Source organism: Ptychodera flava, chromosome 3 (genome assembly GCF_041260155.1).
Source record: "Ptychodera flava strain L36383 chromosome 3, AS_Pfla_20210202, whole genome shotgun sequence".
Lineage (NCBI taxonomy): Eukaryota > Metazoa > Hemichordata > Enteropneusta > Ptychoderidae > Ptychodera > Ptychodera flava.
Genome location: NC_091930.1, coordinates 48,027,818 through 48,083,004, shown reverse-complemented (window position 1 = coordinate 48,083,004; position 55,187 = coordinate 48,027,818). Strand labels below are relative to the sequence as shown.

The window sequence follows — 55,187 nt, the reverse complement described above, 5'->3', positions numbered from 1 at the left end:
ATGTGGACAAAATCATTGTGTCGACTTATGTGACTTTATTGTCTTAGCAGTCCGCCCCCTACTGACAGGTGTTCGGACTCTAAACCTTCACATACCGAATTCAGTCTGTAACTTATGGGGACCATTTTGAAGCTTATGAAATAAAAGCTTTCATTGGCTTATTTTTCTGAAATTCGAAAATGTGATTTTTAATAGAGTTACCACAAGGATAGCAGCTATTTTTCCCCTTTTAAGTCTGGGTAGATGGGTAATTCGTTTCTGTAGTAACCAACTTTTGTACGGTGATCCTGATTTTCAGTCTTTACTTCAAAATCGAATGGTTTAAAGTTGCCTTACGGAAATCTTTAAGAAGAGTTTAGGTGTTTTAATTCCAAGGTGCCTGCTACTTTAACTGTAAGATATCAAATTAAAAACCAAAGCGGTGAATGTGCCATCGATGATTGATTATTTCAAGGGATTTTTATCAATAATACAAATAAAAGGTAAACAAATGTAAAAATACCGCATGCATAGGGAAATATTTCTTTCGATAGCATCTTTTTTAACAAACCATGATATTAACTCAATGGGTCAGTAGCAGTATCTTTTGATGATTTTTGTTTCACTATTTTTGCTCTGTATGGCAATTATAACCTCAAGTATGCCACAACCCAAAGGATGTTGAACACCCACTATTCAGCTTGTCAACACATCGTCTGCATTGCCGTTGCTTACTTTTGAATTCTAGTCCGGACCAGAATTCATTTGTTAGCAACAACAATGCAGTCTGTACATGTACAGGTTGAGTTGACAAGCTGAATGCTGAGTACATCAACATGGTTTGGGGAGTAGAAGAAGATAATATAGTTGACATTTAAGAAAACGATGGTAAAATAACAGACGTGAGCTAAAAAGTAATCGAAACCTACAGATGACCCTTTCATATTCATGTGAAAGAACTGTTCTGTTCGCTGTGTTCTTCTGTTCTGTTATAAATTAAAGGAAAACAAATACAACAAATCGCACTTTCAATAATTTATATTAGGTTAGAATGACTTTGCCAAGGGGTCGTCAGAGGTACGCATGAAGAAGTGTAAAAGCTAGGAGAATTGCTTTACATTACCAATCTCGCAACTGAAAATGTTCACACTGATAAAGAAGATAATTCAATGATTTGCAGGAGCAAAATAGTATCTGCCTCTGTAGAAACATTCTGTCATGATTTTGAAAAATCAAACTGAAGTTTTGTTATTCCAAAAGCAACTATCTTTGCAGACCGTTCACAGCCTATTGTCTTCAATCCGTGTACTTCATTTCACCGTCAGTGGCTGAACATACATTGTCAACGTCTGTGAAAAAGAAAACAAGATAAGGATTGCAAGTCATATGTTCAGCTCTCACACAATGTTGATAGAAGTGTAGCAGTGAAATTATACTCATTACGGAAGGACAAGTCACGCATTCTGCCAATTCAATTGTCACGTATGAATTAACAATTATTGCTCAGCAATGACTTTAAAATCGTTTCCGACTCTGATTTTTAATGTTGAAAAAATTAACACAATGTGTCTTCGCTTACCACGATACACTAATCGTGAAAAGGTAAAAACTAATCTATGAATCGCAAAGTGAGACTACCTGGGATTTTTTTTATCACGCGGTTCCACTGACCTGTCAGTTTTATTAGTTTAGGGACGAAATCATTCCAAAAAGCACACTCATCGGCTTTCAGTGCTCGTTTGTTTTCCATCTCCAGTGATAATTCTTTGTACTCTAATCCGGGTACTTTAAACAACGGCCAGGTCTTCAGCGATGAATCTTCACCGGTGCCAGACAGGTTTGGATCGCTAAAAATGTTAGAATATATGATATAAGTGATTAATATACATAAAAATCTTACAAAAATCGCAAGAACGTAATCTTGAGGTATAAGCTTAATGTGCCCGGGGGACAGATATTCGGACTCTCTTGGCTAACTTTTACAAATCGTTTCTGATCTATCACTTGTGGAAGATTATTTTGCAGCTCTTGGAATGAGAAACATTTCTACTCTTAGTTTTCCAAAACTCAAATATTTTACATATGTTTGTAATGCTGTAATGGAGATACTATTTGTTAGGCAGGGTGTGTACGCATAAGCATAGTGTTGTAAATTATTTAGTGGTTAAAATTTCCTTCAAGACCTAGAAAAATCATTAAAGATGCTAAAATGATGTAACATTGAAATTTTTTTACTGGAACGGCAGGCAAAACTAAATTTTGTCCTTATACTTTTCCTTCTGTATCATTCCGTTGTTAACCTTCTGCGGCCCCTGCTCAATATAATAGAATAGTCCACAGTGACCGCCATATTGCTTTGCTGCATGCTGCAAGCTGATCCACGATGTATGTGTTACCATTTCATGCACGGGTTTACTGTTTGTAGCTAATAGTTTTTCACCTTGGATCATGAATTGTTACCGTTAACAACCATGAATTTCAGTGCCATATCATTATTTTACTCGACACAGACCTTAGATTGAAAGAAAGGTTGGTTATTTTTACGTGCAGCAAATGCATGTATTGTATATGCCATGAGTTAACTGCATGATGCCAATCCGGTGAATATATGATCGACTTTCTGTTTTGAATTGTCTACGTCTTTCAAGAATTGTTTCAAAGTTTTATTTCACCTCACAAACCATTTGATCAGACAGGGATTGTTTGAGCAGTTGAAATTTTAACAGCGATCAAAAAACAACTCGTCAGTTAGGTTGGGAAGTGATCGCCCACAGTGTTTTATCTTTGAAAATGAAGGAACAGTTGCCATTTACATGTATTTTCGACTTTGTGTATTCTCGAAGATAATTTGTCAGAAGTTGCTAATAAGTAAGCTTTGGTACGTTCTGCCAAAAAATGTGTGAGTCTCGAGTAATGCTGAATTGACGTGAATAAATTAGCATAAATTAGCAGTGTTAGTTCAAAACGTGGAATGGCTCGATTATATTCATGTTGCTGACCCCGGGTCTTAGAATCGGAGGAATACGGTAGCTTTATAAGCTCCTGTTGTATATCTGTGTAGTACATTCACACACATCCATCCATCCATCCATCTATCCACCCATCCATCCGTCCGTCCATATCTTTATCTATCTATCTATCTATCTATCTATCTATCTATCTATCTATCTATCTATCTATCTATCTATCTATCTATCTATCTATCTATCTATCTATCTATCTATCTATCTATCTATCTATCTATCTATCTATCTATCTATCTACCTACCTATCTATCTATCTATCTATCTATCTATCTATCTATCTATCTATCTATCTATCTATCTATCTATCTATCTATCTATCTATTTATCTATCTATTTATCTATCTATCTATCTATCTATCTATCTATCTATCTATCTATCTATCTATCTATCTATCTATCTATCTATCTATCTATCTCTCTATCTATCTATCTATCTATTTATCTATCTATCTATCTATCTATCTATCTATCTATCTATCTATATATATATATATATATATATATATATATATATATATATATATATATATTATATTATATACACAATGAAAAACCGATGAGATATTTTCTTTCTTTTATGCTCGTTCCCGTATGGTGACTCGTTTTGAAGGTCATGAAATAAACGCTTCCATCGTCTTATTATTCTGACAATCGAAATACATTTTTCCTTACATAGTTAACGAAAGGATAGCAGCCATTTTGAATTGTAAGTGTTGATGTATTTGGCAAATTGCTTCTCCAGTACCAAGCATTAGTACCAAATTTTGCACGGTGATTCCTTTATTGGAGAGGGATTTGGTTTAAAAATTGCCTGTATTTCAGTGTGGTAAACGGTGCGCCAATTCAATAATTCCTCTGAGAATACATATTTGGCAAAGATCAGACATAGGACCCCAAAAGATAGTTTACTTTGATGTATTTTCCATGGCTATTGTTTCAGTTAGTCAAAACCTATTCTCCACCAACACGGCCTCTCTATGTGTATTGTCTTATGTTATCGTTGATAGCGGACTTTGATTTTGTTGTAGAGTTCGTTTGTAAATGACAACATTGCGTCCCGTAAACAATGCACTGTGTTTGGAAGACCGACATAGTGACTATACATTGAAACATATTTCAGATGGAAAAAATAAGGAAAATGATGTCAATTTCACAAGAAGTTACAGTTTCAGTCCCTTTCGTAACTGTATCTTTGCCTTCGCATCTTACCCAGTCTTAGCAAAATTGGTCCAATATTTCATCGTCTGCAGGGACATGGTCACCTCCTCCTCGGGCATCGACCAGTCTTTCGAACCGAACACCCATCCGAATACAAACTGCAGGTCTTCGCCATGGGCAGCCTTCATCCACTTGATCCGCCATATTGACTTTGCTGGTACATGGGTCATGTGATAGACGTACACGTTGTTGCCAGCGTTTGAATAAGCACGTGCAGAAAAAATGGATGGGCAGACGAAAATGCGGTCTCCCAGCATTTGATTCAGAGCCTCGATGTAATCGGCGTCATCTGAATCGGCGTCCTCCCAGTTGACGTACATTAATTTCACGGCATCGAGAACGGCTTGGTTTTTCTTGAGAGGTGCCGACAGAAACGCGGCGTATGTCTGCTCGTAAGTGGCCTTATCCATGGAGATTTCCGTGTCGTTGACCGAGTTTGGGAAAAGCATCGGGAGAAACATGGTGCCCTCGTCAGCGTTTGTTCCGATAATGAGATCTACGTCTGTTTTATTGATGGCTCCCCGAGCTAGCTGGTCCCTGGGTACTTCGGACCGGAAGTGGCCGTCGATGACAGGCGAGAACGGTATTGTGGTCAAATCACTGCCAAGTCCGGTGACATTTGCAAGAACACCCTTCGGAATAGATTGAAATTATTAAAGATCACAATCCAATAAGTTACTGAGCAAGTTCCATCACAGGTGACATTTGTGTTTCTTTGCAACATATCATTCTCGCGAGCCAGAGCAATAATTTCCGCTCCGCTGACCTACGCAAAAATCAAGCTCTGGCAGATTACGCCGGGAAACTTTGGAAGTATGTATAGGGGTTAATTAATTATTCATGAGAACATATCATCAGAATTAGCCAATCACGAATCCGTTTTACAAAGTCACGTCGGGTCGATCGTAAGCTCCGCTGGTCCTCGTGCAAAGAAACCCATCTTTTCCTTGTAGAATAATTACCAATGGCGTCTTTTTGGTGTGAATAGAGCGGTTGAGTCCAAAAACATTAAACATTTATACATTATTCATTCTTGATAAGTGTGATAGTCTACTGTACACAAGTGATCATCCATTTGGTTTTAAAGAAAGTCACTCAACTGATATGTGTGTATTTTTAGTAAAAAGAATAATTGATTTTTATAAGCGTCATAATACCCCTGTTTTCCTTTGTTTTCTTGATGCGACAAAAGCCTTCGATAAAGTGAACCATTGGACATTATTTCGCAAATTGATTGATAGAGGTATTCCGAATTTTATAGTTCGTATGTTTGTTTATTGGTATAGGCATCAAGAATTTGCTGTAAGATGGGGTTATGTGTTATCTAAACATTTTAAAACATGTAATGGTGTGAGACAAGGAGGTATACTTTCTCCACGTCTTTTTTCAGTTTATGTTGATAAACTTAGTCAATTTCTTGTAAAGAAAAATATCGGCTGCTTCCTTGGTGGAAAGTGCATGAATCACCTGTTATATGCTGATGACATAGTACTGATTTGTCCTAGTGTAAAGGGTATCAACAACCTCTTGAATATTTGTACTCAATATGCTAATGACCATGATATTGTCTTTAATGCTTTGAAATCTAAGTGTCTTGCCATTTTGCCTAATATGCTTAATATTTGTAAGATTCCGCATGTGTACTTGTATGACAAAGAGCTTTCTTTTGTAGATAAGCATTCTTATCTTGGTGTCATTTTCAACAGCAATGGCGATGATAATGATGATATTAAGCGTCAAATGAGGTTGTTTTATGCCAGAGCTAACATGTTAATCCGTGAGTTTTGGAACTGTTCGTACTCTGTCAAAACGAGACTTTTTATAACATATTGTACTCCTATGTACTGCTCACATCTTTGGAGTAAGTTCACAAATCAGTGTATCAATAATGTTCGCGTTGCTTATAACAACGGTTTTAGAATCTTTTTTGGTATTGACAGAAGATTAAGTATCTCGAACACTTTTGTTCAGAGCAACATTTTGACTTTCGAAAGTAAACAGCGCACTTTACGCTCGAAATTTTATATGAGGCTGATGAATAGTGAAAATTCTCTTATAGTGCTGCTATCAATACATATATTATGTGTGGTAGCCTGTTCTGGAAAAGACTGTTTTCCGACTGCTGTTAAAGTTTTCTCTGTCTGTCAGTTTTAATTTCCTTCATGATTTAGTGTTTTTATAGTTTTTTTATGGTTTATCAGTCCCCCTTTTTTTCTGTATGTTTTTTGGTGTATGAGCTGGTTCTCGAAATAAATAAATAAATAAAAAATAAATTGCGCGCTCTTCGTCGACAGTGAACGCTGTGTCGTGCTGAGCACCAAGATCAGCCCAAGTCGTTGTGTATTGCTCATTACAATAATTTATGCGCGTTTATGAGACCTACTTTCTGATTGGCTCCGTTCAGCCAGCGCTGGAAACCAGCGATAGATCCGCGAATCTCTGCGTAATCAACCACGGTCTATTGACGGGTAGCGCTGAGCTATTGCCGTAAAGAGGCGCGTGGTTTACGACGATGCAACATATAGAAATTTTGTCAACATTTACGGCACAAAGTCGGTAAGATTGCCTTGCACCTTTAAGGTTTATTTTTTATTCTGTGGTCAGAATTTGAAGGTCTGTGTGCCGAACAAAGACTGTCTTGTGTAATTTGGATACACCTCAAATAAATATTATCAACTTCCGACGTCGATCTTGTTTTGCCGGAAAAGACATCAATTACAATTTAAGAACGTAAAAAACATTGCTCTCCAAATCATAAGTGACTTTCATGAAACAACACAAAACATTGAGAATGAAAATGTTACAAAAACGATGCATTATAATTATATTTCAATCTATTTATCTATACGAATATATACACACAAACAAACAAACAAACAAACAGAAATTCATCTTGTCATAATGTTGTACGAAAGTTTTGTCCACTCCAAAAGATTACAACACTTACAGTTGATACATCATTTGGTTCCCTGAAGTCGTCAGCTGGAACCTCACGTAAACATTGGACCAGCTCCTCAGTGGTGTCTTTCTCACACCCGAGCAGTTTGCCAAGACCTTGGGATATCTTGTATTGCAAGGGAGCATTAGCACTAGTGCCTAATTGGTAGGTAGCTGAACCACTCTGTTAACAACAACAACAACAACAACAACAACAACAACAACAACAACAACAACACAATAAATTCGAAATAGTTCTGCAATAGCTGATGTTTCTCTCTCACTGAATGACTTGCTAGGCGAATAGATACCGTAGGTTGTGAGTTTGAAGTAGATTCAGGAGCTTCAGTTTTCCGCCCTGGTTACAATAGTTCTGCTTGTATCAAGAAATGACCACGGTTATCTGAAGCCACAGCATAGCAATGTGTCCATTGCTTTGATTGGGTTTGTCACGTGTTTTACGCTGGCGTGTGTTTATTGTAGACGTCATTGAACTCCAGCTATGTTGAGGGGTCGCGGTGTAGAGATGTGCCCGAGCAGTTTCGATCGCTGACTACTTCGCTATGTGATTAGGTAACGTCGGTTGTGAGTTCCGGTGGGCTAGAGAATTTGTGGATTTTAAAAGGAATACAGCCATGCTTATGATGTTTCCCAACGATTATTAGATTGTGAGTTCCGTCAAATATAAATTGAAACTCTTTGCAAAATTAGAGGGTCGTTAGTTTTGAGCTGACCAAAGTGCGTTTGGAATAATTACATAATAGAAAGCACAAGAAATAAGTACGCAAATGATTGTGACATCTCCCAAAGAAGGGACTGGATCGGATCCAATTTGCATACCTGCATAATTACTCGATGGAATAGTCCATTCGTCAACGGGGACAGTAAAAGATATTCCACACTCATTGACCCGGCACTTTCACCAAATATGGTAACTTTGCTGGCGTCTCCTCCGAAAGCTGTGGACGAATGGTCAAAGAGCAGACTGGTTCATCATTGAAACGTGGAAAAATCTAATATCTATGTATTCGTTCTGGAGTTCAAACCTTTCATTTGCTTTTATTCTGAATGGAAAATTTCTCTTACCTGCTATGTTTTGTTGTACCCACTCCAGGGCAGCGACCTGATCCAGCAATCCATAGTTGCCAGGCGCATGCTCGTCACCTGCAGGATACGGTCACCCGTGAAAAAATAATTGAAATGAGTGCGAATCGCAGTGGCAAGTTTTACATTGACATTCTCACGAATCAAATAGAAACAGCATAATGTATTTGTGTGCTTCTACCTTCAATCTGAGAAAGGGATCACTTACGATTTTCGATTAAGTTAGAATCTGTAAAATGTGACATAGGTTACAGAGATTTGGACTCTAGAGCTTCAACAATGCATTTTGGCCCATATTTTTGGTATACTCATTTTGAAGCTCAGGAAGTAAAAGTTTTCGCCGGCAAATTGTTGTGAAAATCGAAAACGTATTTTCCCCATATAGTTAACACAGGAATGTTGGACATTTTGAACGTCAACGCGCCAAGACGTACGTGTATTTCCAAACGCGTCAGTACACACGTTGCACGTTGGCTCGTCATCACGTGATCTCTTGGGCGTACTGAGTCTGCAGAACGCATCGCGTCCTTTATATTCCGGAGTAGGACCATTTGCTGTCTAGTGCCAAATTTTGCACCGTGACTTCCATTATTTTTCCTTTTTTTCCCAAAGGCAGTAGTTTAAAGTTTCCTCGAAGTCTGTTTGAGTCTTTCAATTTCGAGGCACTACCTGAATCACTTTATGTGGTAGTTTCAGTTTACACATCCAACTTAAAGGTATACTGTCACCTGTAATCTAAATATGCCCATATATGGTCAAAAGGGCGTTCCTTGGTATTCAAAATGCCTGTGTGAGGGCGCTGTTTTTAAAAAGCGAACACCCGCGTAAAATCTGTGATTGGTTAGATTTAGGAACAGGTGACAATATACCTTTAAAGGTATATTGTCACCTGTTCCAATTTTGCCACAGTTATCATGGAAAGAGAAAATCTAACCAATCACAGATTTTAAGCGGGTGGTCGCTTTTCAAAAACAGCGCCTCGACATGGGCTTTTTAAATACCAAGGAACGCCCCTTTAACCATATATGGGCATATTTAGATTGCAGGTAACTGTATATAAATACCTCCGATTATACTTTCTAGCGACGATCAGCTTGAACGCATACTTAAAACTTGATGTATTATTCGAAAGAGAAATTAATCAATCAGTTGATCAAATTATGTTTTAGAAAGAAAGAAAGGACCTATGATGGGAGACATTCATATCATGACATTGAACAAAATATTGTTGGTGATATTGCTTGAGAGATTTCGATTCATGCAATGAGATACGAAGGGGACACATCTAAGGATCTTGTATACATTACGTCAATCTCGTCAAATGAAGGAAATGTTGTGAATTTACCCTATAAAATTACCTGTGACGAAGAAGCCGAAAACCCCAAGTCGGTAGTTGAATGACACCACAACAACGTCACCAATCACCGCCAAAGCTGTGGCGTCGTACGCACCGTCATGAGTACCAGACCCCGTGGCAAATCCACCACCATGAATCCACACCATTACAGGTAATAGACCCGACTTTTAAAAAAAATGAACAGTGCATTAATAACATTTTTATTTCCAGACGAATGCACATCAGCCACAAGGGTGTCTCAAGCATCCCTATCTCTCTTGCTTTGTTCGACGTACGTTCAGTATAAACTGACAGCTGGTAAATATTTCTTTATTCAAGATTTACGGGACGGGATTCAAGGGTGTGCCCTTTTGGTCTCCTGCGTGATGACTAATACCTGCCACTGACCATTATCTGACGTACTTGAACCGATGCATCAGTATAAGCTGAGTATTAAATACTAGTACCATATCTACGCTGTCTGGGCGTAGCTTTAAATTTACAACATTGACACCGTGGCGGATAACGATAACCCCTTGCAGGCAGAGGCAGTGCCTATGTTTTAGCTGGTGATAGATGAAGTAATGATAGACAATATACATGCATGAATGAATGCATGCAAGGAGTATATTTAACTCGGAGCGTCCAATGAGGGTTGATGAGTTTAGGGATACTACGCAAAACACATTTTACATATTAGCTAGCGCTTACAAACACCTATAAAGGAGCTGAGCAAATCTGAAAAATACTCTTTTTTTTCAGAGCAACCATGCATAATCCGTTAAAGTTCTTGTTTCTATGTTTTCGTACTGTGTGCCCTAAATAATCGCGAATATTCATTGAAACACTTGAATTGGTAGTCTTTGAACCGTGGATTAATGCTTTTAAAAATTATGAACTATAACTGAACTATAATTGCAGCGACACAATGGACGGCCCCTCCTAAAATAACTTACACACCACGGTAACATACGCTTTGTATTTGTAATCAACGAAATATCGCAGATGTACCAGTAGATCCAGAGTAGCGGATTCACTGTCGGAGGAGGGTAAATTCGAGACTCTAGCCCGGTGTTGTGCCCTTGAGCAAGGCACTTTACTCATCAGTACTCCATTGGGGTAGTGGTGTTATGGGTACCTCATCCTGTAAATGGGCTAGCGCCTAGCGTCCGTTGGATGATGGAAAAAAGAAGAAGAAAAAAAAGCTTCCCAGCATATCTAGCTAGGGTCAAATTTTAATTTGTGTGCACTGTCTAAATACTATAACTCAGCTCGACCTATTTCCTGCCATTGGGCCTACTGATACGCACTCTTCATAACCTTCACACAGTGGGGAAGGGTCACGGTCAGAAAATTGGAACAAATTAACTCGATTACTGACCCACATTTTGGAGGTGTAGGGATTTCGCCAAGCGGTTTTCATTGTCTATACCTTCACTAGGAGAATAGATACAGTAGGGTGCGGGTTCGAATCTGACAAAAGTATTTGCTGAGTCTTCCAGCATCACGGTTTTGTTATTTTTGTGAATCAATTGAAGAGGCCATGAACAGGTTTTTGCATGTGAGTGCGCAGCATGTACATGACTTTGGATGCATTCAGATTATTACAAATCTCTGATGCCTACATCGATTACGTTAAATCGTTATTTCTGAGGGCTATGTTTTACTCACATCAGTCTGCGGTGAATATACATTCAAATACAGACAATCTTCACTTTGCGGTTCTTCAAGGGGAAGAAGGGGATTTTGATATTGGATACAGGCGTACCCAACCTTCGTTGCATCGTGCACTCCGTCCCAGGGACCTTTAGGTCTAGGTGCTCTAAATCTGAGGTTACCGACCGGCGCTTCAGCGTAGGGTATTCCTTTGTAGACGTGCACTGTGCGTTCTACATCGACGTCCTTGTGTGTGAACTGTACCGACTTGCCAACAATTTTTCCCGTCTTGACTTCAACGACAGGGTCATCGGCGATGATGTGGCCGAACAAGGCTAAAAGGATAGCACATCTTACAATCATGATCGTTTTTTTTTTCTAGTTCCAAAGACCGATCTTCCTTCCACCGCCTGAACAACCGTGATGGTAGCAGTAGACACTAAGGGAGCGTTCAGTTATTAAGGCCGGGGTGGCCCGGCTAAATCCGGGGGGGGGTCACCTTAAATTTGGAAAATGCAAAGGGGGTCATGTATTTTTCAAAAATGCATAGGTTGGTCACTTGATTTTCAAAAGTACCCATCCCGACCACTGTAATCTCAATAAAAGTATATGTATTATCTGTCACATGAACATCATGTTGTTTTTGTGACTCTGTACAGAGTAGTCTTCTTGTAAATTGAGCTCGTCGATGGCAATGAGCTATTCCTATCAGACCAATACTCACTCAAGCAATTATGGAGGGGGTGTCATGAAATTTTTGTCACCTTAAAAGGGGGTTATCAATTTAGGAGGGCAATGAGTACGGGATTCCCTTATTTAGACTGATGCACGGGAATTTGCCGGCCCGCCCTGGCTATTAAATAGCCGAACGCTCCCTGATATGAAAGCAGGCGCTTGGGGGCGCTAACTACCGCGTCAGCCTAATCCGGATTCAAAAACTCTGTTCTTGGCCGCGGATCTCATCTGTACAATAATTGCACTAGTGCTGTTCAATATCCAGATATTGCATCAGCAGAGTGCACACTCTAGTGTATTTACATCCTTTCGAGTATATGTCGACGAATGTGTCCTTGTACTGTCTTGTATTACGGTAGTATGCGCCTCGAAAGTGACAGACTTAAACTTTTAAAATTTCCTCAAGGAATCGTTTCAAAATGAAGATAAAAAATCGGCGACCGCCGTTCAAATTCTGGTTCTAGAGAAACAAATTACCCAAAATTTATCGATCCGTGTGTTAACCCAATGCAGAAAAAATAAAATTTTCGAAAATCGCTTACAGTAAATTTTGTATTCATCAATCTATGACGTAGACATTCCGTCGACATTCGTAACTCTGCTGTACTCTTCATATCGAACACATTTCTGCATTGATATTCCTTTAACAAACTTGCTGCAGTTACTGCAATTTATTATATCGCGAAATTCCAGCAGGTGAACGCTTTTCTCTAAAACCAAAGCTTCACATACATACGGGGAACAGAATATCAACAATGCATAGGACGAGACATTGCTACAGACAATGATGACGTCGGTGGGCAACGAAGCATCGAACAGCAAAAGCCTCGACCTCGATTTGGTTACTACTTTTCAAATCTGAACGTGAATCTAAAGAAGAAAAGAACTGGCATAAAATATTTGTGAATTCCCGGACCGTTACCTGTTGCCCCTATATAGCAGAGCTCCTCGCCTGGCAAATACCGCCACTCTGTCACAGTGCATCCTTACCAAAACAGGATTGTAAAAATTGATATTCTTGAAGTCCGGGATGTCATTGTTGAGCAGCCATCAGATGGAATATTGTAATATTGTCAATTTGACCTCCATTGCTATCACTGTGGACATCTTTGTACGGTGGGAGTTAGCGACGACTTTGCGAATAACAGTTACTTGGATATTACTGCCATGGAGAAGAGCTTGCAAAATAAAATTGTTGAATGACAAAAATGTTGTGATTTTAGGGACAATTTCCATATCTCTTTGTTGTCGTAATTTTTTCACATTTGGTCCAGATCATCTCCTCAGCATTTACCATGACCTCGTTTCCGGATAAAATGGGGATCCCAGGAGGAAAAGGCCCCCCTTCGAAGAGAGAAAGGGCGTAACGGTGGTCGAAAACCTGGTTAGGGATCCGGTATAGATGAGACTTTGATCAATGGTGATCGGTAGTGTAATTTAATTTCTTAAGCATAATATGAGATGCTGAGGCAAACATTTCTGACTTGTCACGTTGCAATGAAGTCTATCACAATAAGAACAGCTGTGATCCCGGACAGCCTCTATTCTTTGTATTCAATTTTGCTACCTCCTTGTTTTAGCCATGTTCATTATCTCTTGTTTTCTGCTCATAAAAGACATCATAGTCGTCCACTGGTGAAACGCCGGTGACCAAATAACTGTAAATATTGAAACGACTCTTATCTTTATGCGGTCGTTAAAGCAAATAAAGGTTGTATCACTGTTCTTGACAATCCAGTTCTGTATCGGTGCACGGGATTTCCTCACCTCTAACTAAGCACTCTCTCTCTCTCTCTCTCTCTCTCTCTCTCTCTCTCTCTCTCTCTCTCTCTCTCTCTCTCTCTCTCTCTCTCTCTCTCTCTCTCTCTCTCTCTCTCTCTCTGTATCTCTCTCTGTGTGTATATATATATATATATATATATATATATATATATATATATATATATGTGTGTACATATATATGTGTGTGTGTGTGTGTGTGTGTGTGTGTGTGTGTACATACATATAATATATTATTAGTCTTCTTGTTTGTGCACCTGCTCTGTGGAATTCACTGCCGCCTGTGATTCGCAATGCCAGATCTTTTAAAAACTCATCTTTTTAATCAGTGCTATTTGTGATTGAGTTTTTCGGATCATCTTCTGTATGGTTTTTAACTGGGACTTTTTAATTTATTCTGCTGCTTTCTGCCTTTTTTATCACCGTCTTTTGTTTTATTTTATCACTTCAAGTCATGTACGAGAATGGTACAGGTGTTGACAGATTTTGACATTGTTTGTTTTCATTTTCTTTTATCGCTGTTGCAGGTTTTTAGTGTTTGTTTGTTTCTGTTTTGAATGTGTAAATCGCACTGAGACGTATGTGTAGTGCGCGTCAGAAATAAATATTATTTATTATTATTATTATTATTATTAAGCACTTTTAATCTTACTCGACTAGTATTCTACATACAGAAAAGGAGATAGACTTCAAATATATTATCAGGTATATATATATATATATATATATATATATATATATATATATATATATATATATATATATATATATATATACCATTTACTGGCATATTACAAAGAGAAAAAGTAAGAGATGAACTTCGAAAGTATAAAAGTACAACAAGGTAAACCAAGCATTGATGTTCTTGAAATGAAAGGAAGGCGAAATAAAAAAGTTGGGTTAAATAGCAAAAATGATGGGATGCATTCAGTCTCAATAAATCTGAATAATTTGAATATTTATTTGCCAACTCAGCAGAGAAAGAAATACAGTTTGAGATATAAAGAGAACGCCCTCCAGCGATGATTCTGTGCGAATTTCAAAAGATTCTGAAACAACATAAAAAAATATCAAAAGAAAGGAACTTTCTCGGCTCTCCCTGAAAAGATAAAATATAACAGACGACTAATCAAACTCGAACTTGATGAAGACGTCATCTAGCTTATGTGTTAAAATTGATCGTAACACTGTATCTACACAATGAGGAATCGATGCGTCCATTAATTACCCTGTGTTAGGTGGTAAGAATAGCCCTGAATATCATTCGAAGCTGTTGCTCATTTTCAGCTAGCTCATGGAGTGAATAAACTTTCCACCAGGCTTATTTTTAGAAAGTAGAAAACTCAATATTCTCAATAGTGTAAGCTGAGGGTTTGAAGCCATTTTTCTCGAATGTCGGTAAATGATAGGTCCTTTGTTTGTCTGGTATTAAAGCTTGCACGATGATTCCTGATTTGATTTCTTTATTTTGAAGAGACAGAGTTGAAAGTTACCCTGTGGAAAGTTCGAGCAAAAATTAAGATGTGCGTACTAACATAATATCCGCGTAGCATCTGTATGCACGGACACCATGACATGACGTCACAGTAAAGTTTAACTTCAGAACTAGTGAATGAAACATGTGTTTAGAGGATGTATTCCGGAGAGGCGGGCATTACGAGGAGGCTTGGCAACAGCAGCAGTGCGCAGATGCAATAGACTGTGACCCCGGCTGCATGAATAGCGCCAGCAGTGCATTCTGGTGGCTTCCCGTTGTCCCCTTCGTTTGGTTCGGTTGCCGTCTCTTCGTCTGTACAACAAAATGGCGAAACAGATAAAATAACAAGTTACGATTATTTATTTTTTATGAAAAGTACAACTCTAATATCGTAATATAGTCGGATATTGACGCAAAACCGAAATTTCCTTTAAGTGCGCATGCCTGGCTAATATTGAAAGCGCCGAACATGTATCTATAAATACTTATTCGATGAGCACAACGCAGAAATATCATCCCATTGTATTCACATAGACAAATATTTTGTTTTCCCGTGTCATGCAAAATTGGCCTCTTTGCAAAAATTAATCAAATATACTGATGACGAATATGGTCGACGGGAATTTACTATACTGTTTACAAATTTTTAAAAGTTGTTTATCAGCTCGAACATATTTGATTGAAACCATGTATTGAATACTTTTACTGAGTGCGCAAGTCCAGTTCGTAAGCTTGGCTGGATGTGTGTGTTTTGTCTAATAATTAATGAGCTGAAAATACAGCCGACAGCAAGAATACTTAATTACGACAAACATAAAGCCCGCTCACCGCGACAATGTCCTTTCAATTACTTTTGTCGGCAGGAGAAGTGACGTAATAGTTCCATCACATTGTAGGTATGAAATGAATACAGCCAAGGCCGCCCTCACCATCAACTTAGGGACAATGAGTTTATTACAGGGGACAAAAGCCGTCACGGTAACGCTGTACAACATTCTTATTTTTTACAATAAAAACACATCTTCTTCAACATGCTTTACAAACATGTAGAAATAACAGTGTTTGTCTGTTAAAGATATTGCGGTGGTACGGACAAGTTGAACAACGGGCAAGTCAACATGATCATGGGTGTTCAGGCAATAGAATTATTTCTAACAAACGCAGCATAACGGACAGAAATGACATGATTTCCAAGGAAACACCAAGCAAGCACCATAGTTATTTTAAAAAACTGTATTGTGATTTACAAACCTTCGCGGTTTTCAACCTTTGGTATAAAGTCATTCCATAAAGCACACTCCCTCGCCTTCAACGCTCGTTTGTTTTCCATCGTCAGTGACAGTTCTTTGTACTCTAATCCGGGTACTTCGAACCGTGGCCAATCCGCCAAGGATGAGTTTGCCTCGCTTTCAGGTAAATTTGGATTGCTGTAAGATACAAGGAACGTGCATGGAGAGGAAATAAGAAAGCTCTAAGTGCTAAAGCCATTCACAGACTGGTTCCACAAAACATTATTGGTGATGTACAGCCTTCAAGTTCAAATGGTACAAATGTGTACAAAGCTGCAACTTTAAGCTTTGACAAACATATTGAATCTGAGAAATCACATCTTTTACAAGTTTATTCGTTTCATCATCGCGCTTTTTGATAATCTGTGAGGAATGATACCTATTTAGACATGAATGGTGAAATATGCTTGCTATTGCCGCCCCTCCCCCTCCCCTCCCCCCGCTACGATTTCCGCAGTTCCCATTCCCAACATGGAAAACTTCAACTGACCGTTTGCTCTTTGCAAACGCTAGCAAGCGCTATTTACCCCTTTGTTGATGGAGTTTGCGACAAAACTCTCCCCTTCTCTACCGACTGCTAGCTTTGTTTTCAAAATTGTGAAAAGTCACGCTTTACCTTTCACCAACTTGTGATACACGCATCATATACAAACCTGGGAGAACCATTTGTGAACGCTGTTCGGCTGACTTTCAGCTGTCGCAAAATGACAAATATTAGATTCTGATGTGAAACCTTACCCAGTCTTGGCAAAGTTTGTCCAATATCGTATGATATTCCGCGACATGGCTACCTCCTCTGCAGGCATTGTCCACGTGTAAACTGGGCTGAAGTGCAATCCGAATACAAAAGGGAGGTCTTCCCCGTGGCCAGCCTTCGTCCACGGCAACCCAGTCAGCCAGGTAGCGGGTATATGTGTCATATGATACACGTACACGTTGGCGCCGGACTGCGCGTACGCACGGGCAGACAGATCGGATGGGCAGACGAATGTGTGGTCACCTTGCATTTGACTGAAGGCTTCAGCGTAATTGGCGTCGTCAGAATCGGCGTCTTCCCATGGAACGTAGGTTAATTTAATGGCGTCTAGAATGGTGGGGTTGGACTTGAACGAGCCGAACATAAAGGCACTGAAATATTGCTCGAATACGGCTCTGCTCAAAGTGATTTCGGTGGCGTTGAATTGAAAGGGAACAACATAGGGGAAGAGCAGCGTTCCTTCGTCAGCGTTAGCTCCGATCAGAATGTCAACACCTGTCTTATTTAACGTTCCTGGATTCCGGAGATCGCTGGGTACAACAGTGATTAACTGACCATCGAAGTACGGTGCGTAGGGGTTGATGCCAATGTCGGGGTCAATCCCGGGGATGGTCGCAAGCATACCCTGAAAATTGATAAAGATTTTATTGACGGAAAGGTGCCCTTCAGGGACAGATATTCGGACTCTCAAACTTTTACAGTTCGTTTGGTTTACATCTTGTTGGGCTCATTTTGAAACTCGCAGTGTAAACAAACTTTTCACTAGCTTTCGTGTGAATACTGAAGACTTAAATTTCGCCATGGCGATGGTAAACATTTTGAATGTCAAGTGTGGGTGTCTGGTGTATGTATGTATGTATGTATGTATGTATGTATGTATGTATGTATGTATGTATGTATGTATGTATGTATGTATGTATGTATGTATGTATGTATGTATGTATGTATGTATGTATGTATGTATGTATGTATGTATGTATGTATGTATGTATGTATGTATGTATGTATGTATGTATGTATGTATGTATGTATGTATGGATGGATGGATGGATGGATGGATGGATGGATGGATGGATGGATGGATGGATGGATGGATGGATGGATGGATGGATGGATGGATGGATGGATGGATGGATGGATGGATGAATGGATGTATGTATGTATGTATCTAATACAAAATTAAATCGTTTCAAAAACAAAGTAAAAACATACGACACTAAGTTTCATGACCATTACAATCGTCATGTTATTAGATATGTTGTGTATGTAACGCAACGCCCTATTTGACAAGAAGGACATTAATTTCAACAGAGGGTCATCTGTATACTTGGGTACATGTATGTATAGGTGTCTATGCAAGACTACAGTAAGTGTGTGTCTATGTGTGTGTAGACACACGTGTGTGCTCGTGAAAAAATGCCCGATGCTGTCAATGCAAATAACAAAGTCGGAAAGCATGTGAAATTACTCCACGATTTCAGTAAATATAACAAAAACTTAGTATAGTAACGGAAACTTAAGTTTCATCTTAAAAATTAACTGTTAAAATGAACATTGCTTCGGGGATGCTCATACAGACAATTTCGACCAACCAATATTTGTGTTCTCTTCGTACAGGAGGCTACATTGTGTTGGGACAGTGTGATAATAATAGAATTTTCAGCTACTTGTAAGGAAGATAAAATCTATTTTACCCAAGGTACAACATTCTTTGTTCAGTCTTCTTCTCCCGTGGGCCGGTAGGAAAATTGTCCGCTTGCTCTCCAGAAACCGTTCGTGGACATAATTTTTCACGAAATTATTGTGCTTATTCTACCAGTGATTTTATGACAACCTTATGAATGATTCAGTGACTCTAGAATTCTCTTACCTCTTCAGGATTGAGTATTGGTTCGAAATCTTCAGTCGGCACTGTACGGAGACATCGGACCAAGTCCTCAGTGTTGTCTTGCTCGCATCCAAGCATGTTACCTATCCCGTATGCTAGAGTTGCTTGTCCCTCTGCATCGACACGTGGGCCACCGAATATAGATGATGTTCCACTCTGAATACGACGAAGAGACAAACAAAAACTAGTTTTTTTCTCACTATCGTCAACGGTCAAAAGTTAACAACTTTTAACCTCAATCTGCATACCAAATAAATATTAATGGTAATGAGCGGCGTCTTGAAAGCTTTTCACAAATGTTTCGATGACTTTCAACGGTCGAAATTTACCAAAACGTAACCTCAATTTGCATATCAAATAAATGTTACGTGAGAGGTTTTTTCAGTACTTTTATTTCGTTGTATACTTTTATATTATTAGAATACAATTTGTCGATATTTTGTCCCGGGGGCACACACATTTACTCCACTAAGTCTGTGCAAGGCTGGTAGGGCCAGATATTCGTAATTACGTGAAGGAACAAACTCACACACTTTTTTACATTTTTGACATAAAAAAATGATTGAATATTTGTACAAAGTCACTCAGCGTCACGTGACAAAATGGAGACGGTGCATAACTGCGCAAGTGTCAAAAATTATCACTACATGCTTTGCTTAAATACAATCATGGCTTCGTTTGTGACCACTAGACAAAATGAATCTCCCTACTCCGACTTGCTTTCCTCTGATGACAAATTGACATTGTTGCACTGTAAGGGAAAACTACTGTCCTTTTCCATATGAAAGGCACTGCCAATTAAGATATCTATTGTTAAAGCTTACACGAGGTCAAAACTTTTTTGGACCAAATCCTAGACCATAAACTGGTGCATGGCCGCCATTTTCAAAAAAACGTCGCCATGTGTCGCGGTTTTGAAGTCGCAGGTCATATGTCACAGGTCGTGACCGGTCTTCCATAGCACATTGAGAAGTTTGCAACAGTAATTGATTCTATTTTTGTACAGACCGTACAATGTTTCAATGAATGTTAAACTTTGTTTGGCTGCAGGTTAAGTTGAGTTGTTTGTGTTGTTTGACTTCTTGAAACATGCTGAAATACTTGCAAACTGTGCTCATACACAATTTTCATATCAAACAAAATTCAAGGAAAAAAGCTCAAAAAGAACGACATTGTCCCTTGCACAATGGACGTACCACTGTGGTACGTCCCTGCTTTAAGGTAGAACGCACCTCGGGGACAGACATTCGGACTCTCAAACTTTTACAATTCTCTTCTGATATACCACATGTGGGGGTTCATTTTAAAGCTCTTGGTGAAAGAAAACTTTTCAATGGCTTAGTTTTTCGAAATTCGGGATGGCGGCCATTTTGAATTTCTAATATCGGTAAATCTTTGGTAATTTGTTTCTCTAGTACCAAAATTTGCATGGTGACCCCCTATTTTTATTCTTGATTTTGAAAGAGAATGATTGAAAGATTCCTTGAGGAAAGTTAGAGCAAAAGTTTAAGTCTTTCACTTTCGAGGTGAATACTACCTTAACAATGTGAAATACCATCGTGTCACGGTTAAATGTCATCTGCGGCTAGTCTAATGCGTTCCTGTATACAAAGTCATGTCACCCCTTACCTGCATAATAGCTCGGTGGAAGAGTCCTTCGCTCATTGGAGACAACAGCATATGTTCAACGCTTATAGACCCTGCACTCTCACCAAATATAGTCACTTTATTGGCATCTCCTCCGAATGCTGTCCATAGAAAGAAGGGACAATAATAGTTCAAAGCATTGTATTGATAGCGGCAAATACAGGGCAAAACATATATTTTGTGAGTTTCATTATAAACAGACTATTTGCATTACCTGCAATGTTTTCCTTCACCCACTTCAAGGCAGCGATCTGATCCAACAGGCCGTAGTTTCCGGGGGCGTGTTTATCACCTGTTTGGGCAGATAAATTGAAACTTCGGACAGGTAATTCAGACACTTCCTAGTGGTTTTATATGGTTTAAAGAATCTTATTTCCAGGGCAATATTGAGTAATAATGATAACGTTAAGAAACAAAAACCATTCAAAAATAGCTTCTATTGTATGTATGTATGTATGTATGTATGTATGTATGTATGTATGTATGTATGTATGTATGTATGTATGTATGCATGTATGTATGTATGTATTTATGTATATATGTATGTAGTATGTATGTATGTATGTATGTATGTATGTATGTATGTATGTATGTATGTATGTATGTATGTATGTATGTATGTATGTATGTATGTATGTATGTATGAATGTATGTATGTATGTATGTATGTATGTATGTATGTATGTATGTATGTATGTATGTATGTATGTATGTATGTATGTATGTATGTATGTATGTGTGTGTGTGTGTGTGTGTGTGTATGTATGTATGTATGTATGTATGTATGTATGTATGTATGTATGTATGTATGTATGTATGTATGTATGTATGTATGTATGTATGTATGTATGTATGTATGTATGTATGTATGTATGTATGTATGCATGCATCCATGCATGCATGCATGTATTTATGTATATATGTATGAACGTAAGTACGTACGTATGTATGTATGTAATACAATGGATGTACGTTTGCATCTGTATGTATATGTCTTTGTTACTTATATCTAAATCTATAGCTCTCTCTCTCTCTCTCTCTCTCTCTCTCTCTCTCTATATATATATATATATATATATATATATATATATATATATATATATATATATATATTGTGCATAAGCTGTCTGCAACAAAGTCTTGACAATGTCACTGAAAATAAACTAGCAATCGAAAGTATCGCTGATTGACCAACCTGTAGCGAAGAATCCGAAAACACCGAGACGATAGTTGAAAGACACGACGATGACCTCTCCGATCGCTGCCAACACCGTACCGTCGTACAGACCACCGTTCGTCCCGGAACCAACGATCAAACCACCGCCATGGATCCACACCATCACCGGTAAATTGCTGGACTGGGATGTAAGATATTTTTTGTTTACTAACTTTAGGCGCAAGCGCCGACATGACAAAGCACAAAGCCGCTGAAATGAATGCCGACTATGAACCGATGTCAATATTTAAATAACACTTTTCATCTTCTACTAGATCAGGACTTTAAATACTATATAAAAGGTCGCCCAACTTACGTTTGTCACCGGTGCAAACACATTCAAATACAAGCAATCTTCATTCAGTAGCTCCCCAAACGAGTAGAGAGGCGAAATAGACTGAACACAAGCGAATCCGACCTCGGTAGCGTTATACACGCCTTCCCATGGTTCTACTTGTTGTGGGGGTCGAAATCTCAGGTCTCCGACCGGTGGCGCGGCGTACGGTATTCCTTTGAAAACGTAAAGAGTTCTCGTGATATCGACGTCTTCGTGTGAGAATTCTACCGACCTGCCGACAAGAGTTCCGCTACTTACATTGGCGGTTGGGTTGTCAGCCACAACGTAGCGAATTACGGATAAAGATAGTAGGATTTGGTATACGTGCATGACGAAGGATTTTCACTGGAATCGCTCTAATCCCTTGGCGTTTCTCGGGCGTACGCAGCAGCTACTGGCTGACTAAGAACAGCTATGTTGACAGACTGTGACCGAATGTGTATTCCGAGTGCACATAGGTTTGACGCTGTGCTTTTCACACGAAGTAATGTAATAGTCTGTGGGCCGAGACCTATAAAACGCTCTAGAAGTTGATATTTTTTTGTACCCAGACGTTTGTGCATATTGATATTATGTGAAAAGACAGTTTACAACATGCTTGTATGGAAATCACAATTTTCCATTGCAAAATCTTGCACATTAATTAGATTTTTGACCAAAAAGCTTGGTTTTTTTGTAATTTTCAGTGAAAATGATGAAAAGTATGTTGTTACTCTGTTCATGATAGTTATTGTTGAGTGTACCAAAATAATTATAAGAAAAATTGAAAACAACTGTTATTTCATCGAAAAACATGAAAAAAGCACTTTTTTACCAAAAACACACATTTTCATGTTTTTTGTGAAAAAAAAGAGATGATGTGTTTATTGGTTTACTGTATGTTCAAAACCATGAAACTATTCCCTTTTCATCTCCAATTTTCCCACATGAGATCCACAAACATTTCTTGAAAATGTCTAACATATATTTTTTAACCAAAACTGCAATTTTTTTAACTTTTCACACTAAAAAAGAAGATGTATCGACCGGGCATTTCCTTTGATTTTGTTGAAACGGTTGCTGATCCTACATGATAAGGTGTGATGTGTTGTGTTATTCCTTCTTGAAAAAAGTGGTTGGTGTTACTTTCATATGGCTAATTACCTTCTTTTAATTAATTTTTACCAATATGGAGAATCCCTAGGGTCCATACTTATCGTATTCTTAACCTTGATGTACTCAACTATTTGAGAGTATATGGTAAAAATTGCCTGGAAGTTTCAATTTACACGGGAGAAATGACCACAATTGTTAGTCTTCACTCTGGTTTTTTATTCTTTGTGTTTTTTGTCAGATGAACAATCAGTGGAAATACATTTCAATTTGAAATCTCCCTTCATTTGAAAGACACAAGTGTCCATAATTCTCTATTGTCAGTGAGTGTTATCTGTATTGCGATCACTATGATTGAATGTTTGATTTTGTCTATGTCTTCCTTACAGTTAATTAGTTTATTCAATGTCACTTTCTATGTCTGAGGAGCTATCATTCTCTTCATCTGCTAGTTCACTTTCATCAATGTTTGTTGTGTTTGTACAGGAAACACACTGACACAGCTCTGTGCAATGCAATTCCACTTCTCTACATGAACATCTTGATGAGCATCCAGACTTCTTGCATTTACAGCTTACAAAATTGATGATAGAATCTGGTGCAGGGGGAAGTGTCATCCACTGGATTGATAGCTCTGAGTCTTGCAGTATCCATCCATGTCCATGTGGGCTTGGTGCATCCATTTTGGCTTGCAAACATCGCCTGTAGATTGCTGTTTGGTAGTTTGCACGCTGTGTATGCAATTTCAGGCTGTCTTTGTTTGGAGGGAGGGCACCATCACTGTGTAGGCCAAGACGAAAGCAGTTGTATCTTGCTTCATTCACATTACTGCATCGGCTTTGTCCATACAAATTACAGACAAAGGACTCTATTTGTGTCATCAGGGTATCAGACAATGTCCATGACATTCCCAAGTCATGGAATGTACCAGTGTAGGTATCACTTCCAAGCAGCATTTTTATCATCTTCTTCTTGCCTTTGCCTTTGAAAGCACTCACGCTATCACAGCCAGAGAACACATGAAGGCCAAGGAGAGCCAGGGAAGTCTTGTCTCCCAAAGACTCTGATATCTTATTTACATAGAGGATTTTACCATTTTTGCTGGTTTGATGTAGGAACAGCTGGCCCTGTAATTGATGAGCACAACTCACAACTAACATCAAGACATCTGTATCAGGACTGCGAATGACAATGTTGTCTGCCTCCCCAATGTATGATGCATGTTGAGCATGAAGTAGTAGTCTTGTGTCAGCCTCTTCATGGTCACACTGTAATTCAGGTACCTCGGTTACGTCCATAACACCGTCTGCAGATTGCAACCTGTAGCATAACTCACCATTGGTAACATACATGGTGATACCCTGCAGGCATTCTGATTCATATTCTTTCCAGGATTCAAACAGAAAGAGCAGGAGAGATTCCTTATTCTTACCAGAGGCAAGATACTTTTTGAACTGCCTTGGCATATTTAGAGTTGGTCTTGTGATCCGGATCTCAGTAAGGGTACCTGTGTTTGCTCTACGTTTTCTCTCTGCATCTTTTATGGACTGTTCTCTGTACTGATCGATGACAAAGTCAATTCTTGTAGCACCATACTTAGCGGCGATTGCTCTCAACTGGTAAAATATGCTGGATGCAAATTCTCCAAATGTAGCTGGTATTTTACTTTGTATTTGAATCATCGCCATAGCATCAACAATAATGGCAGTCTTGCCTTTGAAACTGAGGTCAACAATAGCTTCTGGAAATGTTGCCTCCAGATGATGAGCAAGAACAGCTTTATTTGTCTTCGTCATTGTCTCATCGAAGTTGGCCAACATTGCTGGAACTGGGCCTAGTGGGTATGTCAGAGCATCATGAAGATCAAGTTGTCGTACCTGTGCAATCAACAGCATTCTCTGGAGAAGATTTCTATTTTCTTTCAGCGACAAGCAGTTCATGGTTACTTTTGACTTTGGTTTCTTGGATATATCTGCAAACGTCTTCCCTCGTACCACGGACATTTTGTCAAACAAATCTTTGACTCCTTGTGTAAGACGCTCACTCTCAAACAGTAGGTAGGCCTCTTCGCCTCTTGAATATGCATTGGTAAGATCTGACATGATCTCTTCACTAGCTAGGGCACCAGCTGTAAGATGAACTAGTTGACTATCTTTATCACTGGTGAACGGTGACCCAACTGACAGCAAGGTTGACATTACTTCTTGCACATCGGATTCATCTCTCTTCATCCTGGCTTGTGTCAGGTCTTTATTTTCTGACTGCTTGTCTGTCTTACCAGCTTGGGTGAAGCAACCTGTTGCAATAGCTGAACGTGCTGGATGACTGAGAATCCATCGGTTGAGTGCACCCTTGTTTCGTGTGAAACCAACCAGGCCACCTTTTGTCTTGGATTCACGATTGAAAGTCTGTTCGATGACTTGATCACATGCTGTCATTGAAAATGGATGATCACATGATCGCTGTACAGCAAATTCACCTTCACAAAATTTCTCATATACATCAGGATGTGCTTGTGGCAGAGCTAACATTTCCTGCAGATAGACTGGAAGATAACGTGAATAATTGACTTTCCCATAGGCAAAGTACCATGGTAACATCTGTCGTATAGCAGCTAGATGTAAATGCCAGTCCCCCTCACGTGTACCTCTGATGAATAGGAGTAGTAGCTGTACCATGTTCAAATACGAACTCCAGAAAGCATAATTGACGTTGCTTTCACAGCACCTCTCTATATGGTCTGTGTATTTCTGTTGTAACTGCTTCATTTCTTCTGATTCACTGCATCAATGAACGAATGGGGATAGCTGTCACGAAGATCAAGAAGGCTGGCGATGACTGGTAAATGTTCCTCTTCAGTCAAGCTGTCAAGGAACTCATTAAAGCGGAGACGGTGCATGGCCTCTGCAACCAGTTTATGGCAGCGAACACTTCGGTTGTAATGATGTCCGCTCATTACACCATTGACTGAACCTGGGCTAAAATACCAGACTCTATCATGATATCCTCCAAGCCAGCATCTCTGAAGCGCTTTCCTATTGCGGATAGAAATGACATCGCCGTGTGAAATTCTCCAAGACGCAGTATTAGGCGTTTTGTGTACTCTTCATTCTGCCATCGGATTTCCTGTGCCTTTGAATAAATTGCCAGATCCATATTAAGTACCACACTTTGCAGACGGAGTTTATTAGCGATGTCAACACTTGTACTCAGTACTGTGTTTATTGTGGACTTCTCTGTTGGACTGGCATCTATCACTGGTAGGTAGCCAATTTTGCTGACAGGCTGTATGATATTGCCTGAGAGTTGCTGATTGAATCCAGTCCATGCCGGCAAAGTCACATTTCCTTCCTCGACCTAATGATGCAAACATGAAAAAATCAAAGTGCAAATGTTAAAAGAAGAAAGAAAATATATAAATAAAAATAAAAATCATGCGACATTAAGTAATTGATGATATGTCAATACATACGGTACCTGCACAGTTTTGCACATCCAAAATGCCAAGTCTTTAGTAAGTGGTACATCAATCACTCTATCCTGGTTTGGAAACATGCAATCAGCATCTGAACCTATAGGTAACATGAAAAAATAAGTTATTGTATTGAACTTGATATTCCAATAATAACAATAATAATAATAATAATAACAACAACAGTATTTCATGGTAATAGTACAATAAGAAAATGTTGATTAAATTAGCAATACAACAACTTTCATAAAATGTAATTAAAACATTAACCAACAAGGAAATAGTTAAAGGGACACCGTTATATTGGGGTTAACAAGACTATGTATGAACAGTAATTGGTTTGATTGTTTACATATTGTTTAAACTGAGAAAATGCAACAATGATTGAAATTTAGGATGAAGGGGAAGGGCAAGTAAGGCTTTGTGCAAATGGTGCGATAATATGGCGACATTTCATGAGTGTGCGCTTACAATACTTACAACCGTAATATGAGACCATGACATCATGATACGTGGTGACTGTGATGATTATTGTATTTCACAATGTACAACCTGACGGTGCAGGGCCATGGCGAGGTCGACCATGGTACTCAATAATGTTGCTTGGTGGAGCAGTAAGTGTCCTTTGCTTTGACTTTGTAATGGCAACTGCAGTTGAAAGGTTGTCAGCAGTACTAGCTTCATCTCCTGTGTTCCTTTGAATTATGATTCCATTGGTGTTGTGAGTTGTACCTTTTCCTACAATATTATCATAATTGAAATAAACCTCGTAAGAAAATAAAAGTTAAAATGTGAAATTACCTCCTTGTATTAAAACTGCAAAAAGTAAAATCACAGCAAAATGTTTAACACAAAGGCTTTAAAAAATTAAGTTTTCATGGCGTCTTGGTGTAAATCATAAGCTGTAACATGGAAAGCTAATCACAGTATGTGTATCTGAGTCTACTTACCACTTAGAGTTTCTTCACAAAAATCATTATTGTTCCAAACTAAGGTGGTAAACACTTCTTGACAAAATCCTGGTGGCAAACCATCACTGTGAAGTTGTTGTTGAGCTAGTGCTGTGTCATGCTCTAAAACCGATGAATGTGAAACACAATGGCCCAAACCATTCAGCAATCCTATCAAAGATGAAGACCCTGTCAAATGACGCACTGCCATACCGAGAGACAAGTGTTTTGGGGTGACTTTCCGTCCTCGAGATGACAAGAAGATTAAGTCCTGGCAGACTGATAACAATCTGTTTTCTACAGCTGACGGGACATCCACGCGTTCACTTGTAAGAAAGTCCTGTGATGTGCCAGTACACCAAGCTAGGAATTGAACAGCTTTGTTGGCACAATACTTCTACTTTGTTGAATTGACAGGTCTTCTGCCCTTGGAGGCCAGTTATTAACGCCTTCAGTTTCTTCAAGAATACTGTGAATATTCATTGCAGTGTGAATCATCTCAAGCCTTTCATCTTGGCTGTTATCATAGCTTGTTGTCATCGACTGTGATTCCATTTCATTTCCACTCTCTTCACTTTCAGAATCTGTATTGGTTATATTCAAGATATGATAATCTGCAGCAGAATCTCCTCGGTTAGCCATCAGTACTTCGCATTGGCGATACTTAGGTCGAATAAACACTAGTTTGTCACCAAACCTTGTTTGCAGTCTTTTTTTAGTGACGAGTTTTTGTATGTAGATGCATCTATGTCTTCTTCGTCATTGATCATTTTAATAAAGATATTTCTCATCACATCCATTGCGATGCACTCTCTGCCTTCAATGATTCTCTTCTGTACAACTTCATCACAAAATTTCTTAAAGGATGGGGCATACATGATACCGCTGTCTTCCTCTGCTTTTTTCTGATATGTGTAAGTTACACATCTTGTGTAACTTGGTAACATGATTGGTGATACTTAACTTCTATACTGACTAAGTCTTGACCTCGCAGTTGAATCAACAGTTTCTCGTCTTTCCTAATTTCCGCAGCTTTAATCAATGTATGCCCATCAGTTTCACAGGAAGTAAGTCTTTCATTTGACCTCTTTTTTGTTATCGGGTCCCGTCTTTGTTTCCGACGTCTGCACAAGATGCATATCGGTGGTAATACGTGTATACTTCGGCGTTTTGCTGCTGAAATGGCAGTGGAAGTAGGATTGGACCGCAGGTGTCGCTTTTAGGAGAAACTTGGTATTGACCGTCATTATCAACTTCCGTCGGCTCATTTGATTTGCTTGTTAACAGCGTTTTCCGCACAGTACCTTTCTCTTTGCGTTTCTGTGCCTGAGTAAGCCGGTGTTTATCTGTAAAACGCTGATAGCATACACGATGGAAGCCCGCCCGATCTCGGCATTCAGCGCTTACCTGCAGTGCTATTTCCTGCTCCAAACCATCAGAATCCTTCCATACTTCAGTACATTGAAGTAATTTAGCCCATGATTTATCCGTGAAGGAATAAACAGGCTCATTTCTTTTCGTCTTCGCGACGTGGCATACACACTGCATATTGGCAAGGGCGGCCATCTTGTACGTCTATATAACGCATTGTTTGATTGGATCACGCGATTGAAATGTCATCGCAGCCACCAATGAAAACGTTTGTTGCTCCCGACAAACAAACTAATGACCTTTTACCCCTATTTGCATCTACTTCGTTTTATGGGACTTTTTGGTTTAATTCTACGCCCCACTCAGGCAAAGGAGGTTGAAAAATTTGTTTTCTATATCTTTTGGGCAAGTATTTGTCATTTCAATCGTTTATAACCTCCAAATTCGATTTAGTTCCATTTTGAAACGATAGATCTGGTCGGGCCATGGACTAGTAATAGTTGGGCCACTTACAATAAATATCAAAACAATAAATTTAAGCTATATAGTAAGTAAGGCAGACAGTCTCGTAGTTCTTGGGGTGAAAGTGATGGCCCAAAGACCTTGCAAGGTTTTGGGTTGCTATAAATAATTCATAGTGACGTCAGGTTATAAATATTCATGACAAGGTAGGCAGACTTTTTATCACGGCGTGCAGTTATTCTCTATTACACTGATTACGAAAGTTTTATCCCAAGGATATTCAACACGGCAACTTTGGGACTCATTGCACTCCAAATCAGGTATCAACTTGATTGAGTGGGACTGAATACCATGTATGCTCGGAACATTGAGGCTCGGTCATGGACTACTCATCATTACATCGTGTAGTATGAGTGTTATGTCGGTGTCAGTTTTAATTTCCTGAGAATTTTCTGCATGCCCGAACAAGAAAACCTCCCTTAGAAAGAGCATAGAGCTAAATACCGGCTGCAAATCAAGATCGTTTCTTATGATAAACAAACAATGCCCTGACACGTTTATATAATATATTACGTAACTGACAATACAATACCTAATCTTAAACAAGGCGTCACTTTCGTTCACAAGATAACGGTCCTCCACAACAATAATGACGTTATAAACGTTCTCTATTCTACTGTCTATGCTTTATCCATGGTCCATCTATCACATACAGCGGCCGTGCTCTATACAAAACTATCAAGCGCCCCTATCGCCTTGAAACATACTTTCTGCGCTTGGCATCTGGACACGGACGCGCTAAGGGACTGGTCAGTTTCTTCGGCCGGGGGGGTGGATTATTTTTTGCCGACGTCAAAAAGTGGCTGACCCCCCTGCTCCAAATTTTGAAAACAGGGTGACCCCCCAATTCCAAATTTTGAAAACAGGGTGACCCCCCCCCCGCGCGACAATGGTAAAAAAAAGGTGTACATAAATTATATATATATATATATATATATATATATATATATATATATATATATATATATCATTCTGTGTTTTAATGAAATTGTTGACATGTCAGTTGTGAGATAGGAATATATATATATATATATATATATATATATATATATATATATATATATATATATATATATATATATATATATATATCATTCTGTGTTTTAATGAAATTGTTGACATGTCAGTTGTGAGATAGGAATTTCAAAGTGTCAATCTTAAAGTTTTAATACAGTACATTTTGAATGAGCTGTGAATGTGTTTCACACTTTCTATGCTTAACAAGATGTCCTGAACTGTTGTACAGAAATGGATGTCAATCATTAATATCAAAGAGGAAAAAGCAGTAAATCAAAAACTTTGATGGGTGTTAATACTTGCCAGCCATCCAATTAAATCTCCTGAGGAGCCTTAGAGAGGTATTTTAGCCAAATCTCATGTGTGCAGAGTCTGAGATGACCTTTTCTTATAACATTGAAACTATAAAAGCACAGCTAATAATGAGAAAACTGCCTTTTTTTACTGTTATTTTAGTCATAAAATAGCATCTTTCTACAGAAAAAACTGAGACACAAAGGAAAATAATTGCATCAATGAGAACGGAAGATATCTTGTCATTTTTCTATCTCTAAAATAAGTCACAGTATCAATTGTGAAATATTTGTGCATGTTGCTTTCTCATACTGCATTTTCACAGAGAAAACAGAAAAGTATCAAGAATTTGTCATCATTTTCATATGAACTGCAGATTTCATAATGGTACACTTTCACTTAGCTAACATCAAGATATCTCTGACATATATCTCTGATTTATTAAAGTATGCCGCCCGAAGGGCGCGCCGAAAAATATGACACATCCTGATATCTCTGATATACATGTCTTGTATATTAAAGTCATGCACCAGAAGGGCGTGCTGAAAAATGTCTGATATATTAAAGTAATGTGCTCAAAGGGCACTCTTAAAAATATTAAACATACAGATATCTCTGATATATGTATGCCTGATATGTTAATGTCGGGTGTGCTGAAAAATATGTGTGATTATTAAACTTATGCGCCCGAAGGGCGCGCCGAAAAATGCAACTGAATGATGAAATTTGTGGCTTACACGATGCATTTTAGGCAATGATGAGCCTGTGTCAAAATTCAAAAACACAATGACCCCGCTATTGGGCATTTCAAAAACATGGTGACCCCCTCCCTATCACCAAAGTCACAACATGGTGACCCACCCCATGAATCCACCGCCCCCCCCCCAGGCCGAAGAAACTGACCAGTCCCTAACGGTGAAACTTGGCATTCGTAATCCAAATACACCCCCACATATATTGAAGTACTGGCACCAGTACAGGGACGGTGAGTCTCTAGCTATCAGCGGTGATACAGCCACAAGTCTTCTGGTTCTTCTGCCGCCATGGCAAAAATTCGAAATAATCCTCCATTGGTAACTATTAATGATTCGAGAAAAATATGTGTGGATCGCCATTATGAAGTCCCAAGGTATACATCTCCAGTGTATGACGTCATCTGTTACTTGTGTTGCTGAATGTAGGTAGGTAGGTAGGCAGGCAGGCAGGCAGGCAGGCAGGTAGGTAGGTAGGTAGGTATGAATGTATGTATGTATGTATGTATGTATGTATGTATGTATGTATGTATGTATGTATGTATGTATGTATGTATGTATGTATGTATGTATGTATGTATGTATGTATGTATGTGTGTATATATGCATGTAGTGTATGTATGTATCTACCTATGTGTAGAAAGAGACAGCGAGCCAAAAGGGAATTGTAATACCACTCTGTTCGTCATTCAGTCAACAACATGTCTGGCAACATTCTTGCGCATGAGCAGTGGAATCAAATTCAATCAAATTCAACGGGAACATTGTCAATCTTTTATTTGAAGATTTTTTGGACATGAGTGTGGATCAACGGCGCGTAATCAAGGCCAAAATCCGAACTCCCATTTTGGCATCTTAGTCGCTTCAAATTCCGAACTCTAATTTTTTGACCAACTCATATTTTGGACTAATTTCCATTTCAAAGTTTGGACTAACTCCCATTTCAGCAGACTGGACAAACTACCACTAACGTGGACACGAACTAACTCGATGTCGTCCATGTTCAAAATAAATTTCCAAAACCATGTGTTGGGACTCCCTAACAAAGTGATAAGTAGCTTCTTGTATTATATCATTTTGGTAAATAGCATTTGCCAAACGTTAAGCTTATTTCTGGCGTGTGTTCGCTGGCTGGTGTTATGGGGGGACCTAAATGAGTAGTCCAAAACGGGAATTACTCCAAAATTAGGGTTAGTCAAAAATGGGAGTTCGAAAGTTGAAAATGCTACTACTACAAGTCCAAAATGGGAGTTCGGATTTTGACCTTGATTATAATACACGCCACAGTAGGGTCGTATAGATGACGTCATGACCGGTACACCCTTGATTATTGTGATGATCTAATTACATCAATCGTGACAGCGCCACCACAGTAAAACGGTGTAGCGATTTTGCCATTTTCATCGGGATCATCGTACTCCTCTGTTTGATAAAGAAACGATGAATTCAAATAGCTACAATAGGGGGTCACCTATGAGACGAATAAAATTATGTTAGCTAAAATGAGTGTTTATAGGCTTCGTGCCTTTGAGCTGACTGTAGTTATAAAGTGATATAATCAATTGCTTTTGCAGTATCAGGCTGAATAAAGAAACAGATTTACGACATCGATGTAAGTCGTAACTCTATATCTGAAAGATGAGTAATCGATAGTTTTATTGGGTAGTAAACTGATAAAAGATCTGAATGAAATTTTGATCATTGATGGATGAAAGAGTCAAGGGACATAATGACGCATGGAACCACTGTTGCGAGTGGCACCGTGTTGTACTGAAGTGATAAACACCAAACAATCGATACAGCTGATTGAATACTAAGGTAGTATCGCGTCGAAACTGAAACACTTTAAAATTGTTCTCCAACTTGATCAAGGACAGTTTCAGCCGCCCATACTCTTACCAAATCAATAATAAAAATCAAGGGGCTACCATGCAAATGTTGGTACTAGAGAAACAAATTACCAAACATTTACCGATATTGTAAATAAATATTGCCCGTCATCCCTGAGAAAATAAATTCGATTTTTCACAAAACTAAAACATTTGAAACTTTTCTTACTCAAAGAGCTTCACAATGGACCCTAACAAGCCCAGAAAAGTAAAGTAAAAATTTTACAGTCTGCATATCTGTCCTGACAGCACCGTACCATTATGGTACACTGTTGAGACAAAATTTCCGTTTTCACAGGGCTTCCATTTTTCATTTCAATTTCATACGGCTTCAATTTTTTTTAAATATTAATTAACATTCCCTATTGCACACGCTCCGTGAACATGAGTCGAAGAAGTCCAAGAAATTACGTCTTAATGAATTTGAACTTCAGATTGAATGACAGATGTGTTCAGATGATATATTCCGGAGAAACAGGCATCACGAGGAGACTGGGTAACAGTAATAATGCACAAATGCCATAGACTGTGACCTTGACCGTGTGAACAGCGCCGTCAGTGCATTCTGATGTTTGCACGTTGTCTTCTTCATTTGGCGTCTCTTCTTCTGTTGGAGAAAATGATGAAAAAACTGAAAATAACGACAACTCCAACGGTTATTTGTTATTGGTGCAGACTATAACTAGGTATTATGCACTGAAACATACGATTGCTTTCCTGATAATGTTTTGGAATGGGTTAGATTCATGTATGATTTCGTCTTATAGTTACACAAACAGAGAAATCACACTAAGTCTTACTTCACACACCCTTCTCGATAAACATGTTGAAATATAAGTGTTCTTCCAAGTCTTGTACTGTACTCGATATGAATTCTAATCCAAATTTGACAACTTCTCAACAATATCATTGGACATCATTCACAAAAAAGGGTTGCGCAACAAAGTTGAACATCGGGCAAAGCGAATTGATTATGGGTGTGCAGGAAATTGTTTTTTATAGATGATGATATTTTCTTCATCGATTGTCCGAATATCTTACCAGAATATTTGTTGAAAAAATTGCGATGATTTTCATTGCTTTATTTTGGTTTCATTTACTTTCAAGTTGCCCAATTAGTAATGTTTCTGTTCGAAGCAAAATATTATATAAAATGGCGTGACAATCGAGGAAGTCATAATGCCTATGGACAAGGCGTCCAATGATATTTTTAAAAATACATACTGCAATTCACATTGCATTTTGTTCCTGACAAACCTGCGCGATTTTCAACCTTTGGTATGAAGTCATTCCATAAAGCACACTCCCTCGCCTTCAACGCTCGTTTGTTTTCCATCGTCAGCGACAGTTCTTTGTACTCTAATCCGGGTACTTCGAACCGTGGCCAATCAGCCAAGGATGAGTTCGCCTCGCTTTCAGGTAAATTTGGATTGCTGTAAGATACAAAGAACGTGCATTGAGAAGAAATAAGAATGTTCTTGTTAATGCTAAAGCCATTCACAGACAGGTTCCACAAATCATTATTGGTAATGTAATGCCTTCGAGTTTGAATTTTACTCAAAATGTATGTGCAACACGCTTAACCAACATACAGAATAATTCAGTTATCATATTAAGACACTCTTTCATTATTGTATTCTCAGATAACCTGCAACTTAATAAAACTTGTTTGGAGGCATTGGGTAAAATCTGCTCGCTATTGCACCCGCTCTCCTCACAACAACTTCCATATTTTACAATCCCACAAGGGAAACTTTCACTGGCCCTCTGCTGCCCTTTCCAAACACTAACAAGATCTATTAAAAATGCCGCAATTTTTTTATCTCATTTGTTGATGGAGTTTGCGAACAAACAATGCGCACTTCTTCAAAATTGTAAAAATGTCCAACCAGGTTTACCCGCCCGCCAATACACGCAGTGTATAGAAACATAGGAAGACCGCGATTGCGAGCATAGATAGACAGCTATTGAGATGTTGGTCCGGGTTGTTTCTTAATGCAGTAAGTCATATTCTGATGTAAAACCTTACCCTGTCTTGGCAAAGTTTGTCCAATACCGTATGATGTTGCGCGACATGGCTACCTCATCTGCAGGCATTGTCCAATTCCGCACTGGGCTGAAGTGCAATCCGAATACAAAGGGGATGTCTTCTCCGTGGCCGGCCCTCATCCACGGGATCCCAGTCATCAAGGTAGCGGGTACGTGCGTCATGTGATACACGTACACGTTGGCGCCGGACTGCGCGTACGCACGGGCAGACAGATCGGAAGGGCAGACGAATGTGTGGTCACCTTGCATTTGACTGTAGGCTCCTGCATAATTGGCATCGTCTGAATCGGCGTCTTCCCACGGAACGTAGGTTAATTTAATGGCGTCTAGAATGGTGGGGTTGGACTTGAACGAGCCGAACAAAAAGGCACTGAAATATTGCTCGTATACAGCTCTGCTAAGAGTGACTTCCGACGACTTTATTTGCTTGGGAACAAGATAGGCCAAGAATAGCGTGCCTTCGTCAGCGTTAGCTCCGATCAGAATGTCAATACCTGTCTTTTTTATAGTTCCTGGGTTCCGAAGATCGCTGGGTAAAACAGTGATTAACTGACCATCAAAGTACGGTGCGTAGGGGTTTGCGGCAATGTCTGGGTCAATTCCGGGGATGGTCGCAAGCACACCCTGAAAAATTGATAAAGACTTGAAGTATACAGTATTGAAACAATAACGCCCAGGGACGCTGAGTTTACCTATTCTGAATAAGTTGTACAGTTTTAGTAAGTCTGTGTACCAGTAAAATTTGTTTTGACAAAACTTATTGCCTTTCAGCAAAATACGGGTAAAGGTGACCACCATTATGAAAATACACGAGTTACCGATGACATGCCACAATTAAACGTTTTAGTGTGAGTATGTGTGTGTATTCTTGTATGTAGTGCGTATACGCACTATGGCAAACGTAGCGTATATGTTTTATGTGTATATGCGTCTGTACATAAGTAGATAAACCATGTGTATCTGTGTATACACGCACAGTGTATGTATCTGTCTATTTGCATACGTATCCATGTTTATGTGTCTATTATGACTGTATGTGTCTGTGCATGTAAAACACACATATGTGCTTGTAAAAAGAGTTCGACGCCATCTTAGCAAATGAGAAATTCATTTTGGAATAAAAATAAATAATCAACGTTTTCAATAATGATGACCATACCTCAAGTTTCACATTTCACAGTAGGTGCACTATAGCAAACAGCGGCTAAATTAACTATACTTGCTTCGGGGAAGGTCAACAAGACAATTTCGACAAACGTTCATTAGAGATGTTTTTGTACATGCAGAAATAGGCTCCTTTGTTTTCGGACATTTTGAAAATAAGTGAATTCAACTAGGAAAGCGGTTAATGAGTACGATCTCTCCGATTTCCTCGCTAATAACAAAACTTTTCCCGTCAGCTGGTATAAAGAAAACAGAAGTTGGCTGGTTCGGCACGAAACCATTCATGAATATGATTTTTCATTAAATTCTTTTCTTAATCTGCCAATGATCTCATAATTGTCTCATGAATTACTTTATCATTACCTCTTCAGGATTGAGTATTGGTGTGAACTCTTTAGCCGGCACTGTACGGAGACATCGGACCAAGTCCTCAGTGTTGTCTTGCTGGCATCCAAACATGTTACCTATACCGTATGCTAGAGTTGCTTGACCTTCTGCATCGACATGTGGGCCACCGAACATAGATGACGTTCCACTCTAAATGCAACGAAGCGAAAAGTAAAAAAAAAATTCACTGTCTTCAAATGGTCAAAATTTAACAAACCGTAACCTCCATTCGAATATCAAATAAATAAAGAGCGGCGTCTTGGAAGCTTTACGCAAATTGGCTTGCTAAAATTCTCTGTTTCAGTGAATTATTTCGAAACAGCCAATCAGCAGCTTAATAACCCCTTTTCAGGCTCCCTCAGTTAACTTAAAGGGAAACAGTCGTCGGAAATGCGCCTGCGCGAGTTTCTTGTTTACAAACAATGTATTTCGTGCACGATATCTAGATGCACCTCATCAGCATAGCTGCAACATTTAAATTACACGATGAAGATTATGAAAGACATGTTTTAAGTTTCATCAATAACCATTGCACCTTGGATACAGTGTTTGCATTGGTCGTATGGGTCCCATACGACCTTTAAGCTCAGTTCCGACGACTATATCTCTTTAAGGTAGCATGCGCCTTGAAAATGAAAGACTTAAACTTTTGCTCAAACTTTCCTCATCAAGGAATCTTTCAGCAATTCTCTTCCAAATTCAAGAATAAAATACGGGGGTTACCATGCAAATTTTGATACCAAACAAACCCAAATCACCTAAGATTTACCGATATTTGAAATTGAGGGTGACTGCCATTCCTGTGTTAACTCTATGGTGAAAATCAAAATTTTCGATTCTTAAAAGACTAGTAAGACGTTGATTTTTTTTTCTTGTACCAAGAGCTTCAAAATGAATCCCAACAAGTGGTAGGTCAGTAAAGAATTGTAAAAATTTGAGAGTTCGAATATCTTCCCCGGGGTGAATTGTACCATGAATAATGACAATGTACAAATCACATAGAGGCCTAACCTTCAAAGATGCTACACAAGTAATGAAGCTTAAGTTACAAAATATGATTACTTGACTTGTGTAATGGAATTATTTTATGTTAATCTCCATTTTACATCATGTTGCTCATATTTACGTAAGATGTTTCAATGATATGAGTGAGGGGAGGGAGAGAAGGAGGGAGGAGGAGAGTGTGTGTGTGTGTGTGTGTGTTTGGTCTGTTGGTGTCCTTGTGGTTTATTCAAATTCTACACCTATGTCTGTCTATTTCTTACTGTGCAAAACTGACAATTTGGCGAACTTGCCGATTTTTTTTGTTGGTCTCGAAAGAACAGACATACACACAACTTAATCCGTGTAAGGGCAGATACAAATACTCTCAACACTGTACTATTGTGTCACGGTTCCTAATGCCATCTGCAGGCAGTCGAAGGGATTCCTCTAGGAAGTCATGTTACGCCTTACCTGCATAATAGCTCGGTGGAAAAGTCCTTCACTCATTGGAGACAACAGCATATGTTCAACGCTTGTAGACCCTGCACTCTCACCAAATATAGTCACTTTATTGGCATCTCCTCCGAATGCTGTCCAAACAAACGAAGGGACAATTATGGTTCAACGTAATTTATTGATCGGAGCATATATAGACAGGAAACAATAGATGTGTTTATGAGTTTGAGTATAGAAGACTATTTTCATTACCTGCAATGTTTTCCTTCACCCACTTCAAGGCAGCGATCTGATCCAACAGGCCGTAGTTTCCGGGGGCGTGTTTATCACCTGTTTGGGCAGATCAGTTAAAACTTTGGAGAGGTGATACGTAAATACGCTTCAAATGAGTATATATGTATTGTTCAGTAATTTTAAGGTTCCAGTTTCGAGGGCAATCTCGAATAATGATGATCTTAACGACGTTAACAAACAAGAACCATTGTTGCTGTTGTTGTTCATTCATTATGTATGTATGTATGTATGTATGTATGTATGTATGTATGTATGTATGTATGTATGTATGTATGTATGTATGTATGTATGTATGTATGTATGTATGTATGTATGTATGTATGTATGTATGTACGTACGTACGTACGTACGTACGTGTACGTACGTACGTATGTATGTGTGCGTGCATGCATGTAGTATGTATGTATGTGTGTGTGTGTATATGTATGTGTATTCAATAAGCCGTTCTTGACATATCACGCCAACAGGCAGGCAGGCAGACAGACAGACAGACAGACAGACAGACAGACAAGCAGACAGACAAGCAGATAGACAGACCGACATTGCTGCAACTTTAGCTTACTTGTATGAACATAAGAGCTAACAAGGAATGAATGTATCTCTGATTGACCAACCTGTAGCGAAGAATCCGAAAACACCGAGACGATAGTTGAAAGACACGACGATGACCTCTCCGATCGCTGCCAACACCGTACCGTCGTACAGACCACCGTTCGTCCCGGAACCAAGGATCAAAGCACCGCCATGGATCCACACCATCACCGGTAAATTGCTGGACTGGGATTTAAGATTGTTATGTTTGGAAAAAGTAGTGAGCGCCAACGTGACGGGGAACAAAACCATGGGAAGTGAAAGCCGACGTGCTAGCAGGCACTTACAGTGAAAAGGAATGGATTCAAGTCTGTGACGTGAAAAAGTAAGAACCAAATGTCTATATTTCAACAACCCTTTTCATGCATCTTGAAGAGCAAGACAAATTAAACACGTTGAACAACTTACATTTGTCACCGGTGCAAACACATTCAAATACAAGCAATCTTCGTTCACTCGCTCCCAAAACGAGTAGTACGGTGCAGTGGACTGAACACAAGCGAACCCGACTTCTGTAGCGTTATACACGCCTCCCCAGGGGGCTACTGGCTGTGGGGGTCGAAATCTCAGGTCTCCGACAGGCGGCGCGGCGTACGGTATTCCCTTGAAAACGTTGAGTGTCCTGGTGATATCGACGTCTTTGTGTGAGAATTCTACCGACCTGCCGACAAGAGTTCCGCTACTTACATTGACTGTTGGGTTGTCAGCGACAACGTAGCTGAAGACGACTAACAACACGACAATTTCTGACACAGTCATAACGATCGGTTTGCAACTATTGTATTCCGTTGCGCGCTAGTGTGACAATATTATGCTTATAACGCAAAGTAATATTATAGTTGCGCCACAAACTCTACTAATTCCTCGATGACTGCCCATCGAAGTGATTTTCAAGTGATTACTGGTCCTACGCCAGTCGTTCAGCGAACGACCAACGGCGGAGACTAAGCGAAGTACATACGTCCTAAATTCTCACGTGTCTGGCGTCAGAGTCTGGTCTGCAAGCAATCTCATAACTCTTTTACTTAATACATTACGTAACTGTCAATACAATACTCAATCTTAAACAAGGCGTCACTTTCGTTCACCGGCTCACGGTCCTCCACAACGGTCTTGATATTAACTCAGTCCATCCCGGGCTGCGCCCCCTATCGCACAATATTTCTATGCTTCGCAACTGGTTGCGGGATGCTCTTGACCAAAAATATTCAGTTAATTAAAATTTAGCGTTCATGATTGGAAAATGCACACATACTGAAATACAAGTAACTTTCGAACTGCGGCGCGCGTCCCTGTTCGGATCAGCGGCAGCCGCACAACTATATCCACGGGTATTCCTGATACACCTACTCATCATATCTAAATTCCAGGTTGTACTAGTAGTCCCGTATTGGCAACTGTGTTTCATACCTTATTTCATTCGATAGAAACACATCTGTGGGTCGCAGAAAGTGATGAATACGTAATTCTAAAGTATTCCTCAATGGTGTATTACGTCATCTGTTACATGCATGTATGTATGTAGGTAGGTAGGTAGGTAGGTAGGTAGGTAGGTAGGTAGGTAGGTAGGTAGGTAGGTAGGTAGGTAGAAGGTAGGTAGGTACGTATGTATGCTTTGACGCATAGATCCTTTCTCGAGGGTATATATATATATAGAATAAACATTTGTAATTCTGTCAAAGCAACATGCATGCACATAATCAGAAATTATACCAAATTCCTTAAGGAAAATTGACGATTGGTAATATGGATCTATTACCTACTCACTAACAGTAATATTTACGTGAGTGGCCATTCTAAAACAAGTTCGCTACAATACAAATTTGACGTTACAGAACACTCCATCATAAGGTATGAACGACACAATCTTAAGATAGATGAAGGCGAACGGATACAGACTTTTTATCAACCTTATGTTGCTTTCACAAAAATATTTACTCGAATGTAAAGTGCACAAATGTAGTTTCTGAGAAGAAAGGTAATTCAACGTAGTACCTAAAAATATCTGTAATATTTTTGTAGATGTAAAACTTGCGCACCCTAATTCTGACCATTCCTTACATAATATGGCGACGCATCGCCTTTTGAGCGGCACAACACTGAATGACTGTGAGTACGCATGAACATATTAAAGTTTAAAGTTTGTCACGATTTACCCCCGGAAGAGTAAGCTTATATGATGAGGACATAAAAGCACAACAACAAATAAAGTCCCAGCACAAGTAACACTAGTATTATTCGCTGATACTATTACTGAAATAATTAAAAGAAAAATTCTACGTCAGTATTTGGGAAAAATGTCGGACGCAGATAATGTAAGGACTTCAGAGAGTCTGTGAGATCAACAATGCAGTCACGTGGATTGATACCATCAATGCTACGCTCCTGATGTGTGCTGATAATCTGACTACGCCAATAGCGCCACCACTGCAAACAGGTATATCGATGTTGCCATCTTCGCCAGAATAGTCGTCGTCCTCCTCCTCCTCTGTTTGATAAACAAACAAACAAACAAACAAACGAACAAACGAACAAACAAACAAACAAACAGAAAGTAAACATACAAACAATATATCAAAGAGCCACATTTACCGGTTACCTATGAGATGCAATTCAAAAGAATAAATCGAGAGTTCACAGGTATTTGCCTTTCAGCTGACAATAGCTGTACTATAAGATAGTCTTGGTTTTTTCTTCTCAGACTTTTTTCTATATCTACAACACCTTTGACAAATATGAAATTGAAATGTCAAAATGTTTTTGTCTTTCAAGTGTCTATCGGCATGATGTCTCAAAAAATGAACTAAATTGTTTTGTCGTTAGTTTTCAGTTAGAAGATGTGGCAATGATAGTGTGCATCTTCTCAGTGTCCGAGCCATGAACTACTGTTACAGTGTATGGAGTCAAGGTTTAATGGCAATATAATAGGACAGAATTTAACATTCTTAGGTCGATGTATTATTCTGGAAGAAGTCAAGTTTTTGCGGTGTTTAAGTCATGACATTGTACACAAACCTTCGCGATTTTCAACCTTTGGTATAAAGTCATTCCATAAAGCACACTCCCTCGCCTTCAACGCTCGTTGTTTTCCATCGTCAGCGACAGTTCTTTGTACTCTAATCCGGGTACTTCGAACCGTGGCCAATCCGCCAATGGCGATGTTGTTCCATTGTCGGACAAGTTTGGATTGCTGAGTGTAATTAGAAAGATTCAAAGAGTGCGACGTTTAAGCTTTTTTTAATGTAGTTCCGAAAGGCACGGACATGTAGTGAGTTAACCTAAACCATTAAAGATCGATGACATTTTGAGTATGGGCACGTAGACCATATCACCTTACAATTTTTACTTAAAACTTGTACTCATGATCTACTATGAATCCTAGTAAAATTTATACAATTATGGTAGCGATAGACATCATTGGCAGTTATCTCTCTCTCTCTCTCTCTCTCTCTCTCTCTCTCTCTCTCTCTCTCTCTCTCTCTCTCTCTCTTCCTCTCTCTCTCTTCATCAATAAAGTGTCATGAAATATGTTACACATTTAGGCTACTCTGGACAGAGTAAACCATTTTATTAATGATATTTATTAATGGCAGAACTGTCTGAACCAAAAGGAGACAGAGACAGAGACAGACAGAGAGAGACACAGAGAGAGAGAGAACAGAACAATGCGGAAAAAACTAATCCATGCAATCTTGCATTTTAAATTTGCTTTGGAGTAAAAATGTCAATTAGCTCTCAATGAAGCAACATCATTTTGCCATAGACGCTGTGGTTAGCAGAAGTTATATTCATGTGGCCTTACCCTGTCTTGGCAAAATTTGTCCAATATCGCATAACGTTGAGTGACATGAATACCTCATCTGGGGTCATTGTCCAATTCCACACCGGGTTGAGGCTCAATCCGAATACAAACGGGATGCCTTCGCCGTGGGCGGCATTCATCCATTTGATCCCATAAAGTGAAGAAGAAGGCGAGTGGGTCATGTGATAGTAGACGTTGGCGCCAAGGTTAGAATACGCGCGCGCAGAGCTCTCTGCAGGGCACACTTGCTGACAGTCTCCGTACATTTGGTTGAACGCCTCGGCGTAATTGGTGTCGTCGAAATCCACGTCCGCCCAGGGCACGTACGTGAGTTTGATGGCGTCCTGGATGGTTGGGCTCTGCTTGACCGAATCCGACATGAAGGCAAGGTACAACATTTCGTATTCTGCGCTCGTCATCCTGACGTCATCGGCGGCGACCTGGTGTGGAAATATAAACACTAGGAACAAAGTTCCCTCGTCCGCATTGGCGCCGATCATAATGTCGACGTCGGTCTTGTCGATTGCTCCCTCGTCGAGTAGATCTTCAGGTAGACCAGTAATGAAGCGTCCATCAACCACAGGTGTGAAGGAAGTGGAACCAATCGCCGGTTCATCTCCAGGAGCGTCGGGGAGAACCTATGTACATCAAGAGATGACGAGATAATGAATCACAATAGGACAGTTTTATCAAGCCAAATCTACTTTTTGGACCTATAACTTTCTTCCTCTTTTTGTCAATTAATTGTTCAAGATAGTATCATCCCTGATGTCATTCATTGTCTTTGAATTTTGACCATTTATAATTCTTTTTATAAAAGAAGATCCGTGCATGCTGTTCGTTATCTTTTGCCACGGAATATTTTCGGAAAACTACATTTTATCGTTGGAAACCACTTTAAAATATTATTTTAAGTTTGCCGAATGCATGCTCGAATATACACTAGCTAGTTTTACTGACGTTCGATTCGCAAGCAGTGTTAATGCTACCAGTCTTGTTAGAGCGCCACCATCGGGCCATCATTTAATTTATGTGCGGCAATTTCATTCTTTTAAACATGCACAGTCACCTGTTCCAATTTAGCCACAGTTACCATGGAAAGAGAAAATCTAGCCAATCACAGATTTTAAGCGGGTGGCCGCTTTTTAAAAACAGCGCCCTCACATCGGCATTTTTAATACCAAGGAATGCCCCTTTGACCATATATGGGCATAATTTAAATTACAGGTGACTGTATACCTTTAACCATGCACCTTTACCTGCGTGATTCTTTCTTTAATATGTTTTTAAGACAGAGGGCGCCCTTTGCAGGGCCAAACCTAGCATCTCCCAGCGCGCTGAGAGCGTTCAGTTATTAAATTCGGGGGCGGGCCGGCAAAATCTAGACGAGGGGGGTTCACCTGAAATTTGAAAACTTCAAGGGGGGGGGGGGGAGGTCATGTATATTTCAAACAGCATAGAGAGGGATTCACTTAATTTTCATAGGTATCCATCCCATTAAAAGCAGTTTCAGTGTTCAAAAATGATCTGGGAGGGCAACTTCACACATCGTTTTCTACCTTTGTTAGTGACGCGGTATATTGAATCTATTAATGTGGTTTTAAGATATGGAGACACATGCGCGAGACACCGGTGAAACGATAGTGCTTTGACCGTGGCCCTGGTCAAGTGATCTGGGTCCTCAGGAAAACCGGTTATATGTTAGAGTGATTCGTCTTAACGGTGTTTCTGAACCAAAGTGCGGTTCCTTATCAGTCGCTCGAATTGTTTTTTCCCCCCACATGTTAGTTTGATGATAGCGATTGTTCATCAAATAGATATGCTAGTATGGTTATGTTGTGGTCTGAACTTTGAGTGGTTTGTTGGTCAGACTGTTCGTGTTCATCTGTATACTCGTATTGAGTTTTTTTCCTCGAACGATCATATATTTTATGTTTTATTCCGTTTATATGCTATAATGAATAGGATGATGTTGTAATCCATGAATTTGGCAGCAGCACAAGTGATGTAGAACTTTTGAACCTTCCGAGACACAGTATACAGTGAATACAAGTTCTGGAAAAAAGAGCAGGATCTTAGAAAAATCTCTTTTCCACCGATGGTATATTGTGTCTAGTCACCGGTAATGGCCAGTGTTATCATTCAAAATTGGAGCAATACTTACTCAAACATTACGGAGGGGGGTGATCATGAAATTTTTGTAACCTTATAAGAGGGATAATCAATTTTGGGGCAGTGGTGGGGTGAGTTCACTTATTTTGACTAATGCAAAGAAGATCTTGCCAGCCAACCCCACCAATAATAACTGAACGCTCCCTTGTTTTTTAAAACATGCTCGCACCATTATATCGACATTTCGTCTGTTCATCGGGAAGTGGTTGAGGGGTATAGCCCCACCTGACCTTTGACCTACCAGTAAACTTTAGCTAAGTATATTTATCGGTATAAGTAACAAAAATTCGGCTGCCATTCAAAAGCCCTTCTTTATGCAAAATCGTGAGGTACTAAAGTCAGGGTCATTTCGCAACAACGTCTTTGGTGAAAGAGAGAATTCAATGGCGTGGCTATTGTAACCCAAGTACCATCAAACAGACTTGTTCGCAAATATCAACCTCTTTCAGGTACAATAAAATATTATGCAATAAACAAATGCACTCCTGTAGTTCAGAGAGAGAGAGCGCCAAAATCGGAAGCATTGGTTGCGAGTACGCACTGGTAGGAGTATTGTTAAGTAGTGCGCGCCTCCAAATTGATGGACTTAATTAAACGTTTGCTGCAACTTTCCGTAAGGATACTCTATACTGTTTCCTTTCAATATCAAAACAAAACTAAGGGGCCACCTTGCAACATTCTGTATTAAAGATACACGTTACTAATATTTCCCGACACTTAAAATGCAAAAGGTCGTCATCCATTTTCTATTTCGGGGAGGGAGTTGATTTTTTAGATTTTTACCGAAAGTAAGGCGGTGAAAATCGTATTAACTCCATGAGCGTCAAATAAGCCCCAAAAGGAGCACAACACTATTGTCAACGTTTAAGAGTTCCGATACGTGTCCCCGAGGCACTGTCTATCTAAATACTGACAGTATATAAAGTGACTTTTAGTGAGATCGATTCTGTTGTGCATTTAGAACAAACCTTTGAGTATAAACTTTGCATTTGTTCTAAAGTTTTTCTTTGTGTTTTTTTGAAACGTTTTAGCCAGAGTTTGATCAGTGAGAACATATTGATAACACAAAAAACACAACATTATGGAAAGTTTGACCAAGATTGACCACGTGAACGGTTCCCGATTTCACCGCATAGCGAAAATTAGTACATGGCTTCCATTATTTCTTGACCCCGTGTTTCACCCTCACGATCATATACTACATTTGACACCACAGGAAGAGTGAATTGACGGCTTGATATCGAAATTGTTTACGCTGAAAGTTCCCCCCTCCCCCCCCCACATTGAGTGGTATAGCCCATACTGTGGAATTGCAATAAGCGATATCGTCGCCATCACCTATTATGCAACAGCGACGTGACTGTCATGTCGAGAAGTAAGATACTTCGATCGTAATTCATTTTACCATTGCTTTCAGATGTCTGAACGAAAATACCCATGAGGGAGCCGTCATTATTTACGGCCTGGGGGTCGGAAAAATTTCATCGGATACTCGAGTAACCCCCTACTAACCATGATTAATTTTGAGTAACCGCCTTTCTAAGTCATAAATTTCGAGTTATCCCTCCCCCACCAAACTTATTAGGGTAGTGAATTACAAATGCATGTATTTGTGAAATTTTCAAAAAACAGCAATAGTAAAGACCTTTTAAATCCTTATGTACCTTGTTAGATTATCATCGGGGGGGGGGAACACGCGAGAGGCCGAGGGGGAAGTGTCAGAGGGGGCTGTCCCCTATAATGTTTGGAAATTTTTGAGAAATTAATGATGTGTGCTATGGTGCAGTCTGGTGCAATCTGAGATGTATTTTCAATTCGTCTTTCACTAGTAAAACTGTCAGACCACCTTAAGGGGGAGAGCACGAGAGGGGGATACCCCCTCTCGCATCGAAAATTTTGAGAAATTGATGTGTGCAATGGTGCAGTCTGAGATGTTTCAATTTATTTCGCACAAAAATTGAGTAACCCCCCTTCTTCCTCTCCACATTTTGAGCAACCCCCTTTGAAGTTTTCAATTTTTTGAGTGACCCCCTTTCACATTCCTCCGACCCCCAGGCCGTAAATAATGACGGTTCCCTGAGCTCTATGTAATTTTCCTGGTCTGAACATAGTTTTTACTAATTTGCCACGCAAAGAACGGAATTTGCAGTCCAAGACGTGATATCGGCCAAAAGGGGAGTTTACCAATAACACCTGAACATTGCGTACCTCTGGCGTTTCAAGTTTATCTGCAATATCATTAGCTGGCACAGTACGGAGACACTGAACCAAGGCTTCAGTGTTGTCTTGCTCACACCCAAGTAGTCGGCCAAGACCGTACGCTAGCGTTGCTTGCCCGGGCATATCATCACGTGGCCCGTCAAGAAGTCTCGCTGTTCCGCTCTGTTGATAAGGAGACACAATATGGTTAAAATTCTTCATATTCAAATGAACTCTTGTGCATTCTATATGTACTTGAGGTCACCTTATTGAAAATACCCCTTCCTACCCAAATCGATGAACCCAGAAGAGAAATCATAAAAATATGACATTAAACTGGTCCAATAATCATTTCCATTCAAGGTAATACATTACCAGGTCCATGGGACATTTGAGATTTACAAATTTAAGTAGCCACTGATAGTTAGTGGTGGTAGCAGGTGTCCGGAATGGGTAAGCGTACCCTGCTAGCATGCTACACCCGTCAGGATTGGTCCCAAAATTGTCTTAATATTGTATGAAGTGATACAGTATATGAATCACTGTATAAGTCAAAGCCGGGAATGCTGTTGCTAGTCATTTGAGTGACCGAGGTGTCATATTAGGCCACTATGTCATCATATCGACAGAACTTTTTGAAAGTCTTCACTGGTGGAATTCATTACAATTATATTTAAGAGGTCTCCATGTGGTCAAGTCAGTTAAAAAGATGTCTGGGACATGCTTGGGTTTACTGAGCGATAACAACTTTAATCAGGTTTGTGTGATATCGACTGCAGAAGTTGGTACCAAACTGGCAAGCATTTATCATCCCGCAAAATGTACGCTGTGAAGTACAATAGTAATATCTTTATTTTCTTAAAAATTTAACGAAACGTTACATCAAATTGTCATGATGGCCCAGCCAGTTGCCAGTAAAAAATATAGATGCATGAACAAAAAGAAAAATGACCCTCTTCTATACCATACAGATGAGATTTGATGACAAATTTCAAACCTTTCTGTTTTCGAGGAGAGTCTCACTTTACGACATTCTTACCTGTAAAATGGCACGTTGGAACAGCCCATCACTCATTGGTGACAATAACAAATAATCCACGCTCGCTGACCCGGCGCTCTCACCGAATATTGTCACTCTGTTTGCATCCCCTCCAAAAGCTGTCAATAAAATAAACAACTGGTTGAGCTTTGTGTGTTACGACAACTGAGTCGACACAAAATGATGTCAACACAGAACACAGACTGTGGAATACTTTATTTTCGCTATTTTCACTGAACCTTCTTTCCGCTAAAATAAAATCTAAGTGAAAATTTAATTTTATATACTTCGCACGTAGTCAGACTAGACAAAGTGGAAATGAGATTACAATGAAACATTGAAAATCTGTTTTCAGCTAAAATGCATTCTAGTGAAAATAAATAGTCAACATTTTACCTGCTATGTTTTCTTTCACCCAATTCAAGGCAGCCAATCGATCCAGGAAAGCGTAGTTTCCAGGGGCGTTGTCGTCACCTGTTGTGTACAAGTATAATTGGATTGCCTTCAGCAAAGTCTGAGTTCGCGTTGGTTGCTCTTTTCACATTTTTGCCAATTTTGGAGGATTATTTGGATCATGCATGAGTTCCTTTCGTGGAACTGAAGATTATATGATACTTTCTTTTTGCTGACTTTTTTCATTATTTTTATTTTGTATATCAATGGCAACTTCTTATTCTACTCCCAAAAGAATGTTGGAACACCCACTATTTAGCTTGTCAACTTGGCGTCTATATGTGTAAAATGCATTGTTATTGTTTACATTTGAATTCTAGTCCGGACCAGAAGTCAGTTTTCACCAACTTGAATGACAATACAGTTTACACATGTACAGGCTGAGTTGACAAGCTGACTTCTGTGTACATTAACATGCCTTAACATTAACATGAATTATGGTTCAGATTCAAAAAAAGTGGTGAAAAAATTATCAAATGTTTAGTATTACTGGCCGTTTAAGATGAGACACGCTTAAAGAAAGTATCTTATTCAGCAAGGAATGAAAGTTCGTGTTCAACAATATTAGGGAACACAAAATTACACAGAAATTGGCCATGCCCGCCATTTTTTTGTGTGTACCCTGTCGATAAAAATTAAATTTTGGATGTTGACGAAAACTAGGTTTTCTTTGTAATCTTCGAAGTGAGGCTACACAATCAGCGAAGAATTGCAAAACATATAGCGTTCTAATATGTCCTGGAAATCGATAGTAACTCAGTTCTTTGTTATTTGCGTCAAACAGAAAAAAGTATCTCCTCAGATTGCTAATGTAAAGTCGAGAAATATATATCAACAATCTTCATCAATAGACAAACATCGAACATCACTTTACTTGTTCTTGTAACTATTCAGTCAATTTATCGATGCCTTGTAAGTTCTAAAAAACGGATATAAGTTTTTCAAGATGCCATAGCGAAAGTTGTGGTATGGCACACACTTTTCACTGTGAAATAAATGTCTTTGAACTTTCAGCCTTAAAAAAAAAACCCACATATTTTGGAGTGATTAGCGTTTTTTTTTTTGTCCCTTTGGCTGCTTTTTGTACTGAATATTCTCCCAAACGGTTAGATTTGGTTAAATAATTCGGAGGCTGCTTGCTATACGTAAATAACACTTTGGTGAGAGCTTTTCGTGCTCATTTACGCGCGCTCTTTGAAAGACTCTGATAAGTATCCCGTCAGGCAGGAGAACAAGGCAGGATGGTACATAGACAGACAGACAGACAGACAGACAGACAGACAGACAGACAGACAAACAGACAGACAGATAAACGGACGAAAAGAGACATCGGCAAACAAATGCAAAGTGGACAGATTGTTGTCTCTCCTGTATGATATCGAGAGTGATTGTTGGCTGTATTCTGTTGAACCGCGACCTGTTCCGCGTCGATGTGTACAGTCTAGTGCCCTGACCAATTTCTACCGCTGGCAGCGCTGCCCAGGAAAATATTTTCGTGGGTAGCGCAGCCAGCGGTAGTAATGGTAAACACTCGCCACTGGTCAGTATTTGCATAAGAATAGGAATGTCTGGCGTACCTGCTTCAGAGCAGCCCAACCTTTCTTGTGGAAAACTCTTGATAATATCCAGTTACAGCCATTCTCGTCAATATTTGAACTGTAATTCATTGATGATTTTCATCACTGATGCGGTTCTACCTTACACTTTGCAGCATTCACTCTCGATTTGTGTTCGTTCTCAAAGTTGAGTTGTGATATTTTAGTGCACCGTTTTGCAAAATTAGTAGTAAAATTGGTAAATTCTAACACCACTTTCATCTTTTGTAGGTAAAAAATTCGTATCATAATTCTGTCAGTCAAATTATTTAAGTCCTTAACCTGGTACACAACTTAATTCAATTTAGAATTTTACTCTGGAAGTTTAAAGTTCTCAGTGCTATAGATTTTCCATGTTGATTAAAGGTCAAAGAAACAGCAGTGTTAATGATAATGTGCTTAAACTCTGACACGAAGACGTGTCGATATAGCTACCCATCTGAGTATGCCTTCAGCAAACAGGGTATATACTATACAGGAAATGTCAAAACTATCTTCATTATGTGCATGAAGTTGCCGAGGGTCTGTGGACCCGTCAAAGAGATTGAACTCATAGCAAATCATTTTGTGACAACCGCTAATGAAAATCTAAAGCATTGTAACATTGACATCCCAGATTTGTCTCCTGGCCTCTCCCCTATGGACTCCTGCTCCAAAGCTTATTGTCTCCATCAAAAAGATCATATGCATACTCCATGTAAAACTCACTTTCCGCTTCGACAACAGTGTATAACACGTGACTCAGAGGCCGGGTTCTGATAATTGTATCTGGCCATAGAGTCGGTCACAGTACTCAAAACCACCCTTATTTGAGTTGTTTTACTTCACCTTGCTTTCAAATAACGCATCTTGCATGTGGCAAGTCTAGACTGCGTCTGTGCAGACAATACCGACTGAAATATGACTTACTGCAATGCAACTGCGCAGTCACAAGAAAAGATTCCCAGGGTACATAAGAGGTTTTTGCGTGCTATATAGTGTGACTGCCCTGTTCGTGAAAAAATATTTCATACACCCCGAAGCAGACTGAGAAATGTCGGGTTTTTTCAATGGCAGATCGACTTCGGGGAGGTCTTAGGGCACTTAGGTGTGGCTGTGTATGAATTCATACTGCAGTCTGATTACAACCAACTGTATGAGAAGATTGATCGACTTCAAGGTTTTCACTGGTGAATACGACGCGTTATCATCTCAGGTTTAAGGTAGGGTTCAGTCCCTTAACACAGCAGAAACATAATAATATACAGCACAGTCGACAAGTCTCTTAATATTGAACAGACAACTTTAATATGTCAAACACAATATTCCCATTTGCGAAGCTAAAACTCATCTTCCGACGGGTGAAGCACTCATTTTCAGCTCAGACGTCAGAAACGATGAACTGATCGGATTAATCAATCAGAGAGGACGCGGTCGCCGTACGGTGTCAGGCGCGTGTCATCCTACCCCCGTTGCAAACTTTGCCCTTTTCTCCGGAACTACACCTTAGAAACTTTTCATGTTTGATGTGCGACTCACTTGAGAAGACCAAACTTGGATTTACGAAGAAAATTTGAACATAACACGATAGGAACTATTTTTGAGCATTGGTTCAAATTTATCAAAATTGTTTGGTGCCTTATTGCTAAAGTTGCATTTATTACAAATTACCTGTAAAATCATGTTTATTTCGAAAAAAAAAGAAAAGTAGATGACCTTACATTTGCTGAAACAAACATTAATACGATATCCAATTATCCCAAATAAGTTTCAATCGTGTTACATGTAAATTGTTCGGTCGACTTTTGTCATATTTGGGCAAACACTTGATCGGATGTCACTGACATGACAGCTTTCTAATTTGACATTCGACAGCTCTCTCCGGGATATCCCTGTTGAATGAACATGCATAAATTTCGACTACATTCTTTGCTAAACATGTTCTTTTTCTCTCTTTAACTTCGCCCAACATCCGGGTCCAAGAGTAATCGAACTTGGTTCGTACGTTCCGACAGACAACGCCATCCCTTTATTGAATGTAGAACTTTTGTCCTACGCAAGTTAGTTTTCCTTTTCACATGCAATGGGCCGTTGGAACATTCCTACAAATATTTGAGTGATCGACTAATTAGAAAAGCCATGTAATATTCACATAAAAATATTCTAAATATTAAAAGTTATCAAAATACATAATGCTTGCCTACTAGTTTCTCGATCATGCAAGCTAAATCAATATATTTTAAATTAAAACCTAGTTCTGTATGAATGCAAATAATCAGCTAAATTCTAAACTTACAATGTGATGCATTGTTCTCTTTCTTGCAAAGTAGTACGCCAACAAAGTTCAGATTCCGTAGGATGTTACATTTCCAAGGAAGTGTTCGAGCGTCTGGGAGACTTGCTGACCGAACAACATGAGCGTGCAGATGTTGTGATATCAATAGGACTGAAAACATTTTCTCACGTCAATACATGTATGGCGACAATGTTCGAAGAGCCATGCATTTGATAGCTGACATTTTTGACAAAAACCAACTAGTGCCACCAAAGTGGATTACCTCTATATGCAAAAACAAGACGACAAGAGGTCATATATGAAAACTAAACTAGCACGGAAGGCTAAAAATAATCGTAAAAGGGTATAAGATGAACCGTTAAAGGAGGAAATTCGCAGTTTAATTTTATCGCCACAAGCGTCAAACTCCTCTAATTTTAGCATCGACGTGGCAAACCAATCATCGTCCCTGTGACGTCAGAGGAGGACTACTTCATCAAGGAATACTTCCCCGATAATCGGAAGCATATGGTATTCGATATGCGCGATGGTTCTGATTTATTAGTTGATAGAATTGTACAAGCGTTCAGGAATTATGCGATGTATGCGAAGAATGCATCTGAAGTAAAGGATATTATGAAGGAGACAGTGTTGAGAAAGATCGATGAAATAGATTCAGAGTTATTTGACAAAGTCACAAAGTACATACCAGACTCATTAACAAATCAATCAACATCTTGCCATCATATAGAATCTTCACAAGGAGGTGGGTGGGAACATTTTGTTCGTTTTTTTTCACGTATACGATATTTTTATCGAAGTTTTGCCTGTATCCTGCTTGGTTCATTTCGGAAAGTTTTAAGAATCGAGGCAAACAGGCACAACGGTAGATGTCAAAATATATGCGTTTTTCTGAATGTTTTTTATGCCCAATTTATGGTAAGTTATCAAGGGTTACCGACACGAACTCATCATGCAGAAATGGATTGCTTTAATTGAGTACCCTAGGTTTGTATTCGATGCCATGGAAGCACATTTATATTTATGTAAATTAATATTCTTCGGTACACTGTGCCGCCTTAGTAATGCTTCAATCTGCAAAAAGTTTTTTCTATCGTCTCTTAGAATTCAAAATTTCTAAGTAACGGTTGAAAATCAAAGAGGCTGGTATGATACGATTTATCATGTTTTTTGTTTGGATTCTATTTGTCAGGATATTTTCCTACCAAAGCAATCTAGAAATCAACTATTACAGACGCCATCTATGAAAGAGAAAACACTCTTGGGAGAGACAGAGTTGAAAACAATGCGGAACTCTATTTCTTCTATAAATTGCGTTCAAAAATGAACCTGTCTTTTTATACCGCTTTGTAAAACGTTTCCTCAGTTCAGATTGAGAGATGCTTACGTTTATCCTAAATTTAGGTCTTGTCAAACTTGGAGACAATGCACCGTCCCCCATTGTATCGGAGGTACAAGTAATATGCTAACTTACCAACATGCTTTGGTACAGAAACCGAGAGAAATCGCCTTTGGTCTAAAGTGGTTGATGGTGTAAGTGTTCCTTTCATTGTAAACCCTTGTAATTTGGATGATGAAAACTTTGTTTCAGCTCTACTTGGTAATAGGCAAATCATAAATTATTTTCGGCGAGAAGAAAAAGATAATTACTCGTTAAAACTGTCTTGAAATTTTTGTCCTCCTGTCGATTTTTTTCTCTCATTTCTTGAATGACTTTTCCTTTTCACAGTTCTGTGAGTCTTTGTGATTTGTAAAAGTTATGTTGCTGGAACATTTCCTTAATAAGGAGATATGAAGAAACAACAACAACAACAACAACAACAACAACAACTACTACAGCCCACTCACTCTCTCATTCACTGAATTATACTTAATCTTGCTTCCTAACTTTCTATTTCATTCAGAAATATGAGTTCCAACTTCTGGTATATCAGATGTCAACACTTCTCGTTCGACTTTAGAAAGCCACGATGTGATTGCCAACATC

General features: G+C 39.1%; 6 protein-coding genes across 6 annotated transcripts; all 6 read right to left on the bottom strand.

The window, feature by feature from the left end:
* Nucleotides 1-600: 600 nt before the first annotated feature.
* LOC139130177 (cholinesterase-like) lies at nucleotides 601-9,790 on the bottom strand. The gene is made up of 7 exons (XM_070695917.1): nucleotides 9,623-9,790; nucleotides 8,247-8,324; nucleotides 8,001-8,119; nucleotides 7,171-7,344; nucleotides 4,215-4,855; nucleotides 1,651-1,826; nucleotides 601-1,328 (listed from the first exon to the last, which is right to left on the bottom strand). The coding sequence occupies exons 1-7, from the start codon at nucleotides 9,765-9,767 to the stop codon at nucleotides 1,276-1,278; spliced, it is 1,386 nt and encodes a 461-aa protein (XP_070552018.1). The 5' UTR covers nucleotides 9,768-9,790; the 3' UTR covers nucleotides 601-1,275.
* A 1,466-nt stretch (nucleotides 9,791-11,256) lies between these two features.
* LOC139129349 (esterase SG1-like) lies at nucleotides 11,257-11,619 on the bottom strand. The gene has a single exon (XM_070694983.1). The coding sequence runs from the start codon at nucleotides 11,617-11,619 to the stop codon at nucleotides 11,257-11,259; it is 363 nt and encodes a 120-aa protein (XP_070551084.1).
* Nucleotides 11,620-14,711: 3,092 nt separating this feature from the next.
* Nucleotides 14,712-22,872, bottom strand: LOC139130176 (cocaine esterase-like). Its single transcript, XM_070695915.1, has 8 exons — nucleotides 22,361-22,872; nucleotides 22,024-22,186; nucleotides 21,043-21,120; nucleotides 20,811-20,929; nucleotides 19,164-19,337; nucleotides 17,275-17,918; nucleotides 16,499-16,674; nucleotides 14,712-15,559 (listed from the first exon to the last, which is right to left on the bottom strand). Exons 1-8 carry the CDS (start codon nucleotides 22,709-22,711, stop codon nucleotides 15,396-15,398), a joined length of 1,869 nt encoding a protein of 622 aa, XP_070552016.1. The 5' UTR covers nucleotides 22,712-22,872; the 3' UTR covers nucleotides 14,712-15,395.
* Nucleotides 22,873-26,428: 3,556 nt separating this feature from the next.
* LOC139129348 (uncharacterized) lies at nucleotides 26,429-28,274 on the bottom strand. Its single transcript, XM_070694982.1, has 3 exons — nucleotides 27,426-28,274; nucleotides 26,951-27,045; nucleotides 26,429-26,830 (listed from the first exon to the last, which is right to left on the bottom strand). Exons 1-3 carry the CDS (start codon nucleotides 27,442-27,444, stop codon nucleotides 26,429-26,431), a joined length of 516 nt encoding a protein of 171 aa, XP_070551083.1. The 5' UTR covers nucleotides 27,445-28,274.
* Nucleotides 28,275-33,139: 4,865 nt separating this feature from the next.
* LOC139126970 (acetylcholinesterase-like) lies at nucleotides 33,140-40,632 on the bottom strand. The gene is made up of 8 exons (XM_070692891.1): nucleotides 40,074-40,632; nucleotides 39,689-39,851; nucleotides 39,033-39,110; nucleotides 38,796-38,914; nucleotides 37,317-37,490; nucleotides 35,770-36,413; nucleotides 34,998-35,173; nucleotides 33,140-34,347 (listed from the first exon to the last, which is right to left on the bottom strand). The coding sequence occupies exons 1-8, from the start codon at nucleotides 40,422-40,424 to the stop codon at nucleotides 34,193-34,195; spliced, it is 1,860 nt and encodes a 619-aa protein (XP_070548992.1). The 5' UTR covers nucleotides 40,425-40,632; the 3' UTR covers nucleotides 33,140-34,192.
* Nucleotides 40,633-41,989: 1,357 nt separating this feature from the next.
* Nucleotides 41,990-54,750, bottom strand: LOC139129347 (cholinesterase 2-like). Its single transcript, XM_070694980.1, has 7 exons — nucleotides 54,675-54,750; nucleotides 49,274-49,351; nucleotides 48,878-48,996; nucleotides 47,848-48,021; nucleotides 43,521-44,105; nucleotides 42,681-42,855; nucleotides 41,990-42,153 (listed from the first exon to the last, which is right to left on the bottom strand). Exons 1-7 carry the CDS (start codon nucleotides 54,748-54,750, stop codon nucleotides 41,990-41,992), a joined length of 1,371 nt encoding a protein of 456 aa, XP_070551081.1.
* Between the last annotated feature and the right edge of the window lie 437 nt (nucleotides 54,751-55,187).

Excerpts from the sequence above, each read along its gene's own strand:
- LOC139129349 (XM_070694983.1), bottom strand. The coding sequence starts at position 11,619 with ATGATTGTAAGATGTGCTATCCTTTTAGCCTTGTTCGGCCACATCATC.
- LOC139130176 (XM_070695915.1), bottom strand. The coding sequence starts at position 22,711 with ATGCACGTATACCAAATCCTACTATCTTTATCCGTAATTCGCTACGTT. Across the intron at positions 22,187-22,360 it reads TGTTTGCACCGGTGACAAAC|TCCAGCAATTTACCGGTGAT; the intron begins GTAAGTTGGGCG and ends CTTACATCCCAG. Across the intron at positions 21,121-22,023 it reads TTTCGGATTCTTCGCTACAG|GTGATAAACACGCCCCCGGA; the intron begins GTTGGTCAATCA and ends CTGCCCAAACAG.
- LOC139130177 (XM_070695917.1), bottom strand. The coding sequence starts at position 9,767 with ATGGTGTGGATTCATGGTGGTGGATTTGCCACGGGGTCTGGTACTCAT. Across the intron at positions 8,120-8,246 it reads GGTACAACAAAACATAGCAG|CTTTCGGAGGAGACGCCAGC; the intron begins GTAAGAGAAATT and ends ATTCGTCCACAG. Across the intron at positions 1,827-4,214 it reads ACCAATTTTGCTAAGACTGG|CGATCCAAACCTGTCTGGCA; the intron begins GTAAGATGCGAA and ends TAACATTTTTAG.
- LOC139129347 (XM_070694980.1), bottom strand. The coding sequence starts at position 54,750 with ATGAAAGGAACACTTACACCATCAACCACTTTAGACCAAAGGCGATTT. Across the intron at positions 48,997-49,273 it reads GGTGAAAGAAAACATAGCAG|CTTTTGGAGGGGATGCAAAC; the intron begins GTAAAATGTTGA and ends TTTTATTGACAG. Across the intron at positions 48,022-48,877 it reads TCCAACGTGCCATTTTACAG|AGCGGAACAGCGAGACTTCT; the intron begins GTAAGAATGTCG and ends CCTTATCAACAG.
- LOC139129348 (XM_070694982.1), bottom strand. Across the intron at positions 26,831-26,950 it reads GGATGTGCAAAACTGTGCAG|GTCGAGGAAGGAAATGTGAC; the intron begins GTACCGTATGTA and ends TTGCATCATTAG.
- LOC139126970 (XM_070692891.1), bottom strand. The coding sequence starts at position 40,424 with ATGACTGTGTCAGAAATTGTCGTGTTGTTAGTCGTCTTCAGCTACGTT. Across the intron at positions 39,111-39,688 it reads TTTCGGATTCTTCGCTACAG|GTGATAAACACGCCCCCGGA; the intron begins GTTGGTCAATCA and ends CTGCCCAAACAG. Across the intron at positions 38,915-39,032 it reads GGTGAAGGAAAACATTGCAG|CATTCGGAGGAGATGCCAAT; the intron begins GTAATGAAAATA and ends TTGTTTGGACAG.